Raw genomic sequence first — 72,089 nt, forward strand, 5'->3', positions numbered from 1 at the left:
ATTTCCTCTAACATTTTTTCCAGGATCTGGTCTGTTGATTTTTGAGTGGAGAATGGTGGGAGCGCGCTTTGTACAGCATTGCTTAGGCCGTCGCTAATTGGTATTGTTGTAGGTTGCGTGGAAGGTGGTCCCTCATATGAGCTGTTTGAAAATCTTTGTGGTGCTTGCTCTGTGGGATTGTTTGAAGTATTTTACAGCTTGTCTTTTACTCCATTTCTTGTGTCGGTATTGTCAACTATAAGTGTACAGTCTCTGGTTACTTGCTGCTTGGCCTGTTGTGCCTGTGCTTGTACCTTAAAATATGATCTGAGGGAAGGAGTGACTCGGATGGTCTGTTCAGGGACCCCCCCAATGCCTCCCTTCTCATTCACCGTCTTTTTCATAGCTCTGGGGGTTGATGTGTCTGTCTTTGCCTGTCTCTTGGCCTTCCTTTTAGTACTGTGGGGGCAATGCTCTGTTTGGAGGTTACTGGCTGAGAGTGTTAAAGAACTGCCTATTCCTTAGACAGTAACTTGAGCGTCTGTCTTGTTCTTTACCGCCCCTATCTACTACTGTTTTTATCTCTTCAGTGGAGCCGGAGGTGGTTAAGGACCCCCAATCCTCCCCAGATGTTACAGTGTAGGGCCCTGCTTCTATATGTTTCTGCTCCGTTCTCCTGGAATTACTGCCTCCCTTACTCCCTCGACCCCTTCTCCCTCCTCAATGCCCTCGGGGCGGCTTACGCTGCTCATGTGTTGTGGTTCTTCAGCTGTCACCTTTTGTTCGGCCTCTGTGGCCTTCTTCACCTTCTTCTTCACCTCCTCGGGCCCTCCGGGACCTGGACAAAGTGCTGGGGGCAGGGGACAGGTTGGGAGTACCCTGGGCTCCGATGAGGTTCCTGTCAGAGCGCACGGAGACCCTGCGCTGAGCCCTGCATGCTGTGTCTGCTGTGTCGGTCGAGCCCTGGTCCCGCTGTAGCCCTGCATGGGCAAAGACCTCTCTGCACTCTCTGCGCTCAATCCCAACGCTCCGACCCTGCCGTGACGTCCTGGGAGTTCAAGTCTCTCAGCCGTCTCGCTCTGCGCACTGCCCTCACTCCCCCGGAAGAGGAAGAAGATCCTGCTGGCAGCCCTCCGGCAGTTTTTCCGAGCATCCAACGCAGACGCCCACAAGCCTGCATATGCGACAAACGTACCTCCCAGCACACTTTGCAGAGATGACTTCATCTGTCCCATCGATCGTTGGCAGGTATGTTCACCCCTCGTTGTTGTGAGTGTCGTCCCACTTTGGTCTTGCATTTTTTCCGATAGTGGCGCCAAGGTCAGTCGACTTTTGAGTAATCCTTGATATTCTTATTCTAGCGCTTTTATTTCCTGAAGTCCAGATTAGTTCTGGCATTTTCCGCGGCGATGTTGTTCTTTTAAGCGCATTTTCTGGTGGCAAGCACGGAGCTCATGACCGGACTACCTAGCCAGACGCCATCTTTTCCTCCTCAAGCCACCAGCTGCAAGATGCTGGCATGGAAAACAAAAACTGATCAAACCAGAAACAGGATAGTCAACATCCTGCCCCAAAACACCACGGAACTCAGCTCAGAGACTCCGTGATTATGAAGGAATTTACAACCTTCTTTACAGACCTCTACAACGAGGACACTAATCCAACAGACGACTAACTCAAAGAGTACCTTGATGCCCAGTTCCTTCCGATACTAACAATCGAGAGAAAAGAAGAACTAAATGGCAAAATTACAAATAAGGAAGTAGAAGAAACCATTAAGGGTCTAAAGAGAGGGAAAGCAGCAGGCCCTGATGCACTACCTAACGACTTCTTCATCAAACAACGAGAAGTCCTAGTTCCCACCCTTACAGACCTGTTAAACACAATCTTTGTAAAAAACGAGGAACTTCCAGACTCCTGGAACGACGCAACAATTGATATCTTATTTAAACCAGGGAAAAATCAGGTGAAATGTGAGTCATACCGGCCCATTTCTCTATTGAACTGTGATTACAAGATATTTACACAGATCATGGCAAAAAGGTTAGAAAGAATAGCCGAAACTCTGATTAACACTGATCAGAAAGGGTTCATGAAAGGCAGACAGATACAAGACTTAGACCACAAACTTTTTGGAGCAATATAAATAGCCATTAACGAAAAAATACCCTTATCTATAATAACCTTCGATGCAACCAAAGCATTCGATAGAGTCAACTGGGCCTTCTTAAATAAAGTATTAAATAAATATAACTTGAGAGAGAACTTTCTAGGAATGGTTGAGTGGCTCTACAGAACACCAAGGGCCAAGATCTTAAGTAATGGGAATCTTACAGAAAACATAGAGATCAGGAGAGGAACAAGACTAGGGTGTCCCCTGTCCCCATTACTTTTTAAATTATATATCGAGCCCCTGGTGAATTGTCTCAGAAATCACCTCACTATATCCCCATTCACATAAGGATGGGAAAAAAGGTTTCACTATATGCTGATGACCTAATTATCTTTACAAGTGAATACGAGGGTTCCATTAGTTCAATAGAAGAAACTCTGACCAACTTCGGGAAGTTATCAGGGTATCAAACTAACCAGGCAAAAACAGAAATCATGAGCTGGAATGTGCAGGTCGACAACCCTTACACTAAAGAAAAAATAAGGTACCTAGGCATCGACTTGGTCAAAGACCTGGACAGATTGACACGGCTAAATCTTAATAGAATTGCGGCCGAGGTCAGAAACTATTAAAGACATGGGAAGGTCTCCCTCTGAGTTTCCTTGGAAAATCGAACATAATCAAAATGTCCATCTTACCAAAATGTACGTACATTTTTAGCACTATTCCGCTAGAATTCAAGAGGGATTCGATAAAGAAACTCCAAGGGGAACTCACAAGTCAACGAAAGGAACAAGAATAGCCTGGAGTAACCTAAGGAGGAACAAAGAACAAGGGGGGATAGCGAGCCCAGACCACTTGAATATTACAGAGCCTTCCAATTCAAATACACAAGGGCCCTACTGAAAAACTATGAACATTACCTGAATATTTACAAGTAATGACTGGAAAAGTAGGCCACTTCCTGTACAAATTCGGCCAGCCAAAATACTTTAAAAAGGTGAAACTAAAGAACTTCAAATGCGCAGGAAAACTATGGTACCATATAAGAAGCTCTCTAAACATACCATATTACAGCGAGTTCGCCCCAATATGGGATTCAATATGGGATTCCCCAGGCACTCCAGTTTGTCTTAAAGATAGCCTGGCCACACCGCTGAAAACAGCAGGTATCCAGAAGTGTGGCCAATTGATGACTGAGAACTTCTTAGTCGACCGGGACCAGCTGACAATAATGACAAATGCCACCCTAGCAAAATTCAAATTCTACCAACTTACCAGCTGGGTAAAATCATTGAAAGAAAACAAAAAGGGAAATGTCGCTGTAGAGACAGAGATGATAAAGAACACTCCCATAAACAAAGAAATCTCTTGTTGGTACTGGGCCCTCATATTAGCGGGGGAGGAGGACTTCCTGATCCCTGAAGCGACCTGGGGGAAAGATCTGCTGACGCTGGATATCCAAAAAACATGGCAAGTATCTATGGAAAAATGCTGGTCCATTGTAACATCTGCTGCCTTAAGGAGAAATCACTTGTTTACCACCCACAGAGCCTACTGGACTCCGAAGAAGCTATCCAAGTTTAATGGGGCAAGAACGAGCTGTCCCAAATGCGGATTGGAGAAAGCCAACAACCTACATATATTTCGGCAGTGCACCCAGCTCGACATATTCTGGCAGGAAGTGGGTAAGACCTTAGCCACCGTATTGAGAAGACCATCTGATGTAAGTATAGACCTTGTAGTAATTGTGATGTCTAGATAAATTAACTAAAAAGCAAGAAAACCTACTCTTTATGTTAATCTTACTAGCAAGGAGGGAAATTTGTATCAAATGGGTAAGCCCGGTACCACCTACACACCGGGAATGGCTGGCCTCGATCATTAGAATAAATAAAATGGACAGGAAAGGGAATGCAAGTAGGAAATATAAGTTTTGGGAAATATGGGAGGATTTCAACCAGCCTAACTAAGAATCCGAAAATCTTGCTCCAAGCTGCTTGAAGTCCAATGATTATGCGATGGCAATAAATAAACAGGCAGAGTGCCTGTCTGAGTGGTAATGGAAATAAGGGGATCCCCTCCACATCATCCTTAAAGAGAGACTCCCCAAAGCCAAGATCCGGAAAAAAGGGGCAGTGAAGGACCAATAGAATGAGAAGCGGGTCCCTGACAACTCCTTACACATACTATTGCAGAATGAGGATAAAAAAAAACCAATGATTAGCCATGTTTTCTGTTTTCTTCTTCTGGGCTTCCTTCCTTCAGACAATATGCTTGCAGATATGGACTAGAGAAGTCTGTGTAGACAGCAAAGCGGTGCATGTGCCAGTAGTCATCGAGAACATGTGCAGGTTTGGTTTGTCTTTTATCTGATGTTTCTATAAGGTAAAACTCAATGAAAACAGGTAAGGGAACAGGTAAGGCATCTGCAGCCGTCGTACCAGACAAATGATTAGTGGCGTTCTTTTTTCAATAGGAATTCCTGAGATTGATGTGAGATAAGTGTGTGTGCAGCAATTCATCAAACATGAAATGAGTCAGACTGCACTTTGGGAAATGCCTTCCCACCATGTTCACATTTTTTCACCAGTTGCTTAATAGTAAATGAAGATATCATACAGCAATTTTACCAAAACCAAGCAAAAATAATGAGCAACAATAATAATAAAATATTTATAGATGGCCTAGTTCCGGGATTTCTTTCTTTATCTGAGACGTTTGGCGCCAAGAAAGACAATATGCTCATTTCAATTTAGATACAAGGAGAGCCTTTCTGCATTTCAATTTCAGGTGTGTGCCTTTTAAATCAAAAGCGTTTGACAATATTTTTCTGGCTACATGTGGCATTATTGTATATGGTTAAGATTTGAAACTCAGTGCTTTTTTATAATTGTACCACCTTTTGGTGCATTACTGTATGGGCAAACTACTCCCACGAGGCTTCTAACACGATTGTGCCATAATAGCACGCACACATCATTTAATTTGACAGTCCCTGCCACTTGTCACCATGGCCTGGGGCACAAAACTACAGTCCACTCCAACATAATTCCTAAAAAGTCGCTAAAAGCGAAACAAGCTCATTTGAAAAATATTGGTAGTGCCGTAGCAGAACTGTAACATTTCAAGAGACATTACAATATTACCTTGCTATTTGTGTGTAAAATCCATCTGGATGCATTTACCTGCCTGATTACTGCCAAAACCATATGTCCTTTTAAAGTCTCGGCTAGACAGCTCATGCGCTGTATCAAAGAGACGTATTGTGTTCTATCTGTGGGCTTACATGCCGCTCATCTCCCACCATTGGTAAACTTCAGCATCGCTCTCATTTTCTTTGATGCCATTCGTCATGGCACAGGGCGTCATGCCCTTCTTGTGTTTGGTCCTCTGATAGTGCATGGACCAAGAACATGTCTCCTTACACTGCTCCCGGTTTGCGTAGCTGTTTTTTTCTTTGTTTTCAAGTAATCCATAGGATTACTTGTGTTTTCAGGCTGTCTCCCTTGTACACATACACACATACAACTAACATAAATACATGTGTACCTAAACAAATGCATTACTTAAAAAGTTGTTAAAACACAAACAGCACTTTTTATTTTTTTGTACAATACAATGATATTGGAGCGTTTGCTCCGTTGTCCATCTTACCATAGCACGAAATCAAGCCTATGGTATTAGAGCACTTTAAGTGGTCACCAGTTACATTACATAATGACACATTTGTTTATATCACTGATCCTGCTTCAATTACGTTTTTTTTCTGTCATTGTTTGCCCATATCCCCTTCCTCGCTTGCTTGACCCGTTACCCCACTACATGCCTCGCTGCTGCTTTTTTTTTCTTTTTGTTGCACGATCCAGTGGTATTGGATAGCTTATTCCATCCTCCATCATGCCATAGTGCTAACACCAGCTGATGGTTTTTGAGCACTTTCAGTGCTCACCAGTTACATTACACAATAACACATTCTTTGTCGTCGGCTGGGGGAAGTGTAAGTAATTAGCCCAGAATCACAAATTGTTCAGCTGACCCTGAGATTTGAATCAGGTTCCCCAGTTCACCTGTCAGCAGCTCTGGTCATTATGCCACACCTTTGCTGCTCCTCAACTATTTCTCACTATCATTTCCACATATGTTCAGTGAGACCCCATCAACCCCGAACAAGCATCGTCAAAGCCAATATATCTTGGCAATGCCCGAGCTATTGGCTTGTCAATTTCAATGTCTTTTAGTCATGTTGTCTAGCAGCACGTCTGCTGTTTAGCATGGCTGAAAGACACTGAAGAAAAGGCTAAAATGCTCCCAGTGCAGGCCTTGTCATATCGTAAAGGCAGAACAGATCTGTTAGGACTCCTAACTTTAGGACTCCTAAACTCCTTCTGTGAATACCGAAAGTCTTAAAGTTAGGATTTTACCCGGTTTAGGAGTAGTATAGTTAGGAGTCCTAACTTTAGGATTCCTAAATGCCTTCTGTGAATACCGAAAGTCTTAAAGTTAGGATTTTTCTCAGTTTAGGAGTAGTAAAGTTAGGACTCTAAACTTTAGGACTTCTAAATGACTTCTCTGAATACCGAAATGAGTAAGTGCCATCTGTGAATACCAAAATGAGTATGTGCCTTCTGTGAATACCAAAATGAGTAAGTGCCTTCTGTGAATACCAAAATGGTAGTAAGTTTAGGATTTTGTCTTAAGTTAGTTCTGTGAATCGGGCCCAATGTCCTTTAGCCTGAAACTCACTTGGGTCCGTTGCTGTTACTCGCTTTGCTCATTCGGTGACAGTCAACGGTGACTTTTACGCCCCACCACTTTAAAAAGCCACAAGCTTCCACTGCATTACAGGTGTGCTTGCACTCAATGTATGCACATAGCAAACACACTAACTAGTACTTTTTCCTCCATGCTTTGTGCCATCCTAGGAATACATACAGTTAGCATCCACATTTGGTCTAAAGGCACTGCTCAGTACTGGAGCCTTTCTGTATTGTGACAATGTGTACCACTTGTAAGCACACACACTGCTAGCACACACATTCAGCATACACGGGCTGCAAAACACTTCATGCTTCAAGTATTGTACTCCCCACAGGTACACATACTCCCAGTGTATGCATTTACCAAACAGGCACTGCACAGCACGGCATCTCTCATGTAATGTACTTGTTGCAGGTATACATACGCCCAATACATGCACTCACCATGTATGACCTGCACAGCACTGATCTAGCTCTGTAGTGTCCACTTTCCATGCACAAATACATCCAGCTCTGAGTCACCACTCCTGTGCGGCACTTTACATCTACCTGATGTAGGACAAGGGTGAATTAAGCACACGGAAGTGGAACTTTAAAAATATGAGTGAGCCTGTAGGCATCCCTCCAGTGACAAAGGTTGAAAAGGATCTGTTCATTCCTACTGATAACTACACAGTATGCTGCTACCACTGCGCTATTGCTGCTTAACTCCTGGTGAAGGCAGGAGCCTTCCACCACTTTTAGGGTGACACTTTCGGCGCACCTGGTCTAAAAAGACCACAATAAGTGAGACAGGCCAATGTCATGGCTCACATGCATGATTGTGTTTGCCTATGACAACAAAAACCACCATTAGGTCTCCAGGCAACAATACAGTTGGTCACTTAGGATAGGGATACACGCCCATTGTCATACAGTGTACTTTTCTGTCACCACACTCATCACCCAGCATATATTAGGAACCGCATGCAGGGCCCTAACAGCACCTTTAGTCAACCATTTTTTAAACAAGGGGCACTAAGGAAAAACTTTAAATGGGGCATTCTGAAATCTCCACCACAATGACAAAATGTTGGGAATGATGCTCTCTTGCTGTAATGACAAGAAGCATGGTTTATTTCGAAACTAGGAGCAGTCGAAACAAGACTCAATGGACTCTCTCACATTAATACTATAATTTTGAAGGTAAAAAAATCCTTTTGAGACCATATTTGTTTCAGTTTCTCAGGACTTTAATTTTGGGAAAACCCATCACCCAAATGCACTGCCTTGCATGGGAATGCATTTGCTACACTGTCAAATGCAACCATCCTTACCTGTCATTGTAATACTCCAGTTTGTCTAGCAGTGATTCTAGTTTATTTGGAGTATAATCCTTTTGCGATGGTGTATGTCCGCTTTCTGATAGATCTTCATTCATTGAAAAAGTGGGTACTGCACATTCCTTTAAAAATGCAGACACTCCAGTGCTTAATTCAGTTTGTAGCTCCGCAGGATTTTATGATAAATGTGGAATCTGGACTCGTACCTCCGTTTGATGGCAGTCCCTTGGTGCTGGCACTATCTCAGGTTTGCTGTTCAATGTCTCAATTTACAGCTCAAAGTTCCTGTGTTTGGGCTGAGATCTGCTCCAAAAGTTTTCACCAATATTGTGGCTCCTGTAATTTTGTTTTCATCTACCAGAATGATGTCTGTTCTCATTTAGACAACAAACTTCTCCTGGGCTTCACATTGACAATTCTGAAGCAAAACCTGACAGAGGGGCGATCTTCTCTAGAAGCTTATGGATGGCTTCTCAATCTGCGTGATCAAATATGACTCCCCCCAAAGTAAGGGATTTTCTAAGGACTTAATTCAGGCCAGACCTAGGATTTTTTTTATCTACTGTAGAACAGAGAAGTTTGTTTATAGAATCTATTGAAGCATCGATTAGCTAAGAACTCTGTGACTGAAAGGACTTGGTTAATTATTTTCAGAGGTCCATTTGCATGATTATTCTCGTAGTATGAAGTCCACAAGAGGCCAGGTACTGGGTCCAAGTAGAAGCTTTAATCATGTATAGGTTATGTAAGTATTAGGAAGTAGCCAAGATGGTAAATAGGCCTGTAAGTACGCCCCACCAGGAGCAGCCTCCTAGCTGCTCAGCCTGCAGACACCAACTGAATCACTTCACCCCTTCAACATTGCATGACATGTATAATATTCCACACACACTCAGGCTGAACAGCAAGGGGAAGAAAGAGAGAAGGGAAGGAGAAGAACATTAAAACCTACAACAATTATGTGTTCTCTTCAGGCTCATACGCACACTTTCTGGGACTCGGCACCAGAAATGAACATGCTGGTTCATCATGTAACTCCTCTACAAAGCAAGCAATTAGCATGGTGGCACATCTTTCCGTTTGTTGATGGAAGTTCCTCAGTGAGCTCCACTGCCAGTGAAGGTCATGACAAGTGCCAGCTCCCTTGGTTGGGGAGCTACTCTGAGGACATGGTCCATTCAAGGTGGGTGGAATATTTTCGAAAGTTGGAAATCATTCGCCCAGAGGAAGGTGTCAGCAGTTTTCTGAGCCCATAAGTTGTTCCTTCCACTTATTAAGATGAAGTTAATAGCTATCCACTCTGCCAATACAGTGACAATAGCTCATGTGAATCACAGGGCTGGTACCAGATTTCTACTTCTGGATGTTCTGGGGTTTCAGATTCAGATTCAGGGTTTTGGGAGAAAAAACATCTGCCGTTCTTAAAGGTAATTCATTTCCAAGGACAGGGCTGGTTTTATTGTCAGAGTTGCCCTGTGCGCCGATATGTCTTTGCGCTCCCACCCGATGATCTCCTTTTCCATGGATTCCCTCACTAACACCCTCCAATGACGTTTTGTTCTAATTTTCCCCCCTATAGACAATTTACTGCTCTTAGCGCCAGGTTAACAGTCTGATCACAGTGAGCTTTGCAAATACTATAAATATATAAATAAACGATGGTCCATATATTCATAGCTCCTTTATCACATTTATTTCATTTGTGTTATTGATCTACCCATTCTAACGTAGGTTGTCAGAGCACTTTACATCTCACATACACACTAAAGGGATAATGAATCATACAACCGTAAATCGATGTAGAGGATATATTAACATAAGACAATTAGAGCTTCAAGTTGTGGGAGTCACATGCCAGCCATACTGGTGGGGTGAGATGTACTTTGCAGTAGCCCCTTCTGCGGCCCCCCTTCATTTGTTGTAATTCTTTGTTAGGATGCTACCTCTGCTTAAACAAAAAACACAAACCCCTGTTGCTAGCAGGCTAAGCAACACAACAACGAGACAGCAATGACCACAAACTGCATTAACACGGTCAGAAAGGATTGAGAAGCGGAGGCCAAACTGTTTACTTAGAAGGCTGCCGCAGATACCTGAAAAATGGAGGAGCTCTGGATTCAGAATCACTGGGACTGTTCCAGAGGCACTGACATCAGGATGAAGCAGGTACTGGTGTCGTTGGTGAGGTGCCACAAAGGAGATACCACTGTGACTGATGAGATACACAGCAGAGGCCACTAGCAAAAACAGACAAAGGCCCCTGTGTGCGGCCACTCGAAAGGTGGTGGGCAAAGCCTTGCTGAGCCGAGCCTGCAGCAAAGCCGAGTGCACCTCGTATCTCTGAAACAGCTACGATTAACAATAGCAGCTTGAAGCAAGACACTCACTGTGCGGCACGTAGAACTCAAGCAAACGCCATGCATCCTCAGAGGAAGCAGTCCACAGAGGCTTGTAACAGTGAGGCCCTGACTGAACAGTGCCTCTAAAGTAGGCTACCCTCCCCTATCAAAAAGGAGGGGATTACTAAACAGAGCACGTAGGCACAGACTCATGCAGTAAGCAAAAATGCATGCAACTTGAGTGAACTGCTGCCTGCGACCCACACTGTGTGATTGTACATGAGCGCGCCATTCCCAGACGTCAACCCCGAATTAAGACTCAGACAAAGCTGTTTCTGGGGAGACGTATGTGCAGAAAGGCCCAGCATGACTCATGGCCCCACAAGACCTGGAATGAACTATAAGGGACAGGGTCCTCAGACACCCTGCTAAGCATGACATTCTGACCTAGGAGCGGGAGATCTGGTCACAAAGCATTGCACCACTGCCCCGATGTAGAAAACCGTCCCCAGTGTTATTACACATAACACAATATAGCAAGAGAGTGCGACAGGGGCTCGTGGGAAACCAAGACATGGGTGGCATAACTTTCAGTATTACGAGAAGAGTTAGGGGACAAAAGCTTAGGGTCAACTGACCTGCTCATCCATTACTCACTCCTTGGTAAGCATCAGTAGACATTGTGCAACCAGTAAACATTGGCAAACAAAACAAGCCAGAGTCAAACTCCCCCGAATTGCACTGAATCACAACCGAAAAGCACTAAAATTCACAAAGTAAAGTCAAAAGAAAAGTAGATCACTACAGCCACAGTTGAGAAATTAGATGCAATGCTACAAGTCATTAAGGAAAGTAAATTGCCATTAAAAGCCAAAATAAATATCATAACGATAGACCATGGCCCACTGAGGGCACTTCAGAAGAAACTTGCTGAGAGAGTGTCTCATAGCAAAGCCGACATGGCCGAGCTAGTCCATGAAGTGACAAAAACAAAAAGTCACAAAGAGAACATGCTCAAAAGCATTTGTTGTCTTGAACACATACTAGGAGATGTGGAAGGGCATTTTAAACTGAACAACATAAGAAGTGTAGATTTTACCGAGGTAAAGATGTGAAGGACATGAAAACGTATCTAGAATGCCGGCTCAAAGACATCACATAGGCGGGATCATCCAATTACTTTGCTATAGGACGAGCCAACAGAGTCCTCTCCAGGCCACCAAGTCTGGCGCTCGCATCAGAACCATTGTGGCATGAAGGCTACTCCTGTGCACCAGATACACAGCTGCCAACCATCAAAAGAGGAACTTTTTTTTTAATAGTCAAAGCATAAATTCGTAAAATTAACATAAGATGTATGTTCACGCTCCCTGCTAAATTGTAGAAAATTGACTGAGACCAGGTTTACTTCCTCACTGAACCCAGCGAAAAGTCGGACTGGGCAGAAAAGAAAGAAACAACTGAAGACCGGCAAGGCCTACACGGTCCCGAGCCACAACAACAGAAAGCATGGAGACAAAAGGTTTCTGGCCTGAGGAGGTAGCACACCCCTAACCAGACAGAAGCAGTGAAAAGAGACAATGTGGCAGCTACACTCAGGGCAACACCAGCTGAATAGAATGTTCATGACCCGCAGATCCGACCGGTGGCAGCAGAGTAACTTCTACTGATGCACAGAGGAATAATGGACTACCCCAGCTTACTGCACATAATGCAATGATCTGATCTAATGAGCATGAAGGGTAAAAGGAATGTAAAAGACTACCCAGCATAATCATCGCAACCATTCACACATAAGGGTCAGAGATACTAGTGGGGACATTTTATGTTACTGCTTAGCTCACACATGGGCAAAACTAAAGGGGATGATGGACAGAGTGTTGAACATTGCAAACATTCACCCCCAGTTAACTGATCTGGGTTTAATCCATCACCATTCTCTAGCTCACTCCGCCACCCCAGTTCAGACATGGCCCTATTCAAATCAGTCTGACCCTGTGCCTTATGGGAACAGTCCGGCCTGAAATGCCAAGTCATGTCTTCCCTGGACTGGAAACAAGCATCCTGGGACCGGTTTCTGGCTAATCAGCTGTCATCAGCCAGGCTAGCTTGAATCCAGTGGCAAAGTGAGCAAGGGACCCACGTCTGGGCATAATCTGCCAACTTAGGGCGAACAAAGCAAAACCAAAGGCGATGATGGACAGAGTGTTGAACATTGCAAGCACTTACCCCGAGTCATATGATCTGGGTTTAATCCATCATCATTCTTTGGCTCACTCTGCCACCCCAGTTCAGACATGAACATATGCAAATCAGTTTGACCCTATGTCTCATGGGAACAGTCCAGCCCGAACTGCCAAGCCATGTCTTCCCTGGACCGGAAACAAGCATTCTGCGATCCGTTTCTGGCTAATCAGACTTCGTCAGCCAGGCTAGCTTGAATCCAGTGGCAAAGTGAGCAAGGGACCCACGTCTGGGAATACCCTGCCAACTTAGGGCCAACAAAGCAAAACCAAAGGGGATGATGGTCGGAGTGTTGAACATTGCAAGCACTCACCCCCAGTCAACTGATCTGGGTTTAATCCATCATCATTCTTTAGCTCACTCCGCCACCCCAGTTCAGACTGTTGTTTTTGCATTAGTCACAAAGAGTGGGACGGGTATGCTCAGACGTGAGTCCCGTGCTCTACATGCCACTGGAATCAACCTATCCTGGCTGATGAGGGCTGAAAGACCGAACCCGGTTCTAGGATGCTTGTTTCCAGTCCAGGGAGGGCCTGGCTTGGCAGTTCGGGATGGACTGTTCCCATGGGGCACAGGGTCAAGACTGATTTGCATATGTCTGGGTTCAAACTGAAATGGCATGGTGAGCAAAAACACAATGGATTTAGGCCTAGATATCTGTACCGGGGTGAATGTATGACATTGGTCTGCATTCTGTCCATTAACTGTTGTTTTTCCATGCCACTGGAATCAAGCTATCCTGGCTGATGAGGGACGAAAGCCCGAAACCGGTTCGAAGATGCTTGTTTCCAGTCCAGGGAGGACCTTGCTTGGCAGTTCGGGCTGGACTGTACCCATGGGGTACAGGGTCAAGACTGATTTGCATATGGCTGGGTTTAAACTGTAATGGCATGGTGAGCAAAAAAACAATGGATTTAGGCCCGTAACTCTGTACTGGGGTAAATGCATGCCATTGTCCTGCATTCTGTCCATCAACTGTTGTTTTTGCATAGCACACACGTGGGAGCACATTGTATGCAGGGTGGCCATAGATTTGCATAGGCTCTGGCATCGATAAGGACAGGTACACACATTTTGACCCCATTCAGTTAATAGCTAGTTCATAATTCACTATTAGGTTGTCGCTACAATTAAGTAAGGACTTTTAAATGTGGGCAAAGGGTGATTTGAAATCTGACCCAAGTAATGGTGTTAATAATTAGTTAGATCTGTGAGCCGGAGAAACACTACTCTTGGGACTCGTAGCTAGATTGCCAAAGGGATGACACTTAAGCTGATGGCCCATGGTCCAGGAAAGTGGCTTAGAGACACTGGGAGGCAGCCAATGATAAATGGTGAAGGGAGTGCTGTAATTGATGCTTTCCACATAAACTTCCTAAACAGTTTATCATCAAGGGCAAAGAGTTAAACACATTGAACACATGGAATGTGAGGAGATTGTCTAGCCTAGCAAAGAGACACCTACCCAAAACATAGGGTTGTACATATTGCCATTCTCAAAGAAACCCAACTAACAAAAGCAGAAGAGGGTGGCTACTCTGTAGATGGTAAAGGCCAGCTGCACAACACAACATATCCACATTTGCCAGAAGCGTCCAGATATGGCTTCACACAGGCATCCCATACAAAATGCATGAACAATGGCTATACAAGGGAGGCAGATACATGTGCATTTATGGGTAGTTGAATAGTAAATCCTTACATATAAAACACCTTTACTCGCCCAATATCAGTCAAACATACAATTTGGAACCAATATAACTCCAGTAGGCAAGGTACCAACAAGACCCATATTTAGAGGAGGTTAATTGTTAATAACGTCATAAATACTGATATTGATCATTCCTATCTGACTCTACTTTGGACCTCCACCAGAAAATTGTATCAGAGAATGCACAACTGAGTCAAGGGCTGGAACCTAATAGACACATGCTGGGTGACCGGTCCACTAGACAGAGAGTATCAATACTAATGCCCTAAGACAACTTCCACACCCGAACCTGTTCCTGGTCACAGCGCAATAGAACCAGAGAATCCATTAGATGAAATATCTTGCCAAGACATGGTCACATCATAACCCGCTGGTCATGTCCTTCCTTAGGGTAGAATGTTGGTGATTTCAACTAGAGATGCATGAAGATGCAGTTTTTCAAAGTATAATCCAGGGAGAAATCTAACACTTTTGACTGAACGAGGGTGCAGTTAAAAACCTTCTCACAATCCGGGGAACCTTCAAGTGCACATATGTGGTCTGTGCATCAAGAATGCAACAGGGGGTTAGACTGGCCCCAACGGAGGGAGAGACCCCCCTATTCTGCGGCCCAGAAAGTTACATAAGCCACAGCCATGAAGTGTTCAGGACTTCCATAGTGTCGGTCGTCAAGGTTTTCTGCATTGTATATTTCACATCATCTCCTATACATCCCTATGGTTTTAGATTTACCTGTAATCACGTCTGTGGAATATTGAGAACTTTACACACTGTATCCAGAAGTCATTTGTTCGGTTGCTCCCTCGCTATAAAGCTTTAAAACCCTGGGACCGCTATGTTCCTTATCTAGAGAGCACCCCCTTTGACTGTTGCTAACACGACACCGTGACCCCTTTGGCTGCCAAGTATTCTCATCGCTGCAGTTATATAATTATGTATGTACATATGAATGTAATATGATACAGAGGCAGAGCCCCTCACACCACGCTATATATATATTACTCATGATCTATAGATGAAATTCTGACTACAAAGTGACTTGTATCGGCTGCGCCCTGACGAAGAAACTGTTGGCTAAGGTTCCACTCCGTAACGCGCGTCGGCGCTGTTCTCAGTCTTAAAACTATATTTGTATTTTGTGTATGGCAACTGTTTTTGTTAGTTAGTGTGTTGTGTACAATTTATGTCCTGCTTAGTTGGGTTATGTATGGTATGATTGATGTTCGTGTGGTTTGTAGTGTCATATTGTTTTTGTATATCCTCTGTATTGTTTTTGCTTTTGGGTTTCTCTGTTTTGAATTCTGTACAGCAAAGTTTTTTATATACAAGAATTTACATATATTTTAAAAAAACGAGACTTTCTGATACAATTAAAAAAATGATAAATAGTTGCTTTGTGGGTCAATGTTGCTGTTTCTCATCTAGGATGTATGACCTATGTATTTAATTAATGGTTAGGGAGAGGTTTTCGTATTTGTTTCTGCAACAGGGGTTAGAAACACAATGGATGACAATCTTTACAAACGAAGGGACTCGTGCAATGATTTGGCGTAGGGCAGTGCCGCAAGAGTTTTTGTTGTGCAGCCCTATGCCAAATCGAAAGGGCAGGAATTCACCATATTTACGAGATACGGTGCATTCCTGTCCTTCCAGCCAGCTCTAGCACACAATACAGTGCCTAACACAAACACAAGAACCCTTTCACCATGGTGCAAGGGTGTCTGCATTGTTGGTAGTATTGATTTTGTGCAAGAAGGGACACCTTCCTGCACAAAGACAATCCGTGGAGGTGGTTTCCTCTTTCTATGTGTGCTGCTGAATGCAGCACACATAGAAAGAGTAAAAAACGAGGATTGCTTCTGGGGAGGCATACTGTTTTGACACATTCCCAAGTTTACAGATCTTTGTAAATCTGAGAATACGTCAAACCCATGGATAGTGCATTGTAACACCCACCATACTTCCCATGGAATGCCTCCCTGACGCAGTGTAAGGCAACGCAGCAACTTGTGCTGCATTGCCTTGCACCATATCTACAAGGCATGAAAAGCCACAAAAGGATCTTTGCGTGGCCTCCTAGATATGGGTCTGCCCTCTGCGCTGCTGGACTGTCATAAAACATGACGCACTGGTGGTGCAAGGGGTTTGTAAATAAGCCCCTAGAGGATGAGTTACGTGCCCTAGAAAAAATAACACAGTTTCTTCACAAACAAAGAGGGGAATTCAGGATAGGTTCAGCTTCTACAGAGAATATCTAGTCATTCAACACACAGAAGGTGACAAAATAGACCATTTTGTTACATAGTTGATGCACTCCACACTACCACCTGCACAGACCATGTTTATAAAAATCCCTAAAGACTACATACCTACTGCACAGACATGGGTGAACCAAACATTTTGTGACCATTATGAGGATTTATAATCCGCAATTTTAAAAACAAATCATGCAGCAATGCAGTCATATATCTCTGAGGCGAATGAACAGAGATTGACCGAGGAATAAGAAGACGATCTCTGTTCACGTTAGATGAAATAGAACCAGGTAAAACACAAATGGGCACTGGTAAATCACCAGGGTATGATGATCTGCCCGTAGAATTTTATAGGCACATACATAGGCATTCACTAGACATGTACCCCTCAGCACACAAGAGATGCCATCTTATGCCAACTACTAAGGAAGCCACAATAATAGTGCTACCAAAGCCCGACGTGGTCCTAGGAAACATGGTCATATAGTCTGTTGTCAGAGCTTACTGCAAGAGTCTAGGCAAAATATTGGCATATATGATACTACAGTTATTGTCAACACTGGTTTATTGGGACCAAAGTGCTTTCAAAGCTGGCAGAAGCATGGTTCCAAATGTACACATGTTTTTTCAATTCATGGGTGGTATGCCCGCACAGGCGAGATGGGAAAAGTTGGCCTGTATTGACATGGAAAAGGTATTTGACGCTCTATACAGGAGTTATCTCCTGACAGTTCTCCAACTCATGGGCTTCAGGAACAATATTTTTATATGGGTGTACATACTCTAGCCGAACACCACCACCCACCTAAAGACTGCCATGCATATATCAGATTCATGGAGCGCAGCTAGAGGTACAAGGCAGTGGTGCTACACCCTTGCCATATCCTTGTACACCGAGGACACACTCTTGTGTATAGAGGAAATACTTGTGGGATATCTGATGCTGCCGAAGGGACTAGACAGATGCAGCAGTGCCTCTGGATTATTTGTGAATTTAATTAAGTCATACATGTTCCCATTTACAGAGGAAAGGGATGCTAGCGTAACCTGGGTAATGGCACGGGACCTAACACTGCAAACACATGTTTATGTGTCTTGGTGTCAGGGTGTATAGAGAACATAATACTGGGGTACTTGTGTTAACAGGGTCGGACTGGGACAGAAAATAGCACTGGGCACCAAAATAAAAGGGTCCCTCATTAATAATTTAGATAGATAAACAATGGACCATGTTTGCAAACTCGGGTGGGTTGGAACTTGTATAGACATGCTGTTTAATCATTTTGCAAGGTATGGAATACCAGGCGGATTTGAGCCTGCTGCAGGAAATGTTTATAAACAATAAAACCGGCCCAGCAGACCTTAAAACAGCCCCGAAATAGTATAAAACAGACTGAAAACTGACCTGTCAGCCTAGCCATTCGGGCACTGACCTATTGCCCTATAAGCCAGTCTGACCATGTGGGTAGAATCCTCATCGCCGTCACTCGCCTTATGGAACATGCTCCCATTATCAGTAATGGGGAGTATTGAACTTTCTAAAATGGTACTATTTCCAAGGATATTCTCTTTTCTTGTTAACACAAGATTACAGCTCAAAGGACCCTTTTTAGATCTTGTCTGTAAGACATTTTGTTTGCTTACAGTAGGTTTAAAGCCCACCCAGTATATACCATTTGTTGGCTTCATGGTCTCTCTCATTTGCGTTCTTCTCATTTGTTTGCGCTTCCGGGCATCACTTCCTGTTCTTGTGTTTTTCCGTCCCATGGAGCATGGCTCAAGCACTTGTCTCCTTCCACTGCTTGCTTTTAGGAGCTACATTTTCCTTCTTGCTGATGCACGATATAACATTGCATGTCTTTACAGGTTTCTCCCTCTTGCTTTTCCAACCTCCCCTGCTCTCTCTCACCCATGGGCTTTTGCCACCTACCCCAAATATCACCTATGAACTTGTGCCCCCTGCATCAGCTCACCACAGCCTTCAGAATTTTAATAGAATAGAATGTTTTAAACCATTGCACTTCTAGATTTCCATGTGTCTCCACTATGTGAGAATGAGACCCCATTTGTCCTCTCTGTCTCGGCTCCATGAGAACCAAGTGCTTGTGATCCCTTTGCATGTCTCTTGTCCTGTCCAAGGCGGTGCCCAGGTTCCTCACATGTACTTCTGCACTGTGAGAAAAGCACCCTGGATCTTTGTCTTTGCATGACTCTGTTCTGTGCGCATGAGACTGCAGGTTCTCTGGTTGTTTCTGCTTCATGGGGACGAGACGCTCGGAATTCCTTTGCATGTCTCTCTTCTGAAAGAATGTGGCACTCAGGTTTCCTGTGTGTGCCTTTGCACCATGAGAAAGGCACTCTAGCTCCTTGTCTGTGAGCTGTGCACATGAGACTGCATGTTCTCTGTTTTGCATAGGTGCTGTAAGTAGGGTATGTGGGCGGGTGCTGCGGCAGAAATAGCCATGCTGGAGTTCAGAAGCAAATGAGAAATAAATATGTCTTTAACTTGTGTCTCTATCGTGACACATTTACTGTGTGTTAAGAGGCAAAGGTCAAAATGACAGACTATGGATCATGTTTATGACCCTAGTTGAGTATCGCTTCCACCATGCAACATGTACATTCACAACGCAAATGAAAAATTATATTTATGAAGCCATGCAAGGACACTTTGCGTAGTCTTGAGGGGCTTCAGAAATCTCCAATAAAGCAACATAGCAGAAATTGCTGCTTTGCCTTACCCTGCGTTAGGAAGGCGTTCCATGGGCGTTGCGTGGGTGTTCCAAGCAACTCCAATGGTTTTTGATGCATTACTAGATTCACCAGAACTGGTAAACACCGGAATGCACCAAAAAGCTCACCTTCCCAAGAAAGGCGTACCGAGGAGAAATATCTTTATTTTTCCTCTTTACTTTCTGCATTCTGCAGCACACATAGATAGAGGAATATGGATCACAGGATTATTTTTGTGCAGGAAGATGCCCCTTCCTGCACAAAAACAACCCTGCTTGCAACACAGGGGGCGTCTGCCTTGGTGCTAGGTAGCTAACACGGTGCCAGTGCATGGGAGAAGGCAGGAATGTGTTGTATTCTTTTAAATATGGCACATTCATGCCCTTTCTCTGTCATGCAGTGCAGCAAGATGACTTGCTGTGCTGCACTGCGTGACAATTTATTTATTTATAAAGTTTTATATAGCGCAAACAAGATCCCGAAGGATATCAGAGCGCTTTACAATATGATGGGAGGAAGAACATAAATGCAATATCAACATCCAGTAGAAAGAGCTTACTGAGTATTTTTCTCATCTGCCCGTTTTTGCCTGCTGAATTGTTTTGGGAGAAAATTACAGGGGGTGGGAGTATAAGGCGTTATTACACATATCGAATTCTCTGGACTAATAGGGGCACAAAGATTATCTAGAGCACGGGTACTCATAGTACGGCCCGCGGGCCGCCAGCGGCCCGGCAAGCCTTCCTTGGTGGCCCGCGGACCTTGCAGACAATTTACCCATGTTTAAAAAAAAAAAAAATTAAAGAGTGTCTGCAAACACTGCGCGCCGAGACTCTGCCTCTCGGTTAGGGCCCCAGGCATTCCAGAGATAGTCAGAGTGGAGCTGCAGAGGCACTAAGAGGTGAAATACAAAAGCCTCATTAACATACAAATGGTCTTTTAAAGACCTGTGAAGTGCTGGGGTGCGGCTGTGTGTATGTGTGCCGGAAGCTGTCTCAGCCCGGGCAGACACAGGCAGGGTGAGATGAAGAGGGAGGTAGAGGGAGGGAGATAGAGGGAGGGAGGGAAAGGGAGGGAGACAGAGGGAGAGCGAGGGAGGGAGTGAAGGGAGGGGGAGCAAAGGAGGGAAAGGGAGGGAGAGCGAGGGAGAGCGAGGGAAAGGGAGGCAGACAGAGGGAGAGCGAGGGAGGGAGGGAAAGGGAGGCAGACAGAGGGAGAGCGAGAGAGGGAGAAGGAGGGAGAGCGAGGGAAAGGGAGGAAGAGCGAGGGAAAGGGAGGCAGATAGAGGAAGAGCGAGGGAGGGAGGGAAAGGGAGGCAGACACAGAGGGAGAGCGAGGGAGGGAGGGAAAGGGAGGAGAGGGAGGGAGAGCGAGGGAGGCAGGGAGGGAGGGAGGGAAAGGGAGGCAGACAGAGGGAGAGCGAGGGAGGGAGGGAAAGGGAGGGAGAGCAAGGGAGGGAAAAGGAGGCAGACAGAGGGAGAACGAGGGAGGGAAAGGGAGGCAGACAGAGGGGGAGGGAAAGGAGGGAGGGAAAGGGAGGCAGACAGAGGGAGAGCGAGGGAGTGAGGTGGAGGGAGGGAGACAGGGAGGGTGGGAAAGGGAGGGGGTGGGAGGACGAGGGAGGGAGGGGGACAGAGAGAGAGGGAGGGAGGGAGGGAAAGGGAGGCAGACAGTGGAAGAGCGAGGGAGGGAGGGAAAGGGGGAGAGCGAGGGAGAGGGAGGCAGACAGAGGGAGAGCGAGGAAAGGAGGGAAAGGGAGGCACACACAGACAGAGGGAGAGCGAGGGAGGGAGGGAAAGGGGGGAGAGCGAGGGAGAGGGAGGCAGACAGAGGGAGAGCGAGGGAAGGAGGGAAAGGGAGGCACACACAGACAGAGGGAGAGCGAGGGTGGGAGAGAAAGGGAGGCAGACAGACGGAGAGGGAGGGAGGGCATGAAAGGGAGGCAGACAGAGGGAGAGCGAGGGAGGGAGTGAAAGGGAGGGAGAGCGAGGGAGGGAAAGGGAGGGAGAGAGGGAGGGAAAGGGAGCAGACAGAGGGAGAGCGAGGGAGGTAGGGAAAGGGAGGCAGACAGACAGAGGGAGAGCGAGGGAGGGAGGGAAAGGGAGGAGAGTGAGGGAGATTGAGGGAGGGAGGGAAAGGGAGGCAGACAGAGGGAGAGCGAGGGACGGAGGGAAAGGGAGGGAGAGCGAGGGAGGGAAAGGGAGGCAGACAGAGGGAGAGCGAGGGAGGGAAAGGGAGGCAGACAGGGAGGTGGAGGGAGGGAGACAGGGAGGGAGGGAAAGGGAGGGGGAGGGGGAGTGGGAGGGAGAGTGAGGGAGGGAAAGGGAAAGGGAGGCAGACAGAGGGAGAGCGAGGGAGGGAGGGAAAGGGAGTCAGACAGAGGGGGAGGGAAAGGAGGGAGAGAAAGGGAGGCAGACAGAGGGAGAGCGAGGAAGGGAGGTGGAGGGAGGGAGACAGGGAGGGAGGGAAAGGGAGGGAGAGCGCGGGAGGAAAAGGGAGGGAGAGCGAGGGAGGGAAAGGGAGGGAGAGGGAGGTAGAGCGAGGGAGGGAGGGAAAGGGAGGCAGACAGAGTGAGAGCGAGGGAGGCAGACAGAGGGAGAGCGAGGGAGGGAAGGTAAGGAGGAAGGGAAAGGGAGGCAGACAGAGGGAGAGCGAAGGAGGGAGGGAAAGGGAGGGAGAGCGAAGGAGGGAGGGGAAGGGAGACAGAGAGAGGGAGACAGAGAAAGGGAGAGGGAGGGAGACAGAGGGAGACAGATAGAGGGAGGGAGACAGACGGAGACAGACAGAGGGAGGGAGGGAGACAGAGGGAGGGAGACAGATGGAGACAGACAGAGGGAGAGAGACAGACAGAGGGAGGGAGACAGACAGAGGGAGGGAGAGGGTGACAGAGGGAGACAGGGAGAGGGCGACAGACAGAGGGAGGAGGGAGACAGAGGGAGGAGGAAGACAGAGGGAGGAGGGAGACAGAGGAAGGAGGGAGACAGAGGAAGGAAGGAGATAGAGGAAGGGGGAAAAGAGAGGGGGCAAAGAGAGGGAGACAGACAGAGGGAGACAAAGAGAGGAAGAGGGAAGTAGACAGAGGGAGACAGACAGAGAGAGAAAAAGAGAGGGAGAGAAACAGAGGGAGAGGGAGGGAGACAGAGAGAGGGAGATGGAGGGAGACAGGGAAAGGGAGAGGGAGGGAGACAGAGAAAGGGAGAGGGAGGGAGACAAAGAATGGGAGAGGGAATGGAGGAGGGTGACAGACAGAGGGAGGAGGGAGGGAGGAGGGTGACAGACAGAGGGAGGGAGGAGGGAGGAAGGAGGGTGACAGACAGAGGGAGGGAGGTGGGAGGGAGGAGGGTGGCAGACAGAGGGAGGGAGGGAGGGAGGGAGGAGTGTGACAGACAGAGGGAGAGAGGAGGTTGACAAACAGAGGTTGGGAGGAGGGTGCCAGACAGAAGGAGGGAGGAGGGAGGAGCAAGGAGGGAGGAGGGAGGAGGGAGAAGGGAGGGCGACAGAGTGAGGAGTGCGACAGAGTGAGGAGGGCGACAGAGTGAGGAGGGAGACAGAGTGAGGAGGGAGACAGAGTGAGGAGGGAGACAGAGTGATGAGGGAGACAGAGAGGGAGAGGGAAGGAGAGAGAGGGAGACAGAGAGAGAGAGAGAGGGAGACAGAGAGAGAGAGAGAGAGAGAGATGTGTGTATGCCGGGTCTGGTGGCTCAGTGGACGAAGGCGTCCGCTGCAGGGACCTGTGTTCAACCTCATGGTCACAGTTTTTTATATTGCTCTAGCCTGCCCCCTCCCCCACTGACCCCACCCCCACCGGTGCGGCCCTCGGACACAAACCACACTGTAAATTTGGCCCCCGAGAGAAAGTTTGTGAGTACCCATGATCTAGAGCAACACTTTGCAATAAATGTATTGTTAAAGTCCCCAGGCAAAACGTCCTTTTGGCTTCCTACTAAGGAAACTACTTCAATGGGGTAAATATTTGTTGCCATCAGATTATACAATAAAAAATGTTAACATGTGGAGAAAATTATGTACATGAAACTACATAAAATAGATCACATTGGTCATAAGAGCTGCCACCACTTTCCCCAAGAACATTTGCCTGTATTTTCATGTAGAGAAAACACAAAGCGCACAAATACATACAGATAAATATTTTCAGTGAACCTATGATGGCTAGAGAGGTTACTGTGCACAGCATTATTTGCAGATGTTTTCTCTTATCAACGCATTAAGAACACTTGAAAAATCCCCAAAGCCTGCCTTTGAAACAAACCGTATATTTTGTAACACAGAGGATAACAATATAGGAATTAATGATAGGGCATACTGGTCCAATAAGGATTATTTACTTTATATGTTAATGTCTGCAAAGCTAGAGAGTTGAGCATTTACCAAGACCTACCCAGTGAGGAATTTAATATTTAAGTTAAGCATGCCGTCAATGACAATTTTAAAGGGGGACTCCCACAGGTTTTTTTTCCATCCTTAAATGCCCCTTTCAGTAGTGTCTCTGTGGCATATTGGTTTTTAAAAACTGTTTTTGATCCCGGTCGGGGCAAATGTATTTTATGATCACTGCCACCCATGTACTGCCCCTAATTTCCTTTCAGGAACTATTGGGCTTTAGGTAGGCCGGGTCCTGCCGGTACACAGCACCGGCAGCTCTTAAAAGCTGGTGCTGAATGGGACCCCATCGGGCTGGCCAATTTTGCCTTCAGCCTCAGGATGAAAAAAAAAATCATAAATCTACAGCAGTACCACCGCTCAAAGCCTTCAAAGAGACTCGTTTTTAGATCTTTCACAGTTTCATCATTTAACTAAAGCATTTTCATTATTATATATTACAAAGCCATAGCTGTTGCCTATTCATTTTATGTAACTAACAACCATTGACGAAGCCAATAGTCCGAGCTTGTTGTAGGTATATGTTAATTGTTGTATCATATGTGGATGCAATGACATAAACAGGAAAATAGCAGTCGAAGGGCACATTATTTGAAAGCCATGCTCTTAATTACGTCGGCCACACCCCTTTGAGAAACTCGCCAGTTTTTTTTTTATCCCACTAAATCCCTGATTGGTGGGCACTGATGCACATTCCCCCAACTATTCCCCTTTGCATGAGAGCAGCAGGCAGGGTCTGTGACATATTACTTACTAGAAAGCATGAAAGATGGACCATTGGACTAAATGGCACCACAGGGGGCCGTGGTCTGGCCGTGACTAAAGATAGCCGCCTAACTTGAGAGCTCCGCTGCGGATGGGGCTTCAAAAAGAGACGGCACCCAACATATGCATGACTTGCGACCTCATTTTGGTGTCGTGGGAGTCGTGGTGATCCTGTGCACAGGATGTGACGATTATTTCATGAACAGGCGAAAAGGTTCCTGAGTAATGCAGAGTGCGTTCCCTGAGAGACTTTGGTCCTGCGAGTCTGCCTGCATCCTCGAGTCTGGAGTTTCAGAGTCTCCCGTTCGCAATGTTCCACAGCTCATAATCGAGCTCCGCAGCTTTTTCATGATGCACTTGGGCTTGAACGCACCCGCGTAGCTAGGGTGGGGCGAGGGGGGCGGTCCGCCCCAGGCGGCACTATTTTGGGGCGGCCACGCGGCACTGGTGTCCCGTTGCGGCCATGGCCGCCTTTATAATTTATTTGGGAACACAGTGTCCCCAAATAAAATATAAAGGCTGCTGCGGCCGCAACGGGTCACTAGTGGCGCACGTGCGGCCCAGTTATGCACAGTGTTGCCATAATTGCCGCCGCGGCCTGGACGATGTCCCGCTTAACCGTGTTTGTTTTTGCTTTGCTTGACTGCTGGTGGTGGATTGGTCTGTCCCAGCCTCCAGGGCCGTCAATCTTGTAGCGCGCGAGCGCGCTACCAATGACGGCCCTTTGTATCATTTCTGGCCAGCCCCCGTGTGGTTCGTTGTAATGCTGGCTGACCACGCGCTCTCCCATCCGCAATCCGAGCCCCCCCAGCTGCGGAGTTTTCCCATTCCCAGTAGCCCCCTCCAGTGATGAAAAAACCTCGGAGGCCGGAGTGCCTTTAAGGGTGGATTTTTGCCTCCCCAGCCGCTGCCTGTGAGTGTTTTCAACTCCAGCACCGCCATGGCGGATCCCAGCAGCAGCGGCCGATACCAACAGCTAGGTGACAATGGTTGCGCAGCCTGGCCCGGCTTGGCCTGACAGGTGTCAGCCATACTTTTACGCAACTGCCTGGGATCGGGTACATCCCTGCTCCTCAAAGCAAATTTGTACAAAATTTACAGTGAAATAAGAAACAACTATCTCTTTGGGTACTAATTTACTGTTTGTTTTTAATATTTGACATAAAGAAATAACTGCGAAAAGGGGAAATGGAATACCAAGACTTGTTTTTTTCGGGGACATAGGGACCCCTAAACTTAAAAATATGTTTCGCGTGCTGTTTTTTGCAGGTATATTTGCCTAGTTGATGAAAATGAAATTGTCAAATTAGTATGTGCTGGATTGTTTCCAGTCCTGCTGTTTAGTTGTTACTTTTCCTTGATCCACAGCTTAAGAACGTTTCAAGCATGCATTTATTCTCGAATTGTGGACGTGTCTGAAAAAGATGTCATAACTTGTCCTGTGTGTATTAAAAAAAACAGGTTGAACACTCATTACATGACAGTTTCTCTTGAATGAATTTACAGGAGCAGTGGCTTATGAGACATTGTGGTAGTATTTAGCTGTAATTTTTGCATAGTTGCTTGCATGATTAAAAGCAGTAACCACACGTGATACCCTTACCAGAGAAGTAATGAGTTGATGTACATTAAAGTGCTGGTCATCCCTACATTTCCATTGAAATGCACTAGAGTATTGGAATGTTTCAGGGTCAGAGTAAGTTGGACCACGAGCACCATTTGTTTTATATATAGCCTGTCTGTTGTGTGTTCGGCAGCAGCAGGCAGACTTGCTCCTCTCTGTAGTCTGGTGCCCTGTCACCCGTCCAGTACACTGTACTGCACCGTCTCGTCTCTGTCATCATTACTCATAGCTGCTGTGCACCTCGGCGGGTCTGGCCCCTGCCTGGCAGGATAAAGCTTGCATGCTCAGTGCTGCCTTAGGCTGTATAATAGACCACATTTCCGCATTGATTCAGCGGCCAGTCCGTAGGATGCCAAAGGCCAGGGCAGGGTAGGGACCAACGACATAGGTACAAGAGCTTTGTGAGTCCTTGGTGACTTGCAATATCCACAATGCTTTATATGCCAGTGATAAAACAAGTGCTTTTAATTTGTAGAAATGCACATCAGCAGGCATGTTCCAAAACACTTGAAAGGCAGCTGACTCTATTCAAGTGGTTTTAAGGAGCACGAGACCGAACAGTTACCTGGGGCCTTAATGGTGATCAATCAGGTCATGATATTGCAGAGTAACCCGCTGCTCTTCGAAAACAAAGGGCGGCAATCTGAGGGATAGCCCCGGGCGCCACAAGCTCTAGCTACACCCCTGCTTGCAGGCCACACAAATTTACTTGCTGGGAATAGTGTTACGCTTTGACGACCCAAGGCAGCCTGCATGTTAAAAAAGTAACAGCTTTAAAGCTGGTGAGTGCTTTGCTGAGCGTTAACTTTGGCACCCTGCTTATTTCCTGGCTAATGCGATTTACTTTTCATTCCATGACTCCAAAGTCAAAGGATTTTTAAAATTGAAATGCGTGACAATCTTGTAAGAGTAGAAGGAGAGTGAAAGAGAAGGCTGTAGAATGTTATTATTTTATAGCGTAGCAAAATGTAAATACTTCTACAAGACTGTAAATTGTTTTAAAAATATCAACTATTAAGAAAGCCAAAATTAAAGTTTGTAATTCTAAAGTGTGATGGAAGCAAAGATTTTAGAAAGGATCAAAATAAATCAAGACACTTCTTAGTAATGTGTAAGTGATAAATATTCGTTGAAATTCGATTTCCACACATGGCCCTTTCTGAGCTGCATAGTTTTTATCAGTAAAACTGCATGTCTGTCCAAATCTAGTAGTCATTCCAATGGAAAATGTGCTGACTGCAAATGATAGTACACTTCCACACCATACGTTAGCAATATATTTGTGACAGAGGGCTCTAAAATGCACCATCTGCTACACACCAAATCCTTCATACTCGCCTACTGAATAGGTGTGTCTCATTTGCTATACTTGACCTCTATGTTACGCTTAGAATTTTCACAATCGCTATGATGTCAGTGGTCTAACACTGATGGCTGCAAAAACAACATTTGATGGACAGAATGAAGAGCAATGTCATACATTCACCCCAGTACAGAGATCTGGGCCTACATCCATCGTTTTTTTGCACTCCACGAGTGGGATGGGTATGCTCAGATGTGAGTCCCATGCTCTCCACACCACTGGAGTCAAGCTATCCTGGCTGAAGACGGCTGATAGCCAGAAACCGGTCCTAGGATGCTTGATTCTGGTCCAGGAAAGCCATGGCTTGGCAGTTCGGGCTGGGGGCTGTTCCCATGAGGCACAGGGTGAAGGCTGATTTGCATATGGCCACGTCTGAACTGGGGTGGTGTGGAGTGCAAAAAAACAATGGATTTAGGCCCAGATCTCTGTACTGGGGTGAATGTATGACATTGTTCTGCATTCTGTCCATCAACTGTTGTTTTTGCATCTAACACTGATGGCTACATATACTAAACTAGGACAACCTTGTATGCCACAGGACAGGGGTCAATACATATTATCTAAACACACCGTCACGTTGGACTCATTCAGAAGGGGGAACCTAATTTCTGAGTTGGAGGAATGCACTATCTACTTAATATCATGATTTCATTACAACGTAATTTGGCAGAAACCAATTTGAGACCAGCAAAGGACAGGCTCAATTTCCGTCAAGTATGTATTAAGTGAATGCATATACAATGTAATGTGTATATAAAAGTATAGTGAGATGACAGTGCTCAAATGGTGACTGTATTTACAATTCCCAATAGCTGTATCAGTTCATCCAAACAGAATAAAGGGAAATTCAAGGAGACTGGCAATCACTTATTGTTAATTGCCAATGCCAACCAATTGGGAGGGTTTGTCGGCATTTCAACCCCGTTTTATGAAAAGGGTCTCCTTAGGATGTAGTCATCCGACTACCACACCTGCACATGTGGGAAAAACCTACGTTGCAGCGCGAGTCATAGACAATTACAATTGTAAGGATCCGTAGAGTCCCAGGTACGCAATAAGATACAGAAAATGAAAAATCATATTTAATACAGTAATCCTTAAATATGTGATTTACATGCTCTTCGCATCGCTGTATCTTATTGCGTAAAAGGGACTCCATAAAATCTTGCAAGTGTAATTGTCCTTGATTCGTGCATTTCAGCATCATACAGGACAATCACTGGCACAACGTGATGTTCTCCTTAAAAGCGGTCGGTTTTGACCAGGCTGGAATGCACCAGGCATTGGAGATGAGCATGACTATGGTTACGTGATATAGCAGCTCACCACTCTATGTCACTTTGCATTGTGAATACAAGTGTGTCCTTAGGGATGATATGACAAATCACGTGACCATGAGAGCTGTGAACATCATAGGTATACGAATGCCTGTATGGATTTTAATTAGCTATTGTGACAGGAGGATGAGTGTGATACATACACTCTATCAATAGGAAGTGTTTGTAACACAACATGGGATGTTGTGATTAAGATTGTTGCTATGAGAGACATTAGTTTAAGCAGAAGACTCCTAGCTTGCGTAGGCCATACTGTTAAGATTGACCTCACTTTGTCATGGAGTTATATTAGATCACGCAATGGAACCGATGGGATTTTATCCTTCTAATTAGGCCTGGGTGGTAAATTCCATTCGGGTCGCGGAATTTGCGGAAATTGGGTAATTTCGCGTCCCGCGGAGAACGCAAAATTGCCCAAAATTCTGCGTTCCGCGACTTCGCGAAATTTTTGCTTGTTCGCGTTCTCAAAATGCGTGTTCGCAAGATATCTTCCCCCGAGCACACAAACAGCAATTACGAACAGGGAAAAAGCATAGCGAACAAGCAATTCCGCGTGTTCGTGGAATTTCTGCTTGTTCGGGGAGATTGGCAGACCAGAGATTAGCGGTAGAGTGTGTCCCATGCCAGGAGGGTAGATCATTTTTCAGGGTCTGCCACATATTCCCTCCTAGTTTACAGAATACGAGTGATGGTGCTGCCAGAAGCTGAGTACTCTCCCGCTCAAGGTAAGTGAAGTTACTCGCGAACAGAGTTTTGTTTCTGATCCTTGCCAGTTGATCTCTTTAGTTGCATCTCCATTTTCATTCTCTCTATCAGTTTCAGACTTTATGAGATATTTTGAGCCGACGGTAGGCTAAGGCGGCAACACTAAGGGGACTTAATATGGAAGCAAGAGATGTGTACTTAAACGACTGTTAGAGTCGTAAGAGAACTTTTAATGTATATTGTTTCTGCATGTCACTTGTGACACTCAGTAAGGAATTATGGTGATTTTTAATAATGTGGGCCCCGGATGACCTATGGGTTGCTGTGTGAGATGCTACCAGGCATTTTTTGTTCAAATGGAGTTGGATTTCTAAAGTACTAACTGTGGGTATGAAATATGAATTTCTCATGACGACTCCTTTAGGGCTTTTAGGTTTCTGTGAAAGGTGGGCCTTATAGGTGATAGCATTGGACACCTGTGGAACTTCTAATATAGGTGATGGTAATGTACATTAGGTAGGGGACTATAAGGCCTTAAATTAATGGTTTTATTTTGTCTTAGATTAGTTGGAGACATACAGATTACATGATCTACAGCACACATGAAAGTGTTGAGTAACTTGAGTTGTGATCGATTAAATTTTTGAACATATTTTGGCACAACGCTTGAATGAATGTTTGTTATCGCACTTTGTTTACCACATGTGCAGGTGTTGTAGTCAGGTCGCTACGTCCTGAGGAGGCCTGTTAAATAAATTAGGGTCGAAACATTGACAACCCCTCCCAATTGGTTGGCATTGGCAATTAAAAAGAAGGAACTGGGAATCTGCTTGAACTTCCCTTACTTTAGTCTGTTGGGACGAATTGACACAACCATTGAGAACTATACAGTTTGTTATGTATTATATGTTGTTAATACAGTAACCATTTGAGCAATGAGTTGTCTGCAGTATACTCATGATAGAGCAGAAATTCGTATCCTACATGGGGTACTTGGTATGAGTGCAATGTAATTGCTTGTAATATGCATTCACCTATTATTCAGTGTTTTGGTGAAGCTAGATGTTAGAAGAAATGTTAACCAATTAACCTGTTCTTTTAAAATTTAACACGATCCAGTGTGAAGCCTAACCCCTTCGACGCTGATGACGAGCTGGGCTCGTCATGAGGTAGCCTCCTGCTACGCTGATGACGAGCCCAGCTCGTCACGTAACATGCGAATGAGTAAATCTCAGCGTACGGGCGGAATTCCGCCCGCACGCATGCGGTTAACAAGTGATTTGTGCTGAAACATATAACAATGCAATATGCTTATATAGGCCTCATTAGTGGTGTGACACACTGACATATTAAATGTATTTTGGACGTTTCTTAGCCTAATGATGTGGATGAAAAAAGCGTACTAATGTGGGTTAGTGAGCATTTCTATTGAAGATGCTAATGATTCCTGGAAATATTAACACAAATAACAAAGGGCCCCATGAATCAAAAATTGTTTTGCGATTCCGTAATAGCGAATATTAAGAAATAGCTACTACGGAATCGCAAAACTGTATGCATTAAAAAAGTCACTATATTTTATTGAATCGGTAAATCTCGCAATTTTAAATTGCGATCCCACTATTACCGAATCGATAATAGCGAATTCGCTATTACAGAATTGCTAATAGCGATTTACCCGTACTACTGCATTGGGATGACATCACAACCAGAAAGTGAATCAGGGAATGCACACACCTGTTCAGAGAGAGCAGGAGGAGGAGGCAGACTTGTGGAGCTCAACAGGAACAAGCTGGTTTTGCTGCAGAATCTGTTTTGAAACAAAACCATGGCCATAGAAAAAGGGGCGGGCAACAAAGGTGAAAGGAGGAAAAGGAAGCTGAAATTCAGCGAGAAGGAGCTGGAAATCCTCATTGAGGAAGTGGTTTTGAGCCTTGATAAGCTCTTTGGGAAACTGTCCCTGCAGGTTGCTGAGTTTGCGAAAAGGGAGATCTGGCTGGCCATTCAGGCAAAGGTAAATGCTGTGGGGGTCACCCAGCGCACAATTGCAGACCTGCGCATGTGCTGGTAAGACCTGCGCAGCAGAGCCAAAGAGAGAGTAGCAGAAAGGCTGGCAGATGCCAAGAAAACTGGAGGGGGACCATCTGTAGGGCATGCAAACATACCCCTGGAGGACATGGTGGAATCCACACTGCAGCCTGACGCAGTTGTCGGAATAATACAGATTGACACCTCTGAACAGGCAGGAACATCACAAGGTAAGACCACTGCTAAATATCTTCCAATGTTACATGTACTCACATTAGCCCCCAATGCAGGTCCTGCATAGTGTAGCACACCTGAGTCCAGTCCACATTTTACTTGTAACACCCAAATGCATTCTGGGACTAGTATAGAGACAAATGTAAGGGCAAGGCAAAGAGGGACCAAAACAGCTTTAGCGCAGCAGAGTATAGCAAGGAAGTGACTAAAGTAGACTTTGACCATGACAAAACTCCATTTATTAGACATTGGAATACGCAATCTCACAAACGTGCAAAAAAGAAAAATAACTGAACTTTCACTGTTTTTAATCACAGATGCAGCTGCGCAGGAGAGTGACGTGGATGATGCCCCTGAGTCACAGGAAGCAGATGCACAGCCTGACGAGGAACCTGAACTCCCAGCATCCTCACCCATACCTGCTCCCACTCGATACAGGTGAATAGTCGCACCACTGCCTGAATCAGAGAGTGATGATGAGAGGCAAACAGGAACTCCAACACAGCAGGCTGTCCACACCACCACCACCAGAGGTACCAATGTGGCACTGGTCCGTCCCTTTTCGCCGTCACAGGCCCAGGTCAATCATGCCAGCTGCTGAGGACAATGGGGCTTCTGCCTGTAGTGTGCTTGAGGGCTCAGGGTCCAGCGCCTGCAAGGCAGAAACATGAGGATCATGGAGGGACAATAGCAACACACATGGGGGACATCCGTGACTGTCTGAGAGCTCTGACCACTGCTGTTGTGGAAGGACAAAGGGCATACACATAAAACTTTTCTAGCATAGCTACAGCTATGCAGGACTTGTGCAGGGACCTCCAGGGTGACCATGCCTCCCAGGGTAGGAGGCATCGCAATTTGATGGGGCGCCTGGATGGTTACACAAGGGCCATCAATAGACTGAGCACGACAACAGCTCAGCTTTCTCATTGTGCCATCAGCATGCAAGTGGAGATGAGCCACTGCTGCGGGGATGTGGCCAGGGGCCTCATCCAGGTCACTAATGCAGTGGAACAACTCGAGACTGCTGCAGCTGGTGGAAAGAATGTGCTTGGCGGGGGGGACAGTGAGGAGGCCTCCAGCCTCAGCAGCCTACTGGTACCTGTGACAAATCCCAGGAGGGGCAGTACCTAGGAGCAACACCGGCACAGAAGGCTCAATGTGGGATGTGGGATGTGGGTGAGCCCATTGAGAGGGCCACAGGAGTGCATGGCAGGAAGAAGTAAATATATGGACAGGTACAATTCTGGTGCAGTAACCAGAAGCATGTAAATGGTTCCCACTTACGTGTAAGTGCCAAGGCAATGACATTTAATTGTCTATACTCACACTGCACTTGTCTGCAACTGGTATGTGTGCAGTAACACAACCACACATTTGTCACATTAAACCTTTGAGCACATACTGTGTTGTTTCGTGATTACCCACCTTAAAAGTAATGTTACATGATTTCTGCCCATCTCCATCTCTCCTCTGCTGTTTGTGCTGGCTGTCTTGGCTGGATGTCTAGCTCAGGCTCGTTGTCTGAGTCTTGCAGGGGCATGCCTCTATTAGTGGTTTTGTTGTGCAACATGGTACATGTGGCGACTATTTTGTATCAAGTGTCCGGCCTATACTGTAATGCGCCCCCAGTTTTGTGACGGCAGCGTAACCAAGATTTTAGTAAACTAAATGACCTCTCAATCACGTTGAAAGTGGAGATGTGTGCCTCATTATATCGCTGCTCACTTTGTGTAGTAGGATTTAGATATGAAGCCATGATGAAAGAATGCACAGCATGTGCGCTATCACCTACATGATGTAATGAGAAACTACATTAGTCACAGCTATGTGTCACCATGGCAGACAGGTGTGCAAGAGAGTATTACATATGTTTACCAAGCAAATATCCTTCTCCAAATTCCCCCGCAAGTAGGCGTCTGTGTATGCTACTGTGCCGGAAGATGTAGGAGACATGTTCACTGCCAGGGTAACTAGCCACTATGTTTGTGATAATGTTTTTAGAATTGCAGATTACTTGAATGTTCAATGAATGGTAAGATTTTGGGTTGCAGTAAATGTACTCATTCACTGAGGGTGGGCAAATAGCTACATGCATCCCATCAATGCAACCATTGACATGTGGGAAATGGCCAACATGATAAAAATCTAATTTAGTTTGCAGCAATTCCTGGGGTGCTGTGGGGAACCTGATGTGGTGGTGTATCCTCTGCAGCATGGCATCACGGAATGCGTTAAAAAATCATGATAGGGCACTTTGAGAGACACCTCCAATTGAAGCCATTACCCCCTGGAAACTCCCTGAAGCTAGGAGATGCAGTGAACAGAGGACTTGCACATTAGTGGGCATTGCATATGTCCTGTGAGTCTGACGCTGCAGTATTGGGTCCAATTCAGCTATCTGCTCATAGATTGTGTCTGCATTCAGCCTATATTTATCATAAACCTCTTCCTCCTACTGCCCTAGCAAAGTAAAGCACACTCTGAAAATGCCCTCTGTATTCTCCTTCTTCTCTGTGCTGCTGCTCTTAGCCTCATCCTCCTCGCCATGACTTAGAGCGCTGCCATTGTGAAACATTTTGATGCCTTCTGGGACTGTTTAAGTAGTTTACTGATGATTTGCTCCTGATTTGTTCCATTTGAAATGGTTACCACCAGATGTGATTTGTTCTTATTTAAGAATTGCTAATTGCGATTTTTTCCAGATTAGGTATTTGAGATTGTTTAATGCATTGGGTTTGCGATTTCTTATTAGTGGTTATTTAATACCGAATCGTAATGACAGATTCGCTATTTAGGTAAACGCTATATTTTGCGATTTTTGATAATAATCTGCGAAGGGGCTTCATGCATTGGAGTGAGCTATTTTGCAATCGCAAACAGCCTTTTTTACCGATTCGCAACATTTGCGATTGCAAATTACCTTGATGCACGTGCCCCAAAGTGTCTTTATTATTTTAGCATAAGTTTTAGGCCTGAGTCCACAGTACATTTTGAAATATTCTTGTTTCTGAAATTAATGTTTAGATTCTCATGTGAGTCTTGTAGAATGTTATTTGTTCCCATATTTTGCATTGCAGGTGGACTCACGCTTGTTAGTTTAGAGTAGGGTATTGTTTTCATTAAATAGTTGAAAAATGAAGGAGTTACAGTTAGCTTGCCCTGGCAAAGATAAGGTGGAGGGAGATCAAAGACGAACTGTTGCAGAGGGGCGTACATGGAAAAGGCTGTGGAAGGAATCAACGTCATGGAACATTCTTGACTGAGCCTGCAGTAGAGTATGTGTGAGAAAAGCATTATGGAACATTTGCTGAATACAACTTTGGGTATATGATGCACTGTAGAGAGGGACAGACATCCCATTACCTTGTGCCCTCTTGACAGAGATCACCTGAGTGCTTGCTTGCTCCTTTTCCTATTTATAGCTTCTTGCAATTGACCCATCTTATGGTGGAGTTACTCCTTGGGAAGGCTCCAACCACTGACAATTTTTCTCTTTTGAATTTATTGCCTGAATACTAATTTTCGGATGACACGTCTAGAGTTAGAGTAGTGATAGTTAGAATTAAATTCTTTACACCAATGAAGTGCCAATGCAGGGGGATCTTAGCATTTGCTTCCTGATTTCATGCATAATGGCCATTAAACTTGTAGTTTTTTGTAATGCTGCATTGAGTAAATCTTTTCAGGAGATACGGATTTCTCCTGTTTCCTTTGTATTTTTATACACTCACGCTGAAATTTGTGTATGTTCAACTATTTCTGAATTTGTAATACATTTTAACTAACCTTCATTTGGTTGTCGATCTGAGTTATTGTGTAGCCATGTATTGAGTTACCCTGGATACTAAATTGATTTATGAAACTTTACTCCCCTTTACACTTTCATGCTGCTAAAAAGAACCATTGAAGGATCGACATTGAAGAAGAACTGAACCAATGGGCGCAAGTGGAGGTGAGGACTGAGTTAATGTGGTTGTCGGGTCCGAAGTGGCACAAGGAATTGATTTTAGGTTATCGGGCCCCAAAGTGGCCTAAGATCCAGGATATGTTGAAGGTGCAGAAGACACCAAGGTATTGATTGTCCGCTGAAGAGTTGAGGGGTTGTCGTGAGACGCTGTCGTTGACTCCACCTAAGACCGGGAGCTTTGTGTGGATGGTATGATTGTAAATCAGGTAATAGACCTTCTGCGCAAAGGGTAAGCTGTACTATTTTGGGTAAATCCCTGCTGGTTGAGGTTTCGCTCCATGTGTATATTCTTGTATGTGTGTCTCTATTTTCAGACAATTACAGATTATAAAATGATTGTGTGAGTGAATCTGTACGGAGAGATTGTGAAAGGGGGTGAACCACTGTTAAGATTAAGGGTGACGTCAGATTGGGCCACGCTGGGATAGGTCTGTTGGTCTAACGCCACGCTGAGATTGTTGATGACCGTCTGTTACATTCTGTGGGTGATCGAGATCATAGCATTGTCGTATTTGGGTAACTTAATTTGGATTATTGAAATTTTATAAAAGCAGAATCATGCGATGCTTTAAACTGCTGCGAGACATGTTTCGAGGAGATGAGGGTATTACTACTAGGGTGAGCAAAGAGGCGCCAACAGAGGATACACCGACTCATTATATGGCGACAAAGGTAGGACTTCATACTATTATTTGGCTTCAAAATTGGCACAAGGTCACTGAGAAGGATGGTGAATTGTCATTTCCATGCAATGGCACTATCAAGTTGGAGATACTTAATCAGTTGATGATAGTGATGTTTGATATGAAACCGTTACCTAGACTATACAGTTTATAGCAATAGATGCATGGATGCGTGCAGCTCATGCTAAGCAGAGGGATCTCTATCAGGGAAAGATGAAGAAAGCAATGCAATCGTATCAAGAGGCAACATGGGATGCTAAATTGAAAAGATGGTGAGTAGACATGATTGAGGTAGAGAGATTATATCCTGCACTTAGGAGCTGTGAGGACACGAAAGACAGGGACAGGAAAAATGGGCATATGGAAACAAGGATAGTGACAAAAATGAAGGCTTGTTAAATGGGTTGTTGGTTGTTGGCTGATCGTCCACCCCCTTACAGTCGACAACAGGATGAAAGTGGGAGAACTCTTGATGGTACTGTTAACACAAGAGTGTGTCAGTGCCAGTAGCCCCAGATTCTGGTATTGTGGGAGTGATATGGACAGGATTGAGGTTCATAGAAAGGAGGGAAGAGGTGGGAACAGGTATAAGAGGAGGCTCAGATCAGTGAAACCTTAATGCTGCTTCAAGACTACCGGAAGCTCTCACAGAACCGGTCCAGATTAGGCCTATCGCTCCCATATATGACTTGAACTCAACAGGGAATGAAAATCAACCACCACACATGGGTACTGAAGCCAAACTGCAGGGCAGATGAGCGAACATTAGTGGGGGTTTTGTTCCACTGACTCCTAAGAACTCAAGTACTCTGTATGTAGTGACAGCAGACCCTTCTTTAGTTCAGAGTAGCTCTCATACTGCAAGGCCCTTACCTGAAATAAGCCGTGATTCAAATCTAACAGTGTGGAGAACACTCCCCAGGGTATAAAGTAGCACACCTCGTGAGACAGAGGTGACACAGGGAACACCTGACAGTCAGCACATTTAGAGTCATGGCTTAGAGATCACAGTATTACTAAGGAGAATTAGAATATGCAAGTGAGTCAGGGTACTATAAAATCTGCAGTGAAGGTGAAATTGGTGGATGTGCTGAAGATGAGAGCTGAGTTGGATGAGATAATCAGTGGAAATCTAGCCATTGACTGGATAGAGGCGTACAAACCTGGTAAATTGCTGTTTATGTCAAAAGATGTTACGAGGATAGCAAGACAGGCACATGAGAAGCTAACGGAATTGGCACTGAAATATGATGTAGATCCAACTCAAAGATGTTGCAAAGGAATCCCAGACTTGCTTACAGTGACCAGGAAATAGTAGACAAAAGAGTACCTGGATAAAAAAACACACATTCAGGAACTGGCAATAGGAATGAGAGCATGGAGTATGTTAGACAAATGGGAAGAAAGGCTGTCAAAGAAGAAAAGTGCAAAGAAGGTTACAGGGGAGCCGCCTTCTCCGCAGGGGGGGAGCAGTAGTACAGGCATATCCGCTACAGAATGTGCTATGTGGGGTTATGTGCATGTGCCTAGTGACTTGTGGTCTGCATGCAAGATAGCCATTGAATGGCCTGAGAAGGACCCAGAGAGGTATCCAGTAAACCGTGGTCCGTCGCCGATGGTAATGAAAAAATATGATCCGGAGATTACATGGTTACAATCTAAAATAGCCCCACAAGATATTGATTAGGTCAAAATTGATTGAAAGACTCAAGAGCCCAAATAACCTATTCAAACTTACTATGAAAGGCTGTTACAGGCCTTCAAACAATACAGTGGATTAGACATGGGACAGTTCATGTCCAAGTTCGTAAAAGGATTGAGGCCCGAGATTAGTATCATAATACAATAGCATTTGATTTTTTGGCAGAACAAGACAGTTGATTACATTCTGTATTATGCCAGGTATTGTAGTGACAAGGTTGACTCGAGACATAACAGAATGAAAGAGAAATTTGTGTTGGCACAAATAAGAGACAGGTACATGCATTGGTTGGAAATGTTTCTTGTGCACAAGCTGCTCACCCTGAGGGAGTTCAGATGCAGACTAATGGAAGGTTGGCAGGACAAGGAAAAGGTAGAGCCAAAGACAAGCATAGATGCTGCTACACTGAAGAAGTCCACCATGTGGCATTTTTGTAATAAGGTGGAGCATTAGAAGTGTGAATGTCGTCTCAATCCTGCAAATCAAGAGCAAGATGGAGGATTTAGTCAGGGACAAACTTATGTGGCACAGATACTGACTGTGATGAGGCCGAGATCACAGAATACTGGCAGGGGGGCTCAGGGTCATGTAATGCTAGTACTACAGCCTCCAATTATATCACAGGGAAATCAAATGTCCCACGAAATGCTGCTAATAGAATCTTTTGATGAGTTTGGCCTAGACTCATCCTCATGAAGGTGCCTGAGAGGTGAGGAAGACTGTACACTTGGTGCAGTCTTAGAGGTGGACCAGAGAGGACCCTATATTGAGGCAGATTTGGATGGTCACCCAATTACACTCTTGATTGACATTGGTGCTACCTGCTCTACTGTCAGAACAGCAGAAGCCCCAAGCCTAGACCTCTCAGAATGATCGAGCCAAGTTGTAGACGCTGCTAACACAAGAATGTCAAATCCTCTAACTGAGGAGATACCTATGAGGATTGGGTACTTTTCGGACCGTCATTAGTTTATGGTGCATGACTCCAGTCCTGTATGTTTGATGGCTCATGACTTGTTGTGCAAACTGAATTGCACCATATATTGCACACAGAAGGGAATTGAACTGCAGACAAATGATGAGGATATTGTTTTCAAATTGGCGAATCAGAATCTGTATGTCACAATGTTTTCTCTGCTGACGGTGGAGGATATCCCTTTAGACCTTAGAGACACAGTCTCAATGATAGTGTGAGATTTCACAGGGGGAAGAAATTGGACTCATAAAAGTAGTTGAACCAGTCCACATACAGGTCAAGCCAAACGCTGAATTTCCAAGAACACCTCAGTACAAGTGGACACCTGAAGCTGTGGTGGGTATCACACCTGTGATTAACTCCATGATTGAACGGGGTATTCTGAAAGGAATTCTGAGGAGTTCATGCAATTCTCCAATTATGGGGTTGCAGAAGCCTAGCTGTAAATATGACATTGTCCAAGACCTCAGAAAGTTTAACAATATAGTGGTTCCTTGTCCTGTGGTACCAAATCCATCTGTGATATTGTTCCAAATCCCATGTGAAGCTGAGTGGTTCACAATCTCTGCCAAGCCTTTTTCTCATTTCCACTACATGAATAGAGCAAATTTGTATTCACTTTCCAGCTCGGAAATCAGGCCCTAACACGGTGTTGTATACCACGAGGGTATACTGAAAGCCAAACTATCTTTAACCAGATTTCAAAGAAGAATCTTGAGTCCTTACTCTTACCTCCAAACTCGGTTCTGGTTCAGTATATTGATGATCTTATGATCGCATCGAATATGAGGAAAGCAAGCAGAGATGAAACCATTGCGCTGGTATATCACCTGGCTGAAAATGGACATAATGTGTCCCCCAGGCTAGGTCCAATATTGCATGCACAAAGTACAGTCTGTGTGAAATCTAATTGAGAAAGGCAAGAGAAAGGTGTCACCACAACGCCTATCGGCAATCATGCATATGAATCTGCCATGGACTCAGAAAGAGGTCAGGATGTTTTTGGGAATGGTAGGCTACTGTCAACAGTGGATTCCCAACTTCTCTCTGATGGCTAAGGCTTTGCCAATGTTGGCACACACAGATGTGTCAGATCCGGTGCCATTGGATAACGTTTGCTTGCTTGCCTTCCTGGAGCTGAGAGAGAGTCTGTGTCATGCTTCAGCTTGAGGAAAGTCTGATTACAACAAAGCGTTTTTGTTATTCTGTCATGAACGAGAAGGTTGTGCGCTCTATGTACTCACACAAGTACATAGAAGTGCCCGTAGACCAGTGGCCTATTTCTCTGCTACATTAGATCCAGTAGCGTTAGCATTGCCAGGATGCCTTAAATCCATTGCTGCAACCGGTGTAAGTATTGAACGATGAGAGAGCATCATGATGGGTCATCCATTGACAGTGTATGTTCCGCATTCAGTGGAAATGGTTTTGATGAGAACGAAGACACAGCATTTGACCAATAACTGATTGACAAGATATGGCCAAGTGATTTTGGCTGATTAAAATGTCACTCTGAAGTGCTGTTATGTGTTAAACACTTCTACCTTGTTACCGGTTCCAAATTCTGAGGGTGAAGAAAGTGAATACCATGACTATCTCAATGTCACTGAACTGTGCACCAAACATTGTCGATGAACCACTGTCTGACCCTGATTATGTTCTGTTTGTTGATGGCTCAGGTTTAAGAGACAATGAAGGAAATCTGAGAACAGCTTTTGTTGTCTGTCCTGTTTCGGGAGTGGTGGAAGCCGCTTGGTTACAAGGAATATAGTCCTCACAGGTGGCAGAACTTATTGACTTGACCCATGCATGCTGTGTTTCTGAGAATATCCGAGTGACGATCTATACCTACAGCCAGTATGGGTTTGGTGTAGTTCATGACTTCAGACAGGTATGGTCTCAACGGAGATTCATGACTTTGTCTTGGTCACTGCTAAGAAATGGGGAAATTGTGAGACAATTGTTGGAAGCACTGGGGCTGCTAAAGGAAATTTCAGTCATGAGGTGTTCTGCACAATGTAAGGGAACTGAATATGTTATTTAAGGAAATTGATATGCAGAGGAAGTTGCACGTTATTGTGCTTCGAATGCATGTACTTTCAATGGAGAATACAGAAACGAGGACCCAGAGGTGACCAATTTCAATATGATGCTGGCTGCTGCCAATACTTTGGATGAGGTGAGGCATCTGCAGAAGGATGTTTCTGAAGAAGAAAAGTCAGACTGCATCAGAGCAGGTTGTGTGAAGAGGGAGGATGATATTTGGGTGTCAACTGACAGAGCATTTCTGCCTAACTCCTTGTTGTACCCAATGGCAAGGCAGATTCATGACTCAGCAATGTAGGAAGAGATGCGATGGCGAGGCTGTTCAGGGAGACTTGGTTCAACCGAAGTTAACGGGTGGTTGCAGAAGCATTGTGCCACCGATTTGTAACGTGTCAGCAAATGAATGCAGGGAAATGGACTGTTGTTACACTGTGCCACATTGGGAAGGCAGGAGGTCCTTTTCATAGGATGCAGTTGCATATTGTTTAAATGTTCATGTGCAATGGATTGAGGTACATGAGGTGTGCATATTCTCTCGTTGGGTTGAAGCCTATCCAACTAGACGGTGTGAAAGGCTCACAGTAGCTAAGCTGTTGAGGAAGCTCATTACGAGGTTCAGATTTCCAAATACGTTTGAATCAGACCTAGGTACTCAAAGAGCTCTGAGCCCCTCTGAAGAAACAGCTCCTCACCCAGAATCAGTGACAGAAGTGACAGGAGAGTCACATGAGAGAGCAAGCCAAGCTGTAGAGGGACCGGTGGGGGCTGAACAAGTTCTAGAGCAACCAAGGGGAGTTCAGTTGAGCAAGATACTGACGTTGGTTCTGAAGGATAGAGAATACTGGTGTCTGAGAAAGAGCCCAACCCCGGCAAAGGAGCTAGTGAAGTGAGGAGACAAGTGCAGTCTGGACCGAGCACAAACCTGAAGGAGATCTGGCCAGAAAGAGAGCAGAGAAGAAACCTAAGACTCACATCTGAAAGAGAGCTCGCACCAATAGTTGAAACGTCTACATCTGAGCAAAGCAAGGCTGAAAGTGAGAGAAAGTCCAAAGTGGTTAGGGTGCCTTGGTGGAGGTAGTCCTCTCCTGAGTGGACCTATCTGCCTGCCAGTGCCGACAAGGGCAAGCCCTGGGACATCAGTGCTGATAATCGAAGTCCTGCTGAATATTCCGGGGAACTGATTTGCATGCTCTTCTTTCATTGGCAGGTTCTTACTCACCAAGGTTGAGTGGCCTCCTATCTCTGATATTGAATGCTGTTGTTTTCCCTCCTTTGGGCATAGAACCCTCATTGGAAGAAGAGGAAGAATTGAGGGCTGATCTATTACAAGTGATCGTAGAGCAACTGGGCTTAGAGCTTATCAGGGATGTTGAATGAACTTTTATGAACTTTATCAGAGTGTTTAAGAAGATCACTTAGGCCCGAGTGGATGAAGAATACATTTAGGGATTTCTATTCAGAAGAAGATGGAGTAGGGTTAAGGAAGTCTTATGAACTTGTGTAAATAATTGCGTGGAAATAAAAAGAAAAGAAACTGAAGAAAATTACTGGAAGTTTTGCTTAAGAGACTTTTGCATTTTCTGCTTTGCACTAGTGGAGTCTAATGGAGAAAAGAGACTCTGTAGCTGCTGTGTCTCCACTAGAAATATGTCTGGATCTACTTTAGAATGGAGTCTGGAATTCTAAACCGTAGAGGCAAATGTATTATAGGTACACTTATAACCATTGTAGTGGTAGTAACAGTAGTACTAATTAGTACTGCAGAAATCAAAGGTTTGCCTGCACCAGGTTACACTTACTTCAGCACTTTAAAAGTGGCAGTTCATTCAAGGTTCAATTAGGCCTTCCATAATATCTGGTTACTCTGCGTAGAAATGCTGCATAGTTTTTTGAAATGCTAATCTGTAGTCAGATTAAACCTTCCAAAAAGAGCTGCTTTCATCTATGAGTAATCAGTCTGTTTCAGGGATGCTAACATCACAGTAAGACCCAGTGACCTACCCTCTAGTACCTCCTCTGTGATCTTCTGTCTGAGGTAGGGTGCAACTGGGATCTAACATGTTTTAGGACTATGTGGTATAGACTGCCCTGTGCTGAAGTGGTTCGTCCATTTAGCCAGGAGTGTGAGAGGAGGGAGATCCGAGCCTGAAGCTGTATGTGCAGAGGTGCCACTGAGGCTCCCAGACTAGAGTTAGGCCACAGCTCCCTGCGCCATGGTAGGCACCTAGACCCTCAACTCAATCAGCTCGTCTGCGGAGCAAGGTCGGTATGTGCATTAATACAACACCTGCTGGACCGAGGGGAACCTGAGGCCTCTTCTGTGTGTGTGTAAATTGGGCCTCACGGGCCTGCTACCAGAGGGCAGAGGCCCAAACTTGAGAGGGTGGATGAGGCAATATAGTAGACTGTTAGAGCATGCCTCTGGATGAACTCTAGTCAAAAGAGGAGCATTGAGAACCGTGGGAGGGCCAACAGGCATTGGATGGGTACGAGATGACTGACCACAGTAACAGGTGGAACTACAAGAGATGACTGGAGGCGCTAACCCTCTGAGGAGCAATAATTCATGGCAGTAAGGGGAGGGGAGGTTATGTCTATGCTCTCTGAGAGTGTAATGTGCGGTATCAATACAATGTCACCTGGGTACAGTAATGCTTGCAGAAACCATTGTCACACATTTAGCAATTACTCAATGTAACACCCCAAATCAGTGCAGCTATATATCTATCTTGCATCTGAAGAAATCCACGCTCTGACACAGGTAAGAGTTACCAATACACCTAGGTCAAAGGAGTTACGGGACCTCACAATTAACGTTTTTGTTTTTTATTTCGGTATGTCTGCTGCTGAAAGTAGCTATTACCACAATGTGAAAGTTTAGAAGAAAACAAGTAGGAATCAGCCTGGAAACAGACACCCACGTGTCATTCCTTTAACACTTACTCATCGTTATTTCCGTTCTCCCCAGTAACAAAACAGCAATGAAACTGGGCACTTCGGTGCTGTGGTGTCATCTTGTTGGAATCTTAGATCCAGGTGCCGCCATGCAGAGCGGCCGGTTTTGCACATCGCTCCCCACAGGGAGGCGGAGGTTATCCCGGGTCACTCTGGTGCCCTTCTCATGCCCCTAGCTCCCGTCAGGAACCAGTCCTTGCAGATCTCACACTCAAAACGGCTGACACTGGTTCATGGCTCACTCGCGTGCCTGCAACACATCCTGGCAAGACCTAACTTTATGGACACACTACGAAAATGCGGCAACATTTTTGGGAATAGAAAAGGGACATTCATTACAAGACTACCACACCCGCAGCTGTACTGCACAGCAAAATTTACCGCATCACATTCAGGAGACCGGGGAAACACCTGAAAACAGACGGTGGCCACATGGAAATAATACTACACCAGCATTGATTAGCAGCACTGCGACCCGAGGAGGTGCAATGCCTGTTATGCATGATTTTGCATTTCAGAGCGGTGATGCAGATCACCACACTGAAAAGCGTTAGTCTAACGCCAGACGGGTGGTACTTGGCAGGGCTGAATATGGTGGCGTTGATTTGGACAAGCTGTGCACGCTAAGGCTTTTATGCAATAGGGTATAAAGCGGACGTTTGTCTATTTTTCTTTGTAAAAATAATATGGGTTGTTTCTTTACCTTCCGGTACATTTTTGAACAATTTGTTAAGCTAAATTGTATTGTTGCATTGTGTGCGCATGCAGGGAAGAACGAGTGTCTGGCAGACATGCAAAAAATCATACTACGTCTCAGTATCAACTTCCACACTTCTAAGCAGTAATTCCAATTCTGGAATGAGTTACCTGTTTGCTTTACAACGACAGTTAGTGTTAGACCTAGCACCATTGGCGTGAGTCTCACTTCCATTTTTCGCTGTTGCCTCCTCTGTTTTTAATATGTTTTTGCTGGTTTAGATGCTTTGGGCACTGTGCCACTGCTATTCAGAGCCACAGTACAAGTGCTCCCTATCGTAAATTGTTGTAATGGATTAGTGAATCCATGACTGGCTTATTTGATTTACTTGTCAGACCCTAGTACAGTGCACCATGGGTGCCCAGGGCCTGTAGATCAAATGCTGCCAGTGGGCTTGCAGCACTGATTGTGCCACTGACAGAAGCAGCTTGTAAAGTGTGTCTCAGGCCTGCCATTGCAGAGCCTGTGTGCAGTCTAGTACTGCCATGTCGAATTTCTAAGTGCACCCACTTACCAGTCCCTAAACGTTCCCTTTTCTACATGTTAGCCACCCCTAAGGTAGACCCAAGGGCAGGGTGCATTGTAAGTAAAAGGTAGGACATACCCTGGTGTGGGTGGCATGTCCTAATAGTGAATTACAGCCAATTTTGTTTTTCACTATTGCAAGGCTACCTGTCCTCATAGGCCAGAATGGGCAGTTTGATTATAACATCTTATAATCCTAACTGTCCCAGGGAACATGGTAGAAAAATGAATTTTGTATGCCTAAACTCAGAATGTTAAAATACATCTTTTAGTAAAGATGATTTTTATATTCTGCGTTTGAAAATACCACTTTTAGAAAGTAGGTATTTTCTTACCAAACATTCCACGCTGCCTCTTCTGGGCTGTGTATTGCATGTCTGGTTTCAGAGTGATAGGAGGGCTTGGGCTCCAGCAGTCTGATGAGTCAGGGCTGGGCTGACTAGGACCTTGGCTGCACAGAGAGTGGAGGGTGGAGATTTCCTTTCAATCCCCTGAGCATTCATAGAATAGAGAATAGGGGGAGGAGATGTCCTTTCAGCTACCTGGGCCGGGTCTGCTTTCAACAATGCTGTCTCCACCTCCTGCCAGGAAGCTGCACAGAACTGGTTTTGGCCAGGCACAGGCACCCTCTGCCTTCAGAGGACAAAGGATTCATTGGTATAATTATTGGGGCCAAGACCCCAAGACTTTAACTCACTTCTGAGAATGAAGACGAACCTTTGCCAAGGAGAGAAACCATAAAAAGCTGACAGAGTTGACTCCCCTTGTGCAAGTGTGCTATTTTCTGGGGTTGGCCTGCAGTAGTTGCTTATTTGCCATCGAAAGAAGAAGGAATTTGTATTTGAACTGTCATCATCTTGAAAAGAATCTCCAAGGGCTTGAATTGAGCTTGCCTCCTGCTGAATTCTCAGGGATACAAGACTTCACCACCAGCTCCCCCGGAATTTCCTTGCTGGGCATTCTGTCTGAAGAAGCCTGAGTATTTTTGGGAGCTGGAAGCTCGACTCAATGAGAAGAAGCATGTCGGATCTGCACCTGTTGCTGTCGCATCATCAGAGAAGCATGTCGCCACCGCAAGGGTCGCCTTCGCATCACCGGAGAAGCGTGTCTCCGTCGCAGCTGTTTCTCATCGCATCACTGGAGAAGCATGTCGCCACCGCAAGGGTCGCCGTCGCATCACAGGAGAAGAGTCTCGCAGGGCCTGTCACGGCTCAGAAGTTGCAGAGTTGCAGCACGCCCGTCGAGCGTGCATGGATCACCTTCACAACGTTACATTGCATCAAAGACGCCATCTTGTCGCATTTCACCGAATCGTCGCATCGCATTGAAGTGCCATCTTGTCGCATCGCAACCAGAAAGCAACACGAGATCACTGCATCACCTCCTCTCTGGTAAGGAACAGACGCATCGCCTACTTTCCGCAAGCACTGAGGAACCAATGCTTCGCCCTCCCTGAAGCAAGGATCCGACGCATCGTTCTCCCTGTGAAACTTTTGTTTATCTTGTGTGACGCATCCAAAGGTACATTGTGAGAAACATGTTGCATTTACCATCATCTTTGAACTAAGCTATTTCTAACATCTAAAAGTCATTTTTCTTAATACTGTATTGTGGATTTTTGTCATTTGGGTCTTGTGTTAAGTGTATATAAAGAATACTTATTTTTATAAAACCTGTGTGGTGTCCATCTGTAGTGTTTTCACTGTATTACTGTATGTGTTCACAAATGCTTTACACACTGCCTCTGAGATAAGCCTTCCTGCTCGTGCCAAGCTACCACAGGGTTGAGATGGGGTTATTTTAGGAGTGTAGCCCCCTTACCCTGACTAGAAGCTAGGGTCCCTTTTTGGACAAAGGTCCAAACCATTGCCAACTACGGACCCCAGTTCTAACATTGGTGGTCAGCGGTGAAAATTCTGGACTTGCATTTGTGACTCATATACAGTGATTGGTGTACACTACTAGTGAGTGGGGACCAAACGCAACCACATGCATTTTGGTAGAATTTTTTTTTCTCTCTTAGGACTGTTATTTTTTGCTAAGGACTGCCAATTCTTATTGCCATGAGTAAAACAGCATCCAACGCGTCTATGGATCTAGATTTTGAGGAAGAAAGGTTCCTTCTGTAGAAAATTTAAAGTTGCTACTCCAGGCCTCCCCAAGAAGGATGAGTTCCAAAAGGCGTTGAGGGCCTGGTTGGAAGCTAGAAATGCCCCATAGCATGTGGAGGGGACTGAGCAACCAGACTTGTCCTCAGAACCCCATGGAACGAACACATGACCCAACACCTACGTGACCTCCCCTGGCTCCCCGTTGAGAAGAGAGTAAACTTCAAACTGCTCGTCCATGCCTACAAATCACTCCACAACATCGGACCCAAATACCTGAACGAGAGAGTCTCTTTCTACGTACCCAAGAGGAATCTTTGTCCCGCTGACCTTGCCCTCGCAGAAACCCCCCGCATTCGCAGACCCAGAGCAGGCGGAAGAGCTTTCTCCTATGTCGCAGCCAAAGCCTGGAACAAGCTGCCTGTCAACAACAGACGCCCCCCCACCCTCCACACCTGCTCTTCCACTAAACCGGAGCTGCACCCCCACCCCCTCCCCAGCACATTGAGACCCTCACGGGTAAGTAGCACGCTTTATAAATCCATGATTTTTTGATTGATTGACTGAGGGTACACATGGGCAGCTAGATGGGCCATTGGGTCCAGCCGGGGAGAGAGTACCTTCCCCGCCAGCAGCAGTGTTTCTTCCAAGAGACTGACCCCAGGAGAGCTGGAGGACAGGGAGAGAAGTAGAGTGCATGAAACGGAGCTGATCAAGCTCAGGATCGTGGGTCAAAGGGACCTAGAGAATACGAAGCTGGAGTTTGAAAATAACAAGTTAGCATTGGAAAGGGAGAGAATGAGATTAGAACATGAGAGAATGTTGAGGGAGTTGGAAATCAAAGCTAGAAGTTTAGAAATGAATCCCTCTAGTGGCAGTGCACCATCTGTGCCTGCAGGAGGAAGAGTATATTTCCCTAAAGATGTCATCAAGGATTTTCATAGGCATAAACATATTGGGCAGTGGTTTGCAGCCCATGAAATGGCAATGTTGGCCCACCGGGTCCCTGAGAAGGATTGGCAAGTGGGGTTGTGGGGCCGCTTTGTTAGTGATGGGAGGGATACTTTGTTAGACCTACCCAGTGAGAATAGGATGCTTTATGCCCACATTAAGGAAGCCCTGATGACCAGCAGGTATGGGTTGACCCCAGAACTCTATAGACAGAGGTTCAAGAATTGTAAGAAGCTGGAGGCAACTACCTGGGTGGAATATGTGTCTTTCTTTTGCAGAGCTATGGATGGTTGGGTGAAGGGTAGCAAAGTGAGAACTTTTCAGGAGCTCTATGATTTGCTTGCATGGGAGCACTTTTCTGGTAATCCAGAGCTATGTCAGTACCTTATTGATAGCAAGCTAACTAACCCTAGGAAGCTTGCTGAGGAGGTAGACCGCAGGGTGAGTACCCGGGTCAACTAGTGTAATGTGGGAGACTTTCTCAAAGGTGTGCAGGGTCTCCAGCAAAAGAGTGGGGGGACAAGGGTAAACAGAGGGAGTACCAGAAAGGGCCCCAAAGTAATTCCCAAGGAACCAAGGGAAGGGTTCCCTGCCTCCCCTTTAGAAGAAGCCAGAGGCCCGACAGGTAAACCTGTTCACAGGGGCCCCTCTAAATGTTTTAAGTGTGGTCAAATAGGCCACTGTTGGTATGATCCCCAGTGTACCCAGAGAGATCCCAATGCATCACCCTGTGCACCACCCTATCAGATGGCCAGTGTAGCCTGGGGAGGGAGGAGATGGGTGCCCAAGGTGGGTGGGGTCCTGCAGAAGTGTGCCTTGTCTCTTTAGGAAATTGTGAGGTGGTCCCTAGGACCCAGCTACCTGATAACACTAAGAAATGCAGGCAGAGGGTGACCATCAATGGCCATAGGGTGGAGGCTCTGAGAGATACCGGGGCCAGTGTGTCAGCTGTCAGTTGTCGGCTGGTATCCAAGGAGCAGGTGATCCCCCATGCATTCTTCCCTGTAGGTGCTGCAGACAACTCAGAGTCCCAGTGTGAGGTGGCTCAGGTTCCCTTTGAGTGGGGGGGTTTCAGGTACTCTCCAAGTAGTTGTGAGGCCAGCCATGCCTGTGGATTGTCTGCTGGGCAATGATTTAGAGAGCTCTCCTTGGGCTAAGGTGGAGAGAAGATCTCATTTAGAGATGTTGGGTCTGCCTGAGTGGGCGTGTGCGACCACTTGGTCTATGGCAGCCAGTAAGGGTGATCACGAGGACCTGGAGCCTGAAAGTATGGCCCAGGTACCTGCCTTAAAGAGAAGAGGTAGGGGCGTGGGAAACCAGCCCCATTGTTCCCAGGAGGAAGCAGACCTTGAGGGGGATGCCCTGGAACCCACAGGGGAGCAAGTGGCCGAACTGGGGGACCTGCCTTAGCTGACCCATTAGCAGCAAGAAGGAGGAACCTCCAGGGAGGAATTCTGTGAAGAACAGAAGAAGTCCCCGAACCAGGCAGCAGGTGATCAGGCTGAATCACATTGGATCTACTGGGAGAATGGTCTCCTGTATAGCAAGCCTAAGGTTGCTGAGCCTGGGTCAGCCTGTGTGCTGGTGGTACCCTAGCGCTTCAGAGCCTTCCTACTGGGTTTGGCTCATGATGTAGCTGGTCATCTGGGGCAGGACAAGACCTTTGAAAGGCTTGTCATCCACTTTGATTGGCCCCAGATGCGCAAGAGTTCAGATACTCATTGCAGGACCTGCCAGACTTGCCAGCCAAGTGGAAAGAGTGGGAGGAAGCACAAGGCTCCTCTCAGCCCTTCCCTGTGGTCAGCATCCCCTTTGAAAGGGTAGGCATTGACATTGTGGGCCTCTGGACCCCAAGACAGCCATGGGCAACAGGTTTATCCTGGTCTTGGCGGACCATGCTACCTGGTGCCCGGAAGCCATCCCTCTCAGGATAATGACGGCCCCGTGGTGGGACGTGCATTGATGGGGATTTTCTCCCGTGTGGGGTTCCCCAGAGGGGTGGTGTCAGACTGTGATACAAACTTCATTTCCAAGTATATGAAGTCCCTGTGGCAGGAGTGTGGGGTAACTTATAAGTTTACCACTCCTTACCACCCCCAAGGTAATGGGCTGCTTCAGAGATTCAACCTGGCCCTCAAAGGCATGATTATGGGTTGTGAAGAACCTATGAGGCATAAGTGGGATGTCCTCTTGCCATGTCTTCTCTTTTATTACTGAGAGATGCCACAGAAGTCCTTACGGTTCAGCCCCCTTTGAACTGCTGTAAGAGGACCTCTGAGTTTGGTAAAGGAAGGCTGGGAGAAAGCTCCCAGGAAACCTCCCCAGGATGTATATAGCTACTTGCTGGCCTTCAGAAACCAATTCCGGAATTTCAGGTAACTCGCTCAGGCAAATTTGGAAGCCAGCCAAGAAGAGATGAAGTGCTGGTACGATCAGAATGCCACTCTGATTGAGCTTGAGCCTGGTCAGAAAATTTGTGTCATGGCCCCAGTGGAACCCTGTGCGCTCTAGGATAAGAGGACCAGACCATTTCAGGTGGTGGAGCACAAGAATGATGTCACTACTTGGTGACATCATACGGTTTCCCAAGAACCCTTTGCGGGTCCTTCATGTCAACCGCCTACAACCCCACTTGGAGAGATCCGAAGTGAGCATGCTCCTAGCAACAAATGCTGGAATGGAGGATGAGACTGAGGCTCTTTCTGACCTCCATTCTGCAACAGAGCAAGATGGGTCAGTGAATGGTGTAAACCTCTCTTCCACCCTGACCCCTGAGCAGTAGAATGACTGTCGCCAACTGTTTGGACAATTCTCTGATCTGTTCTCCCTGGCTCCTGGAGTCACTGAGGGGTGCATCCATGATATGGATGACAAAGCTTACAGAGTGACTGACAGGGTCAGAGCTTACATCAAGGTGGAGGTCTCCAAGATGTTTTCCTTATGTGTGATTGAGTCCTCTAACAGTCCTTGGCCCAGCCCAGTGTTCTTGGTCCCAAAGGCTGTCGCACCGGGTGCCATGCTAGAACTCAGGTTCTTTGTGGGCTACCGAGGACTGAATTCAGTCACCAGGACTGACGCGAACCCCATCCCCAGAGCTGATGAACTCAATGATCGGTCAGGGGCTGCCCGGTACCTCAGCATGTTTGATCTAACGTCTGGGTACTGGCAGATCGCCCTAACTGGTGGGGCAAAAGAGAGGTCAGCATTCTCCACACCAGATGGGCACTACCAATTCTGGGTTATGCCCTTTGGGATGAAGAATGCTCCTGACACCTTTCAGAGGTGCCTGGTGGAGGTTACGTTTGTGTACTGTGGAGTAGGAGTGATTATACATCATTCACTAATGATTTCCACAAATTCAGAGCTAAGCCAATGAAGAGGTACACTGAAGTTAATCGATCGGTGAACATTTCACTGGTTTTGTTGATAGATTTCAATACCCCTCTCGACAGTGTAGTGCAGAGTTATTTTCGGGGAGAATGCAAAGTGGCTATATAGTGGCCAGAAAAGGAGCCACCCAGAGATCCGATATCGCATGGTTAGTGGCTTTTGGTGATGATAAAGTATCAACAGATACCTAAGGGAAGATACAGACGAAGGACATTGATTGAGATTGACAAAACAATTCGGGAGCCTAAAGAGACTGTGCATGTTTTTTAATGGGGATTTTTGCTAGGGGTGGGCAGAAAATTTCACTCCACTTACTTAGTTTGTGACGTTTTGCCCACTCCATGCGTCTCGAGTATCGCAGAGTTCTGGCAAAGCTCAGCCAAGCGCCGCGTGACAGAGTTTTTTCTCATACACGGCTCGTGAACATTAAGTTGCACCCCAGCATGATTATCAGTCTCTAGAATGTCTCCTGGTGAGAGTTTCTAAATGCAGGTGATTCAGGGAAGTCGCAACCATTCATGTTGAGAAAACTGCCTCTTGAGTAGGAAATCTACTCGAGCATCAGAAAGAAGCAGTGCCCTATGGCGAGCAGCATGGTGCTGTTCGTGCTGAATGTACAGTGCGGAACAGGATCTGGGGGATAAAAATCAGTCCAAGCAGCGCAATGTGCTGAATTCTACCCACTCACGGAACTCTGTAGAATCTCACAGAGTTTTAATGCAACTCCGTGGAATTCCGCTGAGTGAAATTCTATGAGCTCTGCCCACCCTAATTGTTGCAAATGTTTAAACAGCATAGTGGAATGGAAAACTTTAATTCAGGAATATGGGACGTTTTGTGCCTCAGTTTGTGACAGGATTAAGATTTGAGGTTAGGAAGATGATTCAACAGCATTTAATTTGTTGGCAGAACAAGTCAATTGATGAGATCTTGAGGTAAGCAAAATAATGTAGTGATGAATTGAAAATGAAACAGAAGCGGTTGAAGAAGAAGTTAATGCTGGCACCGATCTCCCGCCCCATGTTATAATGAGTCTCTGAAAACAGCAAAGTTAGTGTGCAAACAACTGGGAATAAAATGGTGCAGCCGCTACACAAAAAAGCATTGGCATAGCCAATAGATCTTGCCTTTGGAACCTTATAAGTATTTAGTTATACAGCACAATATCCTTGGTGCAACAACATCAACCGTTGCATGTTTAAACACTTATAAGGTTCCAAAGGCGAGACCTATTGGCTATGCCAATGCTTGTTTAGGAAGGGAGCTGCTGCATTGTGTACACAGTCTCTCTTATCTCCTCCCCGAGCCTAGTCCAGAAGCGAGTGAGGCAACACCGCTTTCGCCCCTAAACACCACACTGCCTCTGTATTGTTGCTCTTCCACACTCATGCCTGCAGCTGTCTCTCAATCTCTCACATGCACCTCTGCCTTCTTGCTCTCCCACTCTCATGTCTGCAGCCTTCTCTCAGTCTCTCACATGCACCTCTGCCTCATTGCTTACCCACACTCATGTTTGCAGCGTTCTCTGAGTCTCTCTGAGTCTCTCACATGCACCTCTGCCTTGTTGCTCTCCCACACTCATGTCTGCAGCGTTCTCTCAGTCTCTCACATGCACCTCTGCCTTGTTGCTCTCCCATACTCATGTCTGCAGCTGTCTCTCACACGCACCTCTGCATAGTTGCTGTCCCACACTCATGTGTGCTGCTGTCTCTCAGTCCCTCACATGCACCTCTGTATGGTTGCTTTCCCACACCCACATCTGCAGTGATCTCTACCAGGCTGTTTCAACGCTGCTCTGCTCTCCAGCCTTGGGCACCATCTGTTTGGAATTTAATTGCAAACATATGTTGCCAAAGCTCCCTCCCGCAAGGGAATCGCCAAACATGCATGCGTTGCCATTGAAAGCAATGCAATGCGCGCACGTTTTTGGCACACAAGCCGAATCGTTTTCTAACGGTCTCCTCCTATGTAGCGCATGCGTGCAGCACAGGCCAAACCTAAAAATGACATGTTACAGCTGAAGACCATCTTGAATGGCTATAAGAGGGAGTTTCAAAAAACGAAACCTGACGTTTGTATGAATTCTATTGTAGTTGCCTCTAATAGTGCAAAAAAGGTCTTTTATATTTTTCAAGATTTGTCTAATCCTCAGTGTTTGAAACAAGAAATAATACCCTCAGAGAAACTATGTGATGATTTGAATGTCTTCTTTGAAAAGAAAATTAGCACGATCTTAGAAGATATTGGAGTCTCTTTTAAGGTCGATCAGCCATCTCCCAATGGAAGCACTCCTATGACTGTGGTCTTTTGACCCACTGCAGCTCTATTTAGTGCCATGTAAAAGGGCCATGTAACAATATTAATTTTGCTTGACCTGTCGGCAGTCTTTGATACAGTTAACCACCACACCCTGTTAGCAAGACTAGCATCCCTGGGTGTTGGTGATACTGTATTAGATTGGATCAAATCCTATTTGCAAGATCACGGCTAGGCAGTGACCCTACCCCCTACTGTTTGGACTTTAGATATATCCAACACAGAGTGCCACAAGGGTCGGCGCTGAGCCCTGTGCTGTTCAATACCGATATGAAGCCACTAATCTCCCTAATAGAATCGCACAACATTACTTTGAATAAGTACACTGATGATACACAGCTAATCCTGTCACTTAACAACAACCAACAGGATACTGTAAAGACCTTTCGTAAAATGGATGAATGCAAACTCCCTTAAAATAAATGGAGATAAAACAGAATTTCTCTGCTTCTCAGCAAATAGATTCCGATGCCTTCACTCCCAAACTTATGGCCACTACCTACAGAGATGGAGCTGCCCTCATCAGGTGCTGTACATAACCTTGGACTTTCCTTCGATTAACATTTTTCCCTTGAGAAGCAAGTCACTAAAGTGGCCAGGGATTGCTTTCCAATACTTTGTGGTCTCAGAAAGCTGTTTCCAATGCTACCTGCACATGCTAAGTCCTTAATTGCACAGAGCATTATACTCGGTAGTCTCAACTACTGCAATGCTCTTCTACTTGGAGCACCTGACTATCTGATTAAGAAACTGCAACTAGTCCAGATATCTGCAGCTAAACAGGTACTAAATAGACCGCGAAGATCCTCTGCATCCAATGCCCTTAGGGAACTTCATTGGCTCCCCATGGATCAGAGGATTCTTTTCAAATCAATGTGTATTGTTTTTAAAGCCCTTCAGAAAAAGGGGCCGGTACTGCTGCAACACAGATTGATTAGACATGCTCCGAGGAGACGTCTAGGATCTGCCATGGCTAATCTTATTCAGGAACAAAGGTTCCGAAAGGTTAGACAAAGTGGCTGAGTCTTCAAGTGAAAGCTGCTCAGTCATGGAATAGGATTCTGCGTACTCTGAGAGAGCATACTGACCTGTTGAAATTTAGGAAAGCCCTGTTTATCCACAGCAGGTTAGAGGACATGGTGTCCTGATTGACATCAGTACTGGAATTAATGTTGCCACATTAAAAAAATCAAATCCATGTCAGTGTTGTCACATATTAGGGCTGTGGAAAAGGGAATGTCATCAGGTTCAAAATTCAAGGTTCATACAGACACAGGTTAAGTTGTGTAAATTAAATTGTGCCATCTATTGCTTACCGAGAGGTGTGGAGTTTCAAACTCATGATGAAGTTGTTGATTTCAAGTTGGTGAGCCAAGGATCAAACATTGGATTGTACCCTTTGATGCTAACTGATGATTTGCCACCACATCTCAGAAATACTTTGAAACTTGAAGTTTGGGACATCTCAGGAAAGAACATAGGACTCATAAAAGGAGTTTAGCCTGTTGGAATAAATGTTAAACCTAATGCTGAGTACCCAACACAATTTCACTCCCGAAACAATTGCTGGGACTGCTTCTGGAATTAAGTCAATGATACAACAAAGCATTTTGAAAGAGATAATAGGGAGTCCATGCAACTCACCCATCATGGGCTTGTAGGAGCTTAGCAGAAAATACTGCATAGTTCAAGATTTGACAAACATAACTAACATTTTTGTTCCCTATTGTCCTGTGGTACAGAATTCAACTGTGATTTTATTTCAGATTCCATGTGAGTCTGATTGGTTTGCTGTGATCGATTTGTGTCAAATCTTTATCTTTGCATGAGGACAGCCTGTACCTTTTTGCCTTCGGGTTCCAGAACCATGTTTTGGAATAGTGCTGAGTCCCACAGGGGAATTCAGAAAGTCCCTCGGTCTTTAAACAGATCCTTAAAAACAATCTTGAGTCACTAATGATGCCCTGTAATTCAGTCTTAGTGCAATACATTGACCACTTCTTAGTCCCATCAGGTACCTAGGAAGCTTATAAACAAGACACCATTGCGCTCTTGTACCACTTCGCTGAGAATAGACATAAAGCTATGGGGTTGATCCACATCATTGACATGGGGGGACATCACAGATCCTAAGGTAGGCCCCTATCTTATCTGCAGGGCAAAGTTCTGGATTTTCAAGGTAAGTCCATGTCACCTGACAGATAGTCTGAGTTGCTGCTGAGTGAACTAATAGCCAGGTTCATTTGCTCGACTTCACTGGAGTTAGACTGAGCAACTGATTTCAATCATTTGTGTGCAGCATTGCAAGTGGATCAAAGACTACATTGCAGTTCCTGACCTGAGAATTCAAGTATATTCGAGCAAGTGAATGAAATGTTGAAATCTAGATTGGCCAAAGTGTGTGCTTCAACATTTCTGAAGTGGCCTGATGTGTTGCCCCTTTTGTTAATGAGCCTTCGCAGCATATCTGATTGTAGGACAGGACTGTCCCCCCATGAAGTCATCATGGGTGGAGCAGTGAGGCAGCCAGCAGTGGCTGCAAATACGCTTGGGAGCATTACAGATTACATGATTTTTTATTACTGCGAAAGACTATCTGTTGTGGTGCATTCTGTGTCTCACTGGGCTGGAGCAGCTACCGCATCACCAAATCAGTGGCAGTGTCATGAACTTAGTTCCGGCAACTGGATCTGGTGAAGAAAAATGTTCAGGAAACGTGTCTGGAACCTCGATGGCATGGACCATTCCAAGTAATACTGGTCATGAAAACTGCTAAGTGTGGAGGCCACCCCAACTGGATCCATGCCGCCCGTACTCACAGAATGGAGTGTCCCCTTGATGATGTGATAGTACTCCTGCCTAGAGTGCAAACGGCAACTGAAAGGCAGTGGAAAGAGGTTGAACAAGTTATAGAAAATCAGTGAGGACCTGAATCAACACATCCTCAGCCTGAGGGGGGTCTTGAGTAGTCGATAGTTGAGGTTGTGACAGGAGAGTCTTGGCCTGTGACGTTAATTAAGCTAGATTCAGACCCTGGCGAAGGACCTTGTGCTGTGTCAAGCCGAGTGGGAGCTGGAGACAGTTGGATTAGAAGGCAGGAGAGAGAGAGAGAGAGACTGAGTCTGCCCGAAGAACCTATACCATGCATAGAGGATACTGAGGATTCTGGTCTGAGTGACAGTGAAGGCGAAAAATCTGCACTCAGGATATCAAAAGGAGCTAGGGTACCCTTTTGGGGATACCCATCCCCTAACTAGACATATTTTGCAGCAAAAGACAGTGAGAGGGGATTTGGGGTTACATTTTTGAGGTTGTATGTCATTACAACGCATTCTTTTACAACGCATGCCATTACAACACATTTTTTACAACGCAACATCCATTACAACACATTCCATTACAACGCATGCCATTACAACGAATTTCCATAAACTACCATTACAACGCATTCCATTTCAACACATACTACCTTTACAATGCATTCCATTACAACGCATACCATTACAACGCATAATTGGTAAGTATTGGATAGTATAGGGGTAAAAATTACTATTCTAACTCCAGGGGGGTGCAACAGTAGGGTAGGTGTTGGATAGTGTAGGAGTTACTATTCTAACTCCGTGGGGTGCAACAGTAGGGTAGGTGTTGGATAGTGTAGGGGTAAAAATGTATTACTATTCTAACTCCAGGGGGTGCAACAGTAGGGTAAGTGTTGGATAGTGTAGGGCAGTGGTCCCAAACTTTTGACTCCTGAGGACCCCCATTGAGTCACCACTGGAAGTCGGGGACCCCCAAACAATTTGTATGAGTTAGATTTCAAAATTAAAACAGTAATTAAAAGAAAATACACACGTGTGCACACAAAACAAATACTCAAAGTACTAAGATTTTTGGGGCCAGATGTATGACCATTTCATTTAGCACCTCACAATTGGCGACACATTGCGAGTGGCAAATTGCGAGTCGCTAAATGAAATGTACAACAGTGTGTTTAACACTGTTTGGGATTCCCAATGGGGTCGCAAATTGCAAGGTTCATTAATATTAATGAGCCTCTTGCAATTTGCGAGCCCATTGGGAAAGGCAGCCCTCCCAGTGATGGTGGCCTGCTGAGCTCTGCAGGCCACCATGTCTCGGACTGCTTTTAAATAAAGCAGTTTAAAAAAAAATGCAGCCTGTTTACCATGCATTTAAAATAAAAAATAAAATGAAACGTTTTTGTTTCATTTTCTAAGGGGTCCCTGGGTCCACTGCCTGCCCTTAAAAAATAATCTTGCATGCATTTGCATAGGGGAGGGGTCCCCTGGGGACCCCTTCCCATTTGCGAATGCATTACCATCTACTTGAAGTAGGTGGTAATTGCGACTATTTTGCGACCGCAAAACATTTGTACATGGTTTTGAGACACCCTATTTGGAAGGGAATGCCCCTTCCAAATAGCAAGTTGCAAAACCTATTTAGCGAGTCGCAAACAAATTGCGACTCGCGAAATAGGCTATGTACATGGCTCAATAGGTTTTTGCATGCATAAACGGGTTTGCGAACCCGTTTGCGCGTATAAAAACAGATCGTACATCTGGCACTTAGGGGTCCATTAGGATGACGGGCGGACTTTGTCCGCCCGTCATCCTAGCGGGGATTGGGACCGCCCGCCATAAGGGCGTCGGTCCCATGGGGGGCATTAGGATGTGCCCGCCACAGTGGCGGGCACATCCTGCATTTCTAGCATAGTGGCGGGCGGTACTCTCAGCACCGCCCGCCACAATGCTAGAAATGCATTTCAGCATTTGCATAAACAAAGCGGCAGGCACCGCGTGGTGCCTGCTGCTTTGTTTATGCAAATGTGGGGGGTACCACAGGTACCCTCCGTGTGCAGCCCCCACCCCACCTTCAGAGTGAAGACCGCATGCCTTTCCGTGGCGGCATTGCCGCCACGGAAAGGCATGTCTGAAAGCCTATTGTAATATGGCTGGCGGTGTCTATGAGACACCGCCACCATATTAAACATTTTCCGCCCCGGCCGCAAGGCGACCGGGGCGGGAAAGCGGCGGATGGTCTTTCCGTCCGCCGCTGTCCCCCCTCCATACTAATATGTTGGGGGGAAAACTAGTGTGGATGTCGGGTGGATTGCCTCCGCCAGGCCGGTGGTGGCTACCGCCAGCCTGGCGGAGGCAATCCGCCCAACAGCCTAATGGGCCCCTTAGTATTTTATATTGAAGTAATAGCCCCTCTGTCACATGTATTTCATCTGTTTTATAGCATCTCTCATACCATTGTAGGATGTCAGAGCACTTTACATCACACACATATAGAGACATTGAAGCATACATGTAAATCAGTGTGTATATAGAATGTTCAAAGAGTGCTTGGTCTGGAAAAGCACAAACTCAGGATTCAGAATATAACACTGTGGCTAGCACGGACTTTAACATTAAAAATGCATTTCCACCCACATAAATCGTTTTAGCAGCATCAGATTATGAATAACTGGGAAAAAATTAAAGTTAATAATTGGTACCATGCAGTTTGCAAGCAGCTCTTTGATGACAGTGTATAGGTCCCTCTGCTAGATTATGATTGTCACTTATGAAGTGCACAGTAACAAAAGAATTTCTGTGACAAAAGCAGTAACCACTAACCTATGCACATAAAATACTGCTATTTAAGATGCATGATACACGTTCTTTGCAGTAGGCACATTAAGCCTCTGTGCTACATTAGTTCAATCAAAGCTTCCACTGAACAAAACTAGCCACAGCTCCAGCAGGTACATTAATCACAGGCATTCTCTTGACACTTTTATTGTTGCTGGAAGGCTGCTAATTATACAAGGAACGTTTCTGTGCTTTTAAAACGGTTGCCTACGGACCCCCTGGGAATGTATCACGGACCCCTGGGGGTCTGCGGACCACAGTTTGGGAAACACTGAATAGAGCATTTAGATTATCCTGTATGGGGATCACTAGTGAAAACAAAAAGAAGCAGTAGTAGTACTGAAATAGTTAAAAATATATTTGGCGCATTGATTCCTTCTGGAAGTGTAGTTGTGAATGATTTTTTAAATTAGAAAGTTGGCCTCTATACTTGATAAGTTAGGTACTAGTTGTTAGAACTGGGGGTCTCTAGTTGGCAGAGGTAGGTACCTTAGACCAAATAGGGACCCTTGCTTCTAGTCAGGGTGAAGGAATAACCCTCTGAGATAACCCCTGCTCACCCTCTAGGTAGCATGGCACGAGCGGTCTAGGCTAAACAGAGGTAATGTGGATAACATTTGCACTTAACACAACAATAATCCCCAATCCACCACAAACTGAGACCACACAGGTGAGTATATTTTATAAAAATATATAACTTTATCTAGTTTCAGCAAAGCAAATAAGGCAGTTGCATGATAATCACTTTGTCAACACTGTAGCCCTTAATCTTAATGGTTGCATGTAGGTAGGAAGTCTTTTAATAAAATATAGTCTCAAGTCTCTTGTTCTTCAATATGAAAAAACGAGTAATATGGAGTGACTTTCTATTAGCTCGAAAAACGAGTAGTAAAAACAATGCCAGCGGTTCAATTGGCCAGAAGAATCAGCCCCTGACACCAGGGGCCCTTCGCGCTACCAGCGCGCCTCACCGGAATGCTGGGGGGACTCCTTTTCCTTCGTTCGGCACTCTCTCGTGTACCCGATGGCGCCCTGTGCCCACCAGAGCACACTTCGCGCCTTACCCCGGCCGGTCCCCTCTGCTCTCCCGCCTGCTCTCGACAATCCAACGAGTGGCGGGGGGGCAGCACCTCGGGGGACGGCCAGCCAGGGATGCGCGACTCCCCTGAGCTCCCTCGGCGAGGACGAGTCGGACAGCTCACTCGGCTGTCGGCTCCTCGCTGGGGGGTTGCTCCGGTCACGGCTCTCGGCGGCTTCCAGGCTGCGGGCCAATCCGGTCGCGGCCCTTCGGTCGAGCCTCCTTCAGTACCCGGGAGTTAGCCAACGGCAGTGCGGCTCCCGGGGCAAGGCGGTGACGATGAATCCTGGGCGACCAATCCCTGCACAGCTTTGGCGATGACGCTACGGCGCACGGGCCAATCCCGTCGCGGCGTTAGCGAGGGGGCTCGCTCTCCTTAGCCAATGGGAGCGCGGCGGCTTCGATCTCCGTCGCCGCGGTCCCGGCAAAGAACGGCAAACTTCTGGGTGTATTGCTGGCCCCGGGCAGCGGCGATGACAAGGCGGTGAACACTTTAGGGCAACAGGTCGCTTCTAGACCTCCCACAGAGGCCACCCGATCGCTGGTGATGATTTCCGCCACAGGGTGGTACCACGATCCTCCGGGCACCCTTAAACATGTGTCGATGAGCACATCGATCGTCTCCCCCGGCCAGCAGTTAAACACACACGCGCTGAGAGTCAAACACAGTGCGATCTTCACGGCAATTTGGCAAAGCTTTTAGGAACCTTTAACCCTGGGTTCCCAACAGGAGGCCAGCTCTTCTCAGGCCCTTGGAGATTCAAATTGCAGACACAGCACACAGCAAAGTCTTAGCAGGTTCAAGCAGGCAGGGTCACAGCACACAGCAAAGTCCCTTTCTCCTCCTCAGCTTCCAGTTAGACAGCAGACCAGGTCAGCCCTTGGAGCACACAGCAAGGCAATCTTCCTTCAGTCTTGCAGCAGTCCTTCTTCCAGCAGAGGTTCCTCCTTGATTGTAGAATTTTAGAATCTAAACTTCTGTAGTCAGGGGTCCTTTCCTTATACCCCTCAAAGTCTTTGAAGTCCTTTGAAGTCTTTGTGCAAGCGGCCCTGACTCCAGTCTAAACCAGGTCTGGGGGTTGCTGAAGCACTGAGGTGTTTCTGGTTTTCTTCTTCCTGTCAGCTCCAGGGTCAGAGGTGTCAGTTGGCCGGCAGGAGAGAGAGCCAGCAGGGTGGGCAGGCAGGCACAGCCCGGCACTCCCAGGCGCTTCTTCCTCCCACCTCCCTAGCAGCAGATGCGGCCTTTCACCCACGGGCTGACTCCTACCCCCTCCTCCGGGGCCTCTGCAGCCCTCTGTCACACCCAGGCCAGACAGGCATTCCACACACCCAGGTACACAGAAAGGTTTAGACAAAAGAACAGCCACTTTCTAAAAGTGCTATTCTCCAACACAGGATTTAAAAACACCCTCCACTAAAAGATGTGTCATCAAATTCTGAGTTCAGGGATATCTTTCACTCATGTCCCATCTTGTTCCTATGGGGAGGTAGGCTGGTATCACATGGGGCCAGCCTCCTCCATGTTACTCTATGGAGCAAGAGAGCCTTACAGCAGTGAGCACATAAAATGGCTGCTGCCCACTGCCAGAGCATGTGACCTGCACTAGTACATGCTCTACCTTATCCATACACTGCACCCTGCCCAGGGGGGTACCTTGAGCCTTCCATAGGGGTGACTGAGGTGCACAGACAGGGAAGGGTTAGGCCCAGCCAGTGGAGACACTGGCCAGGGGGACAGGCAGTCACTGACTGCACACAGGCCCTGCGCTGGCAGGCCTGAGTCCTTTTTAGGGCTACTCATGTGGGTGGCGCAATCTGCGCTGCAGGCCCACGAGTAGCATCTGTCATCACCAGCCCTGGCACACACAGTGCACTTTACTAGGGACTTCATGGTGATACAAATATGCCAATCAGGTATATTCAATCAATATGGCAATTTACAGAGGGAGCACTTACACTCTGACACTGATCAGCAGTGGCAGAGTGTCCAAAGCATCTAAACCAGCAAAAACGAAATCCAGCACAGCATCAAAAACACATGAGTCAGAGGCAACAAAAATGGGGAAGAACCACGCCAAAAGGTGTCAGGTCTAACACGTGTCCCCTCCAGCTGAAAGTGGGGAGAACTACCCAACCTCTTGGGAGTCCTCATCACTAAGGCGGAAGAATCTGGACAGACCGTCAGCATTGGCGTGTTCTGTACCAGGGCGGTGCTCCACCGTAAAGTCCATCCCCTGTAGGGAAATGGACCACCTCAACAATTTTGGATTCTCACCCCTCATCTGCATTAACCATCTGAGGGGCCTGTGGTCGGTCTGAACACGGAAGTGAGTCCCAAACAGGTAGGGCCTCAGCTTCTTCAGAGCCCAGACCACAGCGAAAGCTTCTCTTTCAATGGCACTCCATTTCTGTTCCCTGGGGATTAGCCTCCGGCTAATGAAAGCCACTGGTTGGTCTCCGCCCTCATCATTAATCTGTGAGAGTACTGCTCCCACGCCTTGCTCTGAAGCGTCAGTTTGCACAATGAACTCACTGGAAAAGTCAGGTGCCTTAAGTACCGGTGCTGTGCACATGGCAGTTTTGAGGGTGTCAAAAGCAGTTTGACAGGCCTCAGTCCAATTCACTTTCCTGGGCTGATTTCTAGATGTCAGCTCTGTCAAAGGGGCTACAATGGTGCCATAACCTTTGACAAACCGTCTGTAATACCCGGTGAGACCTAAAAAGGGTCTCACCTCAGTCTGAGTCTTGGGGGGCTCCCAAGCCAGAATGGTATCAATCTTTGCCTGTAGGGGCACCACCTGGCAGCTCCCCACCTGGTGTCCCAAGTACACCACAGATCCCTGCCCTATCTGGCATTTACTGGCCTTGATAGTGAGGCCTGCCTTCTGCAGAACCTTCAACACTTCAGTGAGGTGTTGCAGGTGTTCCTCCCAAGTGGAGCTGAACACAGCAATGTCATCCAGGTAGGCTGCGCTGAATTGCTCCAGCCCCGCCAGTACCTGGTTGACCAATCTCTGAAAGGTGGCAGGGGCATTTTTCAACCCAAAGGGCATGTCACGGAACTGGAAGTGCCCCTCTGGTGTGGAAAATGCTGACCTCTCCTTGGCCCCCTCGGTTAAGGCAATCTGCCAGTACCCTGAAGTCAAATCAAAAGTGCTCAGGTACTGGGCAGCTCCCAACCGATCCACCAGCTCATCAGCTCTGGGGATGGGGTGCGCGTCAGTCTTGGTGACCGCATTGAGCCCACGGTAGTCCACGCAGAACCGAAGTTCTGGGGTGCCACCGGGGGTAGCAGCTTTCTTAGGCACTAAGACCACTGGGCTAGCCCAGGGGCTGCTGGAGGGCTCAATAACCCCTAGCGTCAACATCTTGGAAACTTCTTCCTTGATGCTGGCTCTGAGCTTGTCAGCCACTCTGTAAAACTTCTGTTTCACAGGCAGACTGTCTCCAGTGTCCACATCGTGGACGCACCACTTGGTGACACCTGGGGTCAGGGAGAACAGGGGGGCGAACTGACCCAAGACTTGGCGACAGTCCTCCTGCTGCTCTGGGGTCAGGGTGGGGGAGAGAACCACACCATCCACTGACCCATCTTGCTCCTTGACTGCCAGGAGGTCAGGGAGAGGATCACTATCCTCCTCCCCTCCAGCATCTGTAGCCATGAGCATAGTCACTTCAGTCCTCTCAAAGTGGGGTTTGAGGCGGTTCACATGTAGCACTCTCAGTGGCTGCCTGGGAGTCTTCAGGTTAACCAAATAGGTAGCCTCGCTCTTGCGCTCCACCACCTCATATGGCCCAGACCACTTGTCACGGAGCGCACAAGGCTCCACTGGCACCATCACCCACACTTTCTGACCAGGGTGGAACTCAACCAGTGAAGTGTTCTGGTCATACCACCTCTTCATTTCCTCCTGGCTAGCCTCCAGGTTCTCTTGAGCGAGCTTCCTGAAGCGCTTGGTCTGGTTGCGAATGGCCAGCACATAGCTGAACACATCCTGAGGGGTTTTCCCACAGGATTTCTCCCACCCCTCCTTCACCAGAGTCAGCGGCCCTCTGACAGGGTGGCCATACAGCAACTCAAAGGGACTGAACCCTAAGGATTTCTGAGGCACCTCCCTGTAGGCAAACAACAGGCATGGCAACAAGACATCCCATTTCCGCCTCATGGGCTCTTTCAGGGCCTAAATCATGCCCTTCAATGTGCGGTTGAATCTCTCAACCAACCCATTTCCTTGAGGGTGGTACGGAGTAGTGAATTTGTATGTCACCCCACACTCCGCCCACAGGGACTTCATATACCTAGAAATGAAGTTAGTCCCTCTGTCCGAAACCACCTCCCTGGGAAATCCCACCCGGGAAAAGATTCCCATCAAGGCACGGCCCACCACTGGGGCGGTGACTGTCCTGAGCGGGATGGCTTCTGGGTACCGAGTGGCATGGTCCACCAAGACCAGGATAAACCTGTTGCCTAGGGCTGTCTTGGGGTCCAGGGGCCCCACGATGTCAATGCCCACCCGCTCAAAAGGGGTGCTCACCACGGGAAAGGGTTGGAGGGGGGCCACGCGCTTCCCTCCGCTCTTGCTACTGGCCTGACAAGTCTGGCAAGATTTACAAAAGGCAGAGACGTGCGTCTTCATCTGGGGCCAGTAGAAATGGGTGACAAGCCTGTGATAGGTCTTGTCTTGCCCCAGATGTCCTGCGAGAGGCACGTCATGAGCCAGACCCAGTAGGAAGTTCCTGAAGCGCTCCGGTACTACCAGCACACGGGCTGCACCGGGCTCAGCGAACTTAGGCTCACTATAAAGTAAGTCATCCTCCCAGTAGATCAAATGCTCCTTGGACCCCAGGCCTGCTGCCTGGTCTGCAGCCTGCTGCCGCACACCAATGAGAGAAGGGCACTCCTTCTGAGCCTGGCAGAATTCCTCCCTGGAGGGACCACCCTCTTGCTGCCACTGGGACAGCTCAGGCAATTCCCCTAGTTCGGCCACCTGCTCCCCTGTAGTTTCCAGTGCATCCCCTTCCGGGTCTGCTTCCTCCTGGACCGTGGGAACAGTGGGGGCCGGTTTCCCACGCCCTCTACCCCTTCTTCTCTTGGCAGGTCCCTGGGCCATTGTTCCAGGCTCCAGCTCTGCTAGACCGCCCTCTCTGGCTGTCATTGCACGGGTGGACACACAGATCCACACCGGCAAACCCAACATCTCCAAGTGAGTCCGGTGCTCCACCTCTTTCCATGGGGAGCTCTCCAGGTCATCACCTAATAGACAATCTACAGGCAAGGCATCACTTACAACAATTTCCAAAATACCGGAGACTCCTCCCCATTCAAATGGAACCTTTGCCAACTTGCAGTAGCGCACTGAACTGTCAGATGACACCACAGGCCGGAGTACCTTGGGAACAATTTGCTCTTCAGTCACCCACCGACACCTGACAGATGTCACGCTGGCCCCTGTGTCCTTCAGAGCCTCCACCTCCTGTCCATTGATGGTCACCTTCTGCCCGTATTTCTCAGTGTTTTGGGGCAGCAAAGTTTCCTGGGCCATCTCTTGGTCTCCTAGAGAGACAAGGGTCATCAATGCTAACCCCTTCTCCCCACTAGAAATCAAATCCCCTCCCAAAGCTACACTGGCTAACGCCGGAGCTGGAGCTGGAGCACCAGTGGGTGCTGATTTCTTCTTTGGACATTTGGGGGCAATGTGCCCCACCTCCCTACATGAATAGCAAGTAAGTGGGGCCCTTCTGTCCTGCGTGCCCTTAGGGGGCCAGGACTTCTTAGGCTGGGGGGGTTGAGACACCTTCTCCTGGGAACCATTTTGTGACCCTTTAGAAGACTCCTTGTGATTACCCATGTCCCCCCCACTCTTCTGCTGGGGACCCTGTCCACCTTTGGCTGGGGTACTTACCACCCCCTTGTGGACCCTGGTGCTAGTCCAGCGGTCCGCCTCTTTAGCAAGCTCACTGGGGTCAGTTAACTTGCTATCCAAAAGATGCTGGCGCAGCTCTGGGACACATAAACTACTTAAGTACTCCCTACTAATCAAGTGACACGACCCCACATAATCAGTAACTTTGCTGCCCTTTATCCAACCTTCCAGTGCACGCGTGTACATACTCACACACTCCACCCAAGTACTTGAATCAAGCTTCTTGAAGTTCCTAAACCTCTGGCGGTACTGTTCTGAAGTGAGCCCATACCTGAGGCACAAAGCCTCCTTCATAGCAGGGTAGGATAAAGCATCCTCTGCTTCTAAGGGTGCCAAAACATCCCTCCCAGAGGCCTCAAAATGCTTCCACAATCCGGCCCCCCAATTCTTCTCAGGCACTTCATTCATCCTTAAGGCAAGTTCATACGCTCTGAACCATGCATAAATATCCTCACCCTTCTGATAATTCTGTACCAGATCCTTTGGTATGTATACCTTACCCGCCTGTACTGGTTGTGCGCTGCCACCATTAGAACTGGACACCACCTTTTTAAATTTGATGTCCAACTCCTTCATGCTCAACTCATGAGCCAATTGGAGTTTCTTCTCCTCCAAAGCGAGAGTATGCCTTCTCTCCTGTGCCTCTCTCTCCTGCGCCTCTTTCTCCACTTCCAGGCGCAGTCTCTTCTCATCGGCTTGCACTCTGAGCTTAAAAAGCTCAATCTCATGGACCCTAGCTCTCTGATTCTCCTCCAGCTCCTCTGGAGAAATAATCCTACCGGGGTGGTTGCTGCCAGTCCTAGACACTGCCTTCGTCACTGGCAACTCACTGGGCAAAAAAGCATTCTCTTGTGCGCCTTCCTCTCCAGTAGGAGCTTCTGGCTCACCATGTTTGGCCTCCCACCAGGCCCTCAGAGCTTTCTGTAGCTCTTCCTTGTTTGTGCTGCCCCTTACTGGGCATTCCAGCCGTTTGCAGAATTTTCTCAGTTGCTCCTTGTTATAGGTGAACAACTCCTGGATTTCAAATTCCACTTCTACTTCTCCATTCACGCTTGGCGTTTCCTGAGACATGATGCTTCCTAACCTTTTCAACTAGAAGGTTTCACCAAAAAGAAAAAAATCTTGCGAAACCTGTGCTGCTAAACTAGACTAGTGATGTACAAGAAATCACTGCCGGTCAAGTGCAATTATTAGTTCAAAATCCGCACCGCTGTCCAACAATGTTAGAACTGGGGGTCTCTAGTTGGCAGAGGTAGGTACCTTAGACCAAATAGGGACCCTTGCTTCTAGTCAGGGTGAAGGAATAACCCTCTGAGATAACCCCTGCTCACCCTCTAGGTAGCATGGCACGAGCAGTCTAGGCTAAACAGAGGCAATGTGGATAACATTTGCACTTAACACAACAATAATCCCCAATCCACCACAAACTGAGACCACACAGGTGAGTATATTTAATAAAAATATATAACTTTATCTAGTTTCAGCAAAGCAAATAAGGCAGTTGCATGATAATCACTTTGTCAACACTGTAGCACTTAATCTTAATGGTTGCATGTAGGTAGGAAGTCTCTTAATAAAATATAGTCTCAAGTCTCTTGTTCTTCAATATTAAAAAAACGAGTAATATGGAGTAACTTTCTATTAGCTCGAAAAACGAGCAGTAAAAACAATGCCAGCGGTTCAATTGGCCAGAAGAATCAGCCCCTGACACCAGGGGCCCTTCGCGCTACCAGCGCGCCTCACCGGAATGCTGGGGGGACTCCTTTTCCTTCGTTCGGTACTCTCTCGTGTACCCGATGGCCTCAGGCGCCCTGTGCCCACCAGAGCACACTTCGCGCCTTACCCCGGCCGGTCCCCTCTGCTCTCCCGCCTGCTCTTGACAATCCAACGAGCGGTGGGGGGGCAGCACCTCGGGGGATGGCCGGCCAGGGATGCGCGACTCCCCTGAGCTCCCTCGGCGAGGACGAGTCGGACGGCTCACTCGGCTGTCGGCTCCTCGCTGGGGGGTTGCTCCGGTCACGGCTCTCGGCGGCTTCCAAGCTGCGGGCCAATCCGGTCGCGGCCCTTCGGTCGAGCCTCCTTCAGTACCCGGGAGTTAGCCAATGGCAGTGCGGCTCCCGGGGCAAGGCAGTGACGATGAATCCTGGGCGACCAATCCCTGCACAGCTTTGGCGATGACGCTACGGCGCACGGGCCAATCCCGTCGCGGCGTTAGCGAGGGGGCTCGTTCTCCTTAGCCAATGGGAGCGCCGCGGCTTCGATCTCCGTCGCCGCGGTCCCGGCAAAGAACGGCAAAATTCTAGGTGTATTGCTGGCCCCGGGCAGCGGCGATGACAAGGCGGTGAACACTTTAGGGCAACAGGTCGCTTCTAGACCTCCCACAGAGGCCACCCGATCGCTGGTGATGATTTCCGCCGCAGGGTGGTACCACGATCCTCCGGGCACCCTTAAACATGTGTCGATAAGCACATCGATCGTCTCCCCCGGCCAGCAGTTAAACACACACGCGCTGAGAGTCATACACAGCGCGATCTTCACGGCAATTTGGCAAAGCTTTTAGGAACCTTTAACCCTGGGTTCCCAACAGGAGGCCAGCTCTTCTCAGGCCCTTGGAGATTCAAATTGCAGACACAGCACACAGCAAAGTCTTAGCAGGTTCAAGCAGGCAGGGTCACAGCACACAGCAAAGTCCCTTTCTCCTCCTCAGCTTCCAGTTAGACAGCAGACCAGGTCAGCCCTTGGAGCACACAGCAAGGCAATCTTCCTTCAGTCTAGCAGCAGTCCTTCTTCCAGCAGAGGTTCCTCCTTGATTGTAGAATTTTAGAATCTAAACTTCTGTAGTCAGGGGTCCTTTCCTTATACCCCTCAAAGTCTTTGAAGTCCTTTGAAGTCTTTGTGCAAGCGGCCCTGACTCCAGTCTAAACCAGTTCTGGGGGTTGCTGAAACACTGAGGTGTTTCTGGTTTTCTTCTTCCTGTCAGCTCCAGGGTCAGAGGTGTCAGTTGGCCGGCAGGAGAGAGAGCCAGCAGGGTGGGCAGGCAGGCTCAGCCCGGCACTCCCAGGCGCTTCTTCCTCCCACCTCCCTAGCAGCAGATGCGGCCTTTCACCCACGGGCTGACTCCTACCCCCTCCTCCGGGGCCTCTGCAGCCCTCTGTCACACCCAGGCCAGACAGGCATTCCACACACCCAGGCACACAGAAAGGTTTAGGCAAAAGAACAGCCACTTTCTAAAAGTGCTATTCTCCAACACAGGATTTAAAAACACCCTCCGCTAAAAGATGTGTCATCAAATTCTGAGTTCAGGGATATCTTTCACTCATGTCCCATCTTGTTCCTATGGGGAGATAGGCTGGTATCACATGGGGCCAGCCTCCTCCATGTTACTCTATGGAGCAAGAGAGCCTTACAGCAGTGAGCACATAAAATGGCTGCTGCCCACTACCAGAGTATGTGACCTGCACTAGTACATGCTCTACCTTATCCATACACTGCACCCTGCCCAGGGGGGTACCTTGAGCCTTCCATAGGGGTGACTGAGGTGCACAGACAGGGAAGGGTTAGGCCCAGCCAGTGGAGACACTGGCCAGGGGGACAGGCAGTCACTGACTGCACACAGGCCCTGCGCTGGCAGGCCTGAGTCCTTTTTAGGGCTACTCATGTGGGTGGCGCAATCTGCGCTGCAGGCCCACGAGTAGCATCTGTCATCACCAGCCCTGGCACACACAGTGCACTTTACTAGGGACTTCATGGTGATACAAATATGCCAATCAGGTATATTCAATCAATATGGCAATTTACAGAGGGAGCACTTACACTCTGACACTGATCAGCAGTGGCAGAGTGTCCAAAGCATCTAACCAGCAAAAACGAAATCCAGCACAGCATCAAAAACACATGAGTCAGAGGCAAAAAGATGGGGAAGAACCACGCCAAAAGGTGTCAGGTCTAACACTAGTACTGCACATTTATTGTTAGCATAGGACACTGAAATGATAGCCGGAAGGTATATGGTAATATAGAATCATCTTGTGTTAGACATCCTTCTCGCAAAGAGAGGTGGAGTCTGCAAGACATTGAAGGTTCAGCATTAATATACCTATGTGCCTGATAAGAAGAGTGAAAAGGTGAATAAATATGTTACGATTATTACAGATTTAAAGGGAGATTGAAATGATTTAAAAGCTACAGGTGCTTGGGAAGCAATTGGAAATGGATTTGTTGCATTTCCAATTGCTTCCCAAGCACCTGTAGCTTTTAACTCATTTTAATCTCCTTTAAATCTCTAATAACCGTAACATATTTATAACATTATTGGATTTGGATTGGATTTGGATAATGGATTTGTTGCTATTTTATGCATGCTCAAAGCTGAGACAGTTGATAAATAGGATAGAGGTCTTCTTGACTGAAGTCACAGGGGTACGGGTTGATATCCCTCCTACAATTATGCTTTTAGGAGTATTAGAGAATACAATAGCAGCTCAAAAGATGTAGACATTTAGATATTTAATTTTCATTGCTGTGACTGTGGCTAGACTCTGTATAGCCTCACTCAGGCAGCAAAAGGAACCCCCAACTTTTGAAATGTGGAGAGGAAGGCTCTATGCTATGTGAAATTTGGAATATAACTTATATGCCCTTAAAGGACATCAGAAGCGGAAAATGTGTTTCATAATATGGGGGGCACTGACGGATCACCTGGGCCCCATAATACCTTAAGTTAGGCACTCTTTGTATCAAAACCAGTCTTTGCTAAACCTTTGATATAAATGTATTATGTAAATATGGTATTTATATTTATGGTGACGTCAGTGACCTTGAGAGCTCTATCTTTCTCTTGAGGTATTCTATATACTTATTATTTGATATTTGTCTTTCTTTCCTATTTGCTAATACTAAAAGGTAATGTGAATTTTGAATGTTGTGTCCTCTGTGATTATATATCCTTTTGTGTTTATCTTCATAATTATATTTGACTGTTTATTGGCTTAACAAAAAAACAAAAAAAGGAAATGGATTTGTAGCAGTAGTCAAATAGTATGGGAATCTTGGCAGTGGAATGGTGGGCTACATTTTGAAACCCCTTGTGATAATTTTCCTTTGTACAATTAGTCTGTTTGTAATCTTTAAGGGGTACAAGT

This window comes from Lissotriton helveticus, chromosome 2_1 (genome assembly GCF_964261635.1).
Source record: "Lissotriton helveticus chromosome 2_1, aLisHel1.1, whole genome shotgun sequence".
Lineage (NCBI taxonomy): Eukaryota > Metazoa > Chordata > Amphibia > Caudata > Salamandridae > Lissotriton > Lissotriton helveticus.